We start from the raw sequence: 66,896 nt of genomic DNA, 5'->3' as shown, positions 1-66,896 counted from the left end.
TCCAAGTAGAGGGAATCTACACTAAGGCCCTTTTGGATACTGGAGCTCAAGTGACCCTTCTCTACCGAGACTTCTATGACAAGCACCTCAAGCACCTGCCCTTGCAGAAGTTGGAAGAGCTGGAGATATGGGGCATTGGCACTCAAAACTTCCCTTATGACGGTTATTTACCAGTCAGGCTGACTTTTGATCCCTCGGTGGCTGGGAATACTGAGACTTTTGACACGTTAGCAGTGGTCTGTCCTCGCCCAGTAGGGGTCAGTACGGGTTCCCTTATTATAGGAACCAATACTGATCTGGTCAGAAGACTGTTGACGCCTGTTGTTCTGGAGTCAGACACTTCAACTACAAGTGTGCACCCCTTGTTGAGACAGGCCTATCAGCGCCTGGTGCAAGAACAGAAAGCTCCAGCTGAAGGAGTGGGGAAGATCTGGCGTTTGGACCGAAGGGAGAAGGTGTTAAAGCCTGGTGAAGTGGCCTGTTTACAAGCGTCCGTCAAGTTGAACTGGAAGCAACCAGGCCCTTTCATTGTCGTCAAGGCAGATGGCCAGAGGAAAGGTTCGGGAGTAGAGATAATTCCTGAAGTTGTTTCAACTAAAGCGTTACAAAGAAGTCATGGAAAAATCCCAGTTAGTGTCTGCAACGTAACGGCCTTACCTGTGAAGATGCCAGCACGGATGTTGTTGGGACAAGTTAACCCAGCCACCCCAGTCTCACTATCTGATTTGGTGGGGGAAGAGAAAGATGGGATCCCTGCCAAGGAATTTTATCTGGAAAATACTCCCCTTCCACCTGAATGGAAGGAAAGGGCCAAGGCTCAGCTTCAGGGATGGAAGGTTGCATTCTCCAAGAGTGAATTCGATGTGGGATGTGCAAAAAGTGCCAAACACCGAATCCGTCTTAAAGAGGATAAGCCATTCAGGGAGAGAGTTCGACGGATTCCTTTAGGGGACTTGGAAGACCTGCGTGAGCAACTGGCAGAGTTGAAAGGGGCAGGTATCATCCGAGAGTCCCGGAGTCCATATGCTTCTCCAATAGTGGTGGTACGGAAGAAGAATGGTGCATTGAGGCTGTGTATTGATTATCGGACGCTGAACAGGAGGACCATTCCTGACCAATACACCACCCCAAGAATAGAAGACGCTTTGCAGAGTCTATCAGGGGCCAAGTGGTTTAGTGTGTTGGATTTGAAGAGCGGATACTATCAAATTCCCATACACCCTGAAGACCGAGAGAAGACCGCTTTCATTACCCCGGTGGGGTTCTTTGAATTCAACCGCATGCCACAAGGCCTTTCCGGTGCCCCAGCCACTTTCCAGAGGTTAATGGAGAAGACGGTGGGAGACATGAACCTGATAGAGGTATTGGTGTACCTAGATGATATCATTGTGTTTGGCAAGACTCTGGAGGAGCACGAAGAGCGTCTAGAGAAGGTACTGAAGAGACTCCATGATGAGGGGTTGAAGTTATCCCTGGAGAAGTGCCAGTTCTATCAACCCTCAGTTAATTACCTTGGCCACATTGTGTCTGCTGATGGAGTGGCCACCGACCCCCAGAAGCTAGAGGCCGTCACTTCCTGGCCAAGGCCTACTAATGTGACCGAACTTAGGTCATTTCTGGGATTCTGTTCCTACTACAGAAGATTTGTTGAGGGATTCGCTAAAACAGCTCGCCCACTCAACGAACTACTGAAGAGTGGAGAGGAAGATGATGACCCAGACCTGCCAAAACCTGTTCGATCAGCTGGAGGTCCTAGGAAACCCAGAGAGTCCATTCAAGAACAGTGGACTGCTCAGTGTGAAGAGGCTTTCAGACAGCTGAAGTGGAGTCTAACCACTGCTCCAGTTCTAGCCTATGCAGACCCAACCAAACCATACGAGCTGCATGTTGATGCTAGCAGAGATGGGTTGGGCGGGGTGCTGTATCAAGAGCATGACGGGCACCCTCGGCCTGTTGCCTATGTGAGTCGGAGCTTGGCACCCACTGAGAAGAACTATCCCACACACAAGCTCGAATTTCTGGCTCTAAAGTGGGCAGTAGTAGATAAGCTGAGAGATTACTTGTACGGGGCTGAATTCATGATCAAGACCGACAATAACCCTCTCACCTATATCCTCACTACGGCGAAGTTAGATGCCACAGGTCACAGATGGCTGGCTGCCTTATCTGAATTCACTTTCAGTCTGAAATATCGACCAGGAGTTGGAAACAAAGATGCGGATGCATTGTCAAGAAGGCCTCATTGTTCCAGGGACTATACTGAAGAATGGACACAGCTGACTCCAGAAGGGGTACAAGCCTTATGTCAAGGAGCAGAACACCAAGCTGGAGGAGGATCCAGGGCCAAAGACCTTGGAGTGTCAGCCACTGGTGTTCCCAGATGTTACTGCAACGTCACCCAAGTCGGGGATGAAGGTCTGCCAAAACTCTCCAAGAAAGACTTGCGAAGGGATCAGTTGGAAGACCCTCTCTGTAGCTTGGCATTGAAAGCCTTGGAGAGCCAATGCCCTGACTTGCTCCTCACTGACTCTCTTAAGGAAGCCCGTCTACTACACCGAGAGTGGGATCGGTTGCAGTTGCACCAAGAGGTGGTCTACCGAAGGGGCCCCTCTGGAGATCCTGGAGAAAGATGGCAGTTGTTCCTGCCAGAAAAACACAGAGAGACAGTATTAACTGCTTTGCATGATAGTCATGGTCACTTAGGACCCGACAGGACCTTCCACCTGGTGAGGGACAGATTCTACTGGCCCTGCATGCAAGCTGAAGTTGAGGGTTACTGTCACTCCTGCATTAGGTGCATCCAAAGGAAGACTTTGCCTCACCGAGCTGCCCCAATGGGCCACCTTCAGAGTCAGGGACCCATGGAGCTGGTGTGCATTGATTTTCTAAGCTTGGAGCCTGATTTGAGTGGACAGGGAAATATCCTAGTAGTAACTGATCACTTCACTAGGTATGCTCAGGCTTTTCCCACAAGAGACCAACAAGCACTCACGGTGGCCAAGATCTTGGTGGAAAAATTCTTTGTGCACTATGGTCTACCTCAACGCATCCATTCTGATCAAGGGAGAGACTTTGAAAGCAGTCTCATCAAGAAACTGTTAGATCTTTTGGGCATCAGGAAGTCTAGAACCACCCCATACCATCCTCAGGGAGATCCCCAACCAGAGAGATTCAACAGAACCCTCTTGGATATGCTTGGGACTCTGACTTCTGAGAAAAAGCAGCACTGGAGCAAGCACATAGCAGCTATCGTGCATGCTTATAACAGCACCACAAACGATGCCACAGGATACTCTCCCTATCGTCTAATGTTTGGGCGAGAGGCCCGGCTGCCAGTAGATTTGGCTTTTGGCACATCCATAGACCGTACCTCTGCAACCTCACACAGAGGATATGTGGACCGCCTGCGGAAAAGTCTGAAGGCTGCCTATGACAAGGCCCAAGCTGCCTCAGATGCCCGAGGACAGAGAAATAAAAGAAACTTTGACCTCCGGGTACGAGTGCAGGACTTACAGCCGGGTGACAAGGTGCTGCTGAGAAACCTGGGTGTCCCTGGAAAACACAAATTGGCTGACCGGTGGAAATCGCAGCCCTATGTCATCTGCAAACAGCTGCCAGGACTCCCAGTGTACCAGATCCGGCCAGAGGGAAGCACAGGCCCGCTGAAAACTTGGCATCGTAATCATTTGTTGCCTCTATCTGAAGCAGTTCGTGTGCCACTACAGCCAGATCCACAGTCATCATCCAGGGCCCCCCAGAGATCTCGGCCAGTGACTCGGTTTCAGTCTGTGCTTCAGCCTGCAGAAGATGGATACAGCGAAGATGAAGAGATGGGAATGGATTGGCTGTGGTTGTCTCAGATGCTTGAATCTGCTATCCCTCCTTCTCCTGCCACAGTAATCGACACCGGGATACTCAGGCCAGAAGCTCCTGAGTTTGTGCCTCAGAGTCCACTAATTGAAGAGCTGGAAGACTCTCAGTCCTCTTTGCTGACAACAGACTCTGCAGACTTCCCATCCTTCATTGAAGAGGAAGTTAGGGATGAAGCTAAAATTCAGGGATAAGAGACCAGTGTGCTTGCAACCCCAGAGCCTAAAGAACAGCGAGAGCGTAGGGTTATTCACCCGCCAAAGAGACTAACATATGATACTTTGGGTGAGAGCTCTGAAGAGGTTGTTCTCACCGCTAAAAGGACTCTTGAAGCACCTGATCCTCCCACCACAGATTTGGTGGTTGAAAATCCTGACTCACCCCCTGACACATCTGGCTGGGCAAGTCCAATTAAGGTGGCTTATAGGCTACTAACTGGTGGGAGGTTCCCCTGCCAAGATTTTATGAGAATGTAAATTGTTTGGTTTCCTGTGTGTACTAACTTGTTTTTCTCCGCCTGTATATATCAAGCATGTACCAGGTCAAGGATTGTTACTGCCTTTGGAGGACCAAAGGTTCTTTGGTGGGGGGAGTGTGTAGCAGGAGATATTAATCCTGTCTCATGGCTGTGATCTGCTGACTGGCCTCTCCTGTGTAACCTGACACTTGCCCTGACACAGACAAAGCAGTGAGGGATTTCAGCCCCCCCTTCAGCCCCCCAGACTGTAAGAGAGTGAGAGAGCCAATTACAAGAGCCATTAAAGGAGCCAATGACAAGGACTCTGTCAAACAGGAAGTGCAGGTGCAAAGCATTGTGGACGATGGAGTCTTGAACCGAAACGGCCTTATAGGCTAATATGGAGATAGAATTATAAAAGAACTACGAAAGCCATCATGCTGAGGGAGAGCAGAGTGAAGGGATCCATCTTGGGGTTTTTTTCTCCTGAGGAGAGGAGACTGCATGTGGCAGCAGAGAGATTGGACCTGGCAAAGAAGTGCTTTTGGGCAGTGCACTGCATGCTTAGTGATCTGCATCAGCCAAGGGAACATCCAAACTGAGAGAAGTGGCTTACAGTACAGAGGCCATCCTGACAATGTGAAGTGCTCATCCTGAGGTGACCAGAGGAACCTGTCATTTCCAGGACGATCATTTGGGCCTTTGTCACAGGATCTGGTGAGAGGGATTTTTCCCACTGTCAGATGACAGGAACACTGCACACATACTGCATCATACCTTGCTCAAATTCACCAGGCACTGGGTTGTGTAGATGGCCCTGCTGAACAGACACAGTATTCGCTTTGCTATACAAATACTGCCACTGGATTACAATTATACTTTAAGTGTTTAAGGAGTTTAAGTGCACCAACGAAAGTGGCTAGCTGAAGATCCCAAGATTCATCCTGTTACCAAGAGACTGAAGTTACTGGTGCCATACGGGCACGCGCATGCGTATTTAGGCCTCTATATTGCATGGTGTGTGAGGGATTAGCTTTACCTTGGAAAGCAACTATTAAGCATCATTTGGATACAGTGTTTGCCTATTGGGCTTGTGGTGTCGGGGGTTAGAAGGGAGAAGTTTGACACAATAGAGTCATTCTTCTGCCCTCCTCCTGCTTGGACATCATAGAGCCGAATCTATGTAGAGGTGGTAATTCCACTTTCAGGTTGCCATTTAAGTGTTTCCTCTGCTCTTGGGGTTAATTCATGGTTGGAATCCCCTGAAAGCAGCCTGAGTGTAAAAGTGAGTTATATTGCTTTCGGTCACAGTATTTGCTGTTCTCTTGATTCTCCTAACATATACCTGTTGTTAATGTTTATTACTTCCCATAGAGGTCTTACAGTAAAGCTGATCTCTGTGTTTTATTATAACATGTGTGCTTTTCATTGATCCTTGCACTTACACTATTGCCAGGTGTGCCAGTTGGGGCTGAGACAGTTCTTGGGGTTGAGAAGCAGAGTGGCGGAGTGAACAAACTTAAGCAGCCCCTACGGGGGTATCGCTACACACATTAATACAAATTTTTAGCTGGGGTGCCCAAACTTTCGATCCCCACTGTATAACCTTCACCATCCTATCCAAAACTAACTTTAAATTGTTCATTGATAATTATTCATGTCTAGTGAAATACAATCTTGGTTTTAAATGTGTTAGGCCTCTTTCACATGGACGTTCCGATCGGTTCCGCCTGCCCGTTTTTCAGACGGACCCGATCGGAACCTCCATTCTCCTCTATGGAGCGGTGGGTGTAAACGGACTTATGTCCATTTACACCCACTGACATCCAATCCACCTACAAAAAAGGGATGGATGGGGATCCAATTCCCCTTCCGCCCGTCAGATCGGGTCGGATGGAAACGGACAAGCGGTCAGTTTTCATCTGACCGCCCATTGAGGAGAGCGAGCTGCTCTGTGTCCTCTCTGCAGCAGTGGAGCAGACACAGACCTGTCATCCGCTTGCTCAGCAGGGATCAGCGGAGAGATCTCCCGCTGAGCAAGCAGATCCGCTAAACAGATCCAGTCCATTTTTTTCATCAGTTCACATCACTTTTTCATCAGTTCATATCCGTTTTTCATCCATTTAAATCCATTTTTCATCAGTTTTTTATCTGATTTTTACATCCTTTACCAATGCAAAAACAGATGCAAAAACAGATTGTATGTCCGTTTACATACGTTTTTCATCCGTTTACATCCATTTTTCGTCCGTTTACATCCATTTAGATCAGGTTTTCATCCGTTCTGTTTTTTTTTTACAGAAGAAAAATAGTTTTCTTCCATTCAAAAAAACAGATGTTAACAGATGTGGCCATTAATGGATGTAAACAGATGATCATCCGCTTACAACCGCTAGTCCATAGAAATATATGGGTGTCCGTTTTTCATCCGTAAATGGACAGATGTAAAACGGACATATGGAAAGCTTGTGTGAAAGGACCCTAAGTGTTTGGAAAAGCATTGAAAAGTGCATGGAATCAGCCCAATAAAAGTGTTATGCTATAATGTTCTTATGTACAAAACTACTACAGAGGATCTAACAATAACCTGCTCTTCCAGCAAAAAGCACCAATTTTTCAACGCCCTAGCAAAAGTGAAGGTGTCGTAAATAGATTAATTTTTTCAAAGAAAAATGAACCCCAAACATTTATGCTTCTATTTAATCCTAGACAATCCTGTTAATTAATCAGTGGTTTTTATTTCATACTGCTTCTCAAAAATGTCATATATACTGTAAACTGTGCTTTGTAAGTGTGTTCAGAAACACAATTACTGTAATATATTGCAGATAATATAGTGCAGATAGCTGTTTACATCTATAACCAGGGAAAATATTGGATGGCAAACATTAGAAAGTGTCCTATGCTGATAACACATGATTTTTCAGGTTGTTTCTTCTACAATGCAGCAGGCCCTACCAATGAGTGATGTGTGTATCCCTGACTCCACAAAAAGGTCAGTTATTTTTGCCTGGACACTCCCTACCACAGCAACATAGCAGAGCTGCTTAATCAAAATCCTGAAATAGAAGCCCCTACCCTTCGTTTAGTCTTCTAGTTAGCTGGCTGTAAACTGCTAGAGAACATATTCCTGGTCAGACAAGAAGAAAATCCGATTTGAATATTTTCTGATTGATGATGAAGTTAAGCATTGGAATATTTTTTGGTGGTCTTTTTGGCGCTCTTGGAATTTTAGTTTTTTTGGTAGCATTTGGATCCGACTACTGGCTTCTTGCCAAAGAAGTTGACAAATGCTCAGGAAATCAAGGGGCTGAGGTTAGTGTTACTGTTTTGTAGTCTGCCTGGCATTTTTCAGAAGTGGCTGCCCCTGCTTATTATGTTCTGATGTGAATGGCAACTGCTTTATATGTTTACATTCTAAAGATTTAGTACTGTAAATGAATATTCAATAAACCAATTATATTTTATGTTGTGCATTCTCTATTCTATAGGGAACTGATCCAGCCCTTTTGCACCATGAGGGTTTCTTTTGGAGATGCTGGTTTACCACGGATGCAGGATTAGATAACAACAGCATGGCAGCTTTTTGGATTAGTAAGATATCATATATTTCATTTAACAGTTGTCTAACTCTGCATGCAAAAATGTTAAAATATTTTTTTTCTTTATGTATCGTAATTATCCTGTAGTGTTACCATTTTAAGTTGTATGGTAAGTACATACGGATCATTTTAGTATGGTTATCTAGTTAAAGTGACAGAGAAAAGTGCCAAAATGAGCATAGATCCCATCTTTGAGAAATGAGATGCACTGGTATTATCAGGAGCTATCTGTACATGATTTATAAATTGTTTGATCTAATGCATTTAAAAAAAAATTACCTTAAAGTGATTGTAAAGGTTTAATTTTTATTTTATTTTAAACTGCAAACATGTTATACTTAACTGCTCTAGCAATGGTTTTGCATGGAGCAGCCCCTATCTTTCTCTTCTGGGGTCCTCTGTCGGTGCTCCTGGCTCCTCCTCCTCGCCAAGTGTCCTCATAGCAAGCCGCTTACTATGGGGGCACTCTTGCATGCTTACTGCATAAGATGCACAGAGCGGGGCTTGGCTCTGCACTCTGCTCCCTCCCTACTGGCTGTGATTGACAGCAGTGGGAGCCAATGGCTCCCTCTGCTGTGTCTGAGCCAATGAGGAGGAAGAGAGCCAATAGAGCTGGATCAAGATCGGTCTCAGGTAAGTATACGGGGGGACTGAGCTGAAATTTTTTACCTTAATGCATAGAATGTATTAAGGTAAAATACTTTCTGCCATTAGAAACACTTTAAATAGTTCTCCACTTAAAGGTTTTGCATTTATGTATAATGCAGGTTGTCCCAGCTATCTGTGGCTTGAGACCAAGGGCAGGCTGATGCTAAATGGGATCCATGGTTTTTGTATCATTTACTTTTATCAGTGTGAAACCATTCCATTTTTTGCAGTAGACTTTCTTGATGTCTGACTTAAAGTGATATTAAACCTTATTTTTTTATTTTTTAAAATTCAAATAACAATCATGTCTATACTTACCTGCTCTATGCAATGCATTTGCACAGAGCAGCTTAGAGCCTGCTCTTCTGAGGTCCCCTGCCGATGCTCTTGGCCCCTTCTCTTCGGAGGGTGCTTCCATGGAAAGCTGCTTTCAATGGGGGCACCCATGTGGACTCGCTCCCAAGCTGCCTTGTCTGCGTCCATTGACACAGAGCGGGTGGCTCAGCTCCGCCCCCACTCCTATGTCTCAGCATTTGATTGACAGCAGTGTTAGTCAATGAGGAGGGAGACAGTAGCTAGAGCTGGATTGGATAGGGCTCAAGTAAGAAAAAGGGGGGCTGCAGCACAGAAGGTTTTTCACCTTAATGCATAGAGTGTATTAAGGTGAAAAACCTTAAGGCTTTAGAACCACTTTAACTCATGACATATAGGGGGTGGAGCACTCAGAATCTGATAGAGCTGTGCATGGTAGCCAATCAGCTTCTAACATCAGCTTGTTCAATTAAGCTTTGGCAATAAAACGTGAAAGCTGATTGGTTTCTGTGCAGAGCTGCACCAGATTTTTAGTAAATACCCCCTCCTGATTACTAGCGACTATATTTATGCTTTATTTTTGTACACACTTGAAATACAGTATTTTTCTAATGTGATTCAAAAGTGCCTTATGTTAAATTTCTTTTTTGTATATTTTCATGTTTTTTTTTCTTTCTTTGATATTCTGCATGCTCAGAGGATACAATTGAGCTGTATTGTCTCTTGCTTTTCTGAACAGACCCTCTTGGATGTGTCCACTATACTCTTGTTTTTATACCTGCTTTTCATACTTTTTTGCATAAAAACGTTTGTAAATAAAAAAGAAACCAAGGGCAGTGTTCCATAATGCAGGAAGTTTATTCATCAATATTTTTTTAGTTCTATGGACTGCTTGCTGCAGATCTAGGTCACTGAATGTCTAGTGCTCTCCAGGCGGCATTGGGTTCAGATAAAAGGTGGTTACTTGTGGCAGACTCCATCATTGTGAATGCAATGACTGCCTTATTTTTCTTTTTTTTTAGACTTTTCCTTTATTTTCACCTGGTGATCTGGTCAGTAATACACTTCCTGTATTAGATGGAGGAGTAATGACAACACCTTTGAACAATGGCATTGTTAATTTGGAAAGTGGGTTGTGTTAGATGCAATAGCAGATTTTGATGTAATAAACTAACAAATTAAAGCCTAATTCCAACTAACACTTTTTGAGCAGTCACAGAAACTGATTTTTTTTTTCTTGTAAGCAACCCTGTCAGTGCTAAATTGTTTGTCTTAACATTCAACAGTTTGTTAACCACTTCAATATCGGGCACTTATACCCCCTTCCTGCCCAGGCCAATTTTCTGCTTTCAGTGCTGTCACACTTTAAATGACAATTGCACGGTGATGCAACACTGTACCCATACTTTTTTCACACAAATAGAGCTTTCTGTTATAAACTTTTACAAATAAATAACATTTATTTATAAATGTAGGGCAAAACGTATTCTGCTACATTTCTTTGGTGAAAATAATAATAATTGAATATGTATTTTTTTCAAATGTTTTTATATTTTTTATATTTTTATTGCATTTTTTCACTATTTTATTTTTCAGCACACTGTAACCAAAGCAATACATTGTTACCATAGTAACATTGAACTACTCTGGGCAAGTGATCAGGATTTTTATTTTTTTTTAACACATTTTGATTGCTAATACCAATGCATTTCATTGATATTTGCAATCATTGTTACTGATTGAAACTTATTCATTCAGTCTTTTGTTGTGATTAGCTGTGATTGGGCAAAGCTGATTACATGATACAGATGGGCTGTGATTGGCCCTGTCTTTATCATGTGACTGCCTTGTCCAGTCACAGCTAACAACATAATGGTATACAATGGATGGCATGACAGGAAGCCGTCCATTGTATAAAATTGACATGTGATCTGCTATGATTGGTCATAGCGGTCACATGACACTGGGCCGGTGTAGTGATATGTCCCATGGACACAGCCGGTGACAGATCGCGCCGCTGCGCAGCCCCGCAGCCGCGTGAGCGGCACGTTGTGACAGGACGTCATATGATGCCCAGTCACAATGGCGAGTGTCCCGCCCGGCAGTCAATCTGCTATTGGCTGGGTGGGAAGGTGTTAAAGGAAGCTGAAAAATTTCAGACTGGTAAGCTGCAATATAATACATTTTTTGTTTATAAGCACTTTAGGTATACTTCCTCCAAAGTAAAGAACTGTAGAGGTTTTTAAAATAGGTGAAAATGTAATAAAACGGGAGTGCAAAGAATTTGGTGCAGCTGCGCAAAGTAACCAAATCAACTTCCAGGTTTTATTGTTAAAGCTTAATTGAAAAAGCTGAAGCTGGAAGCTGATTGGTTACTATGCACAGCTCCACTAGATTCTGAATGCGCCATTTTTCTAGTGTTTTTGCAGAAAGCTGTTTCTTTTACTTGGTCGGTACCATGAGCCACATTTTCAAAAACAAGAAGATTAAGTGTAAAATGTTACTGTATAGTGCTACTTGATTGCTTATCTGTTTTTACTCAAAGACACCCCTTCATCTTTGTTTAATAGCACATCTTGTTCATATCATGTTCAGGCACAGTAGGTTCAATAAATTGCAGCTTTGTATTTAGCATATTGATAGCCATCCACTTTTATGTTCTTTAAGGACAGCGATAAATATGCAAGCTACATATTTTATCCTCGTTTTCTTGAAGCAGCAAGCTTACCGAAATGCAGATGTTTAAAAAGCCAGTCTAGCCTTCATCTATAACTTCATTAATTGGTGTATTCATGAACAAATATAGATCTGTTATTGTCAGTTTTATAAAATAGCTATCTACCCTGTTAAAAATAAAATAATGAGCAATCTACATAATAACTTTTGATGATTCATTTAGGAACTAGTATTATTAGATAAACTCACTGAAAAACCACTGTTCATTATATATTAGTCTTTCTCACATGTTGTTATGCACCATCCCTGTTCTCATCCCAGCAAAGGACAGCGAGAAGTCAGCCAAATTGATCCATCCTACATGATAGCAGTTCAGACATTGGCAAGGATCTCTTGCACTGTTTTTCTGCCCATACCTAAATGATAGTTTTATTGTACTGCCATTGTTGGGTGCAAAAATGTATTATTATTCTGAATGTGAGCTTATGCAGACGTTTGTAAATCCCATGAATATATCCTACTACATTTTAGTGCATCTTTTTTGTTTTTCTATTTAACATCAATCTTGTGACAATCTAACATTGCTGGAAAGGAAACTATAAATGGAAAGTTCAGGGAGTGGACAAAATAACTGAAATACCACATGGAAAAGTAGTGTAAAGCTAAAATCCAGGCAGATAGCTAAATACTCAGATAAAATAATATATACTCAGATTTGTGAAAAGATCTGTAAATCCATTTAACCTACTTTTGCAGTCAAGGCACCCTTGTCAGACTACACAGGCAGGCCGTGTAGTTCCCTGCAGACTGCACTGCATTTAGGCTGCATGTGAAAGGACTCACAATATGCTAGCCTGTGTGATAAATAATGAAGATTTAGAAGCACAAGGAGTATTTTTATGTTCCCCCTTCCCCCATAAGTAGGTCCCTTTTTAAAATTGTCTGCATACATAACAAAATGTAAACCCTGTCTTAGCCATTTCCAGTTGGAACATGGCCGAACCCTGTCTTGTGTGCATACATGGAAGATTCCATTAATTCTTTTAAGGTGGCCATTAATCATACTTTCCAAAGTTAGTGGTTCAATAATAATCAATACGTTTTTTTATCATGTGAAGAAGAAAAGGTCCAGCTGGAAAGTTTTTAGTGGCAGCTGTGCAGCTACCTCTGGGCTGCCCATTGTGGATTGGGAAGGATTATGGACAGTATAAGGTGATGGAGGAGTGGCTGGATGTTAGTTTTAAAGAGAAACTCCAGAATTAGAAAAAAACAAAAAACAAAAACTCTCAGTGGGGTTCCCCCCAACAGGGTTTAAAATGTTAATTAATTTTAGGGATATCAGAAGAAGCTTCACTGCGTCCTCTTCTCCCTGTGCTCTGTGCTGTGGGTGGCTTCTTGGTATCATCACATACAGTGCAGAGCTCCTAGCCTGCATTGTCCATAAAGGAGGTCAGCTTGCAACCGAGGTCAGGAGCTTCTTGAGGCAGCATGAATGCATGGATTGAGGAAACCTACTTATTCTGACTCAACTACAGGATGCTAAACCTTATCTCCCACGATGTATACAGCTATACCACCTGGTGTTGAATTTATCCCTTGCATTGGGTCAGATAGTTTAACTCAATAAAAAAACTCACATGTTGAGGAAGTCAGATGAGGAAACCCATTTGAATGTTCCATTTAATGGCGAATATTCATAGATAGAAAAACGTTAGTGTTGTAGCCTCATGGAAGGTGCATTCAGGAAGACAGGATACAGTAGAATGATTATAGAGAGAGGCAGGGGGGAGGAGTATACACAAGTACGGTGAGAGAATGAGCTCAGCTTAGACAGAAGGAGACAGCTTAAAGACACAGAGCAATGATAAACAAGTGATGGTCACAGAGAAATTATAATAAATCAAATAGTGTAGCACAACACTGCTGGAGCCAGTGTGGGGGCTCCCTCTGTAAGATTTTTTTTTTTCGCAGCCCAGAGTTCGCGGCTCCATAGACACACAGATCAGGAGCAAGCAGACATCATGTGCCTCCATAGCAAATGGCTTGATATGGGGACACACTAAGAAGAGGAGGAGCCAAAATTGCCGGCGAGGAACACGAAAAGAGGAGGATCGGGGCTGCTTTGTGCAGTACCATTGCACAGAGCAGGTGAGTATAACATGTTTGTTATTTTAATTTAAACAGAAATTAGCTTTTAGTAACACTTTAATAGATTTTTTGGCCAGAATATTCATTTATTCTGGCGATTGGAATGCATTGACACTCAAATGCCCAAATGTGTCTAAATGCGTCTAGAATTTTGCATTGAATCATTTTTTCTGTTCAAAAGTTGCTCTCCTGAATGCGTTTTTGATGGGGGGGGCATTCTTTAAATGACTATGCATGGATACATAGCTTTTACAGGCTGGAAGGAAAAAAGATGAGTATTTTTAAGCCAGGTATGCATGAGGCCTAATGCACAGGTGATTCCAAGGCAAAGATTTGCTAACATCCTCTCCATATAAAGTGTCCCAGCAAATAAAAAAAAAAAAACTGAACAGTGTATCTACTACATTCACCTGCAGTTCCATTCACTTTAATTATATTTAGCTTGTTATCTGAAATATCAGTGTTAAAGTGTAACTACCTAAACACAAGAACAAAAATGTATTACAATGCAGGTTACCAGTCCATGAATGTGCTTTATTCAGGCCTATTTTCCTTTATTATTACCTGCTATTTTTACCAGTATAACAGTTCTTGTCCAAGGGGGACAACGTTCACTCACTGTACTGTATTTATACTGTATAATCTCCATAACTGGGGGGGGGGAGAGAGAGGGGCAGGGGCGGACTGACCATTTGGAAACTCGGGCACTGCGCGAGGACCCAGGGTCAGTAGGGGGCCCCATGAGATGCCCCTGGTACCTTTTTCATAGGCTTTTTTGAGTTTGGGCAAGGACACAGGGGCCCCATGATCCCCTATTGCCCGGGGGCCCCATGAGTTGTCAGTCCGCCCCTGGGGAGGGGGATGTTCCGGGGTTCATGGAGCAAAACTGGGCAGGGCTGACAACACTGCTTGAGATTTCAGTGCAGCAGAGGCAGAGTGCACAAAAAGTAACAAGCTCACTGTGATTTCTGGTGGAATCCACTGGTATTTTTATGTACTTGCAGCATTTGTAAAGAGACTTAACATGGGGAAATGTGCATGCATTGGAGAGATGTACTAAAATGTTATTCCCCCAAATTTAAGAATGGTCTAAAGAATTTAAAATGTTAATTGTCAAATATTAATTTGAAAGCTCAGTTAATTTTTTCTGTTCTCTTTTTATTAAAGCACTAATAAACTGAAAACCAAAGATCTAATATATATCAGCTTACCAATCATGAAATGTAGTGGCTGCATCAATTTTCTTTTCTTACGTTTTACTCCCAGTGTTTTTACCTGGTGATCTAGCAAGTAACACACCTCCTGTATAAGGTCTCATGCACACATCACTTTTTAAGCGCTGCTTTTAGAGGTACTTTGCTTCTTTTTTTTCTGCCCCTAAATGCCCCTCAATGTTAGCCTATGGGGTTGATTTACTAAAGGCAAATAGACTGTGAACTCTGCAAGAGCAGTAGCTCCAGAGCTTAATAAATGAGCAAAAGCTCTGCTGACTTCCATCCAATGATGTGCAAGCAATGATGTGCTTTTTTTAAATTTTCCTTGCACATGAATACGTGGGTATTCCTTGCAAAGAGAATCTTTATCTCATTTACAAAGCTCTGGAGCAATTGCAGAGTGCAATTGCACCTTGCATGGGGCACAGTCTATTTGCCTTTAGTAAATCAACCCCCATGTGTCCATGCGCACATAGGCATTTACAGGCGTTTAGAGGCAGGGACATTTAGCGGCAGAAAAAAAAAAGGGCCAGCATATTCGGGGAGGAGCTTTCAAGCGATGAAAAAATGCTTTATGCACCTAAACATGTGTAAACGCATTTAAACATACTTTAGTGCTAAGTATGTCAAGCGCTTGTATGATCATTCATTCCAATAGCTAGAATAAATTAATATTCTGGCCATTGGAATGAATGAACGACCAAACACTTGATGCTCCTAAACACGCTTGCAAAATGCTGCTTTAGGCATGTTTTTGACACTGCTTTTTCCTCCCCTGGATCATAGGTATCCAGGGGAGGAAAAAAAGCATCCTATGTGCATGGGGCCTTAGAGTACACCTACTCTGGTTGAATGAGCACAGGGGGCACCTTTGGACAGCAGCATTGTCAGTTTGGGGGGTGTGGACGGGAGTGTTAGATGTTCGAGCAGATTTAGATGCACTAACAAATTGAAGCCAAACTCCAGCTAATATTTTATTATAATTTTCAGCAACAGTTTTTTTTATTTTGGGATAAAGGTTTTTCATAAATAAATAAATAAAAGCTGATCATTGTAAGCACCCCTGCTAGTGTTAAATGTTTTTTCTAATCTTTGTAACCGATAAATTCTCCTGGAGAGCTTGTTCTTTTGATAAACAACAGACTTACTGGCCAGATCACCAGATGAAAATAGAAGAAAGAAACCCCAAAAGGGAAAATGCATGCAGCCATCACATCTAAGAAATGGTAGGCTGTAATATAATAAATGTTTGCTTTTGAGTTGAATACCTCGCACTCTTTCTCTTTGGCCTTTTTCTTGCAGTCTTCTAGCCCACCCATTGATGGCACCAGTATTTCCTATTTTTCTTGGTGGCAGAAGAGGGGGGGGCAATCTCCTTGGACCAAGCAGTGCTCACCCCAGGGAGGGGGGGGGGGTGACAGTGGCAGGCTGGGATTCTGCCTGCAAAGGACCAGCAGCGATGAATGGAGGAGGAAGCTGGGGACAGTGCTGGAGTGTAGAAAGTAATTAGAGCTTGACAAATTTTTTTAGTTAATAGTAGAGGGGGTAGAAAATAACATAATATTGGAATTCTATTTTACTTAGAAAAATATTTTGTTTCTTTATTATTTGTATAGCCAATCAAGCCCCAACAAAGAACTGCACTCATGCTTACCTGTCTCCATTTCCAAGAAGTAGAGATAACAGTAATTCTACGGTGTACCACTCGGCAGTAGGTATGTATTGCTTTCATAAGCTTGTATTGGATTGTCAATAATACCCGATGTTTGTATTACTAATACAATGCTGATTTTATAAAGTGAAAGGGTATGCTGTATATGCTCTGACCATAGATCTCCTTTAACAGTACCCACACTATTTGTAATTCATAGTTGAAATACCATTTAGGAGAATGTTTTTAGAAGTGATTATCCTAAACCTATAATAATTACATTGTAACAGAAAAGCTCAATATTTAACCTGTAGAAATATCAGAAAGAGGCGTGGAATAAAAGTAGTCTTAAAAGTGTCATATGCTTCAGATTGTTCAGGATGGATTAAATATTTGCTTAGCGACATATAAAAGAATTGTTGAAATAGGAACATTTTTAGGCATGCTGGTTATGGCTTTGTGCGTGGAATACTAATGATTGAGATGTTGTATGGATACAGATGTTTTTCTGTATTTATAAAATTAACTGAAATCTTGTGTTTCTCTTTTGTATTTTAGTATATCGTGGATTTTGGAATATATTTATGCTCCTTGGCGTAGTGACTGTTGTTGCAGGAGGTTTCTTCATCATATGTGCTGCTCCTTTCACAAACCATAGGCTCTACAAGGCTGGAGGGGGTCTTTTTATCACTTCTGGTAAGAAAGGTTGGCAGGTGGTTATACGTTTGCAGATGAGACATAGGCAGCCCATAGATGAGTCAGTTTTTTCTTTTGTTCAGCCAGCAGGTTGAATGAAAAAAAAATTGACCCAATTCCCACATTCACACACTCTGAATGAGGGCATCGTCCCCGCTGAGTTGATGTATTCTGACAGCAGGGATACTTCTTCTCTGTCAAAATACACAGATCAACGCTGCCAGCTATAGCCAGCAGCAATGATCAAGCCAGGAAATTCCTACAGGGCAGTTGCACACAAGTCGATCAGCAAATTAACCTCCCTGCACATACGTGGATCGGAATTTGGCTGGTCCCATCTGAACTGGCTGAATTTCGATCCATGTATGGCCAGCTTTAAAGTACTGTATAACTAAAGACAAAACTTTTTTTAATTTTTGAAGAGAGATTAGTATATCTGTTTATCATTGCGGTCTTGTAACCCCATTAGGAAGATTTATCCTTCCTATTTGTCCTGGTGTCTGTTGTCACCAATTTTGGATTGTCACCAGAACAGGAATAGGGGGAAAATCTTCAAGTGGAGAAACTAGTTCTTTTCACCCTACTAACTACTGAGATTTTGCTCACTTTGGAGGGATTTCCACTCACTTCTTGTGACTATAGGTCAGGAAGTGAAGGAAAATCTCCCCAAAGGTAAATAAAAATCGACAGGGATTATAATCCTCATTTACTCTATCCAAAAAGAAACAAAAGGTTTTGCCTTCAGTTTTACTTTATACAGATAATTCTGTACAGTATACATTGTTATATTATTAATTTGTGCTCATGAATATGGGTGTGTGAATTTGCAACTCAGGCTTTCAGTACAGAGGGCTAACTCATAGGGGACATGTCTGACATATCATACATTCATTTCAGAGGCTCTGCATACTTTCTTTATGGCAATGTACAGCACGATTACTGTGCTACATGAAATGTTTTTTGAAGGAGGCAACCTGTAGGCATCTAAAAGGGGAATCTCACCTGATTCTTATTCTTACGTTAGATGAAGAAGAAGACCCCCCTGTAATATACAGTATTTGAGCAGCAAGTAAATAAACTGCTATTCTTACTGTTGGACCTTAGGAATCTCAGTTCATTCATGTGCTGCTTTATATGGTGTTATGTTTAAATGGTGCTATGCATTGTTACTTGTACACAGTTATATTCAATTAAATATATATGAATACCAGATAGGAGAAATGAGGAATTTTCCACCAATCTCAACCTAATTTTATTTAACTTTGGTATCACTGATTTTCAGTTAGGGTCTTTCCCTCTATAGAGACCGCTGAGTTATCATATAAAGATAAATAATTATATGCATCATTTGACTACTTGTATATTTAGCAGCAGCATTAATACTGTAAAATTAAAATGTAGCATTTAATTTGTAGACATTTATTTATACTGTACAGTCCTTCATTTTTAATTAATAACTGATATTCCAAATTCCCATTTGGCATGCATGTACAGTATTTAAAGGACTGTTAAGCTGTACATGCATGACAAATGGGAATTTGGAATATCAGTAACAAGAGCAATAATTGCAGAGCAGTAGCTGTAATTTCTACACTTTGAATAGGATTTGGATTAAAGATGCTGTGGCAAACAGTCCCAGAGAGCCCAGGGTATAAAGGGATCTTTAAAAAGACTGGTCGCTCCATGCTGAGGGGGGGAATTGAAAAATGTACTCCTCTATAAGTGTTAAAATAATGAAGAGTGTATTTACAAGTGGAGGGGCTATTTTTCACCCTAAATAGGGGAGAGAGATGATCAGCTGGGTTGGATTTTCTCAGGTGTACAGTGTACACTGTTCCCCACTCTCTAAGGAAAGAGAAATCTGCAGAGAGTTTTCCTACCATAAGAACGAATTTGAATGCTTGTGTGTTTGTTTTGTGTGAAAGATTGTTCCACCAGTCAGGTCAAGCAGAAGTTTGTAGACAGACCCAATGTACTGTATCCTAGGTATCTTTAAGTTAGGAGATTTGTACATATGTGCATGTAACTTCCTTTCTAGATATCATATAGCAGGACGCTACCAATAGTCTTTTCTTGTTGTCTCTATGCCATAACATTTGAGATCCCATGTTCTCCAACACAAAATAATTAAACACTTCCTCACCGCCCTATAGCAGAACTACTGCTACAGGGCAGCAGGGCTGCACAAAATCACGAATATATATGTGATTTTGTATTTCCTGGTAGGGGGCGAATGTGCTTCCCTACCCGCGTCGCCATTGGCAGCTACAGCTGTCAATCACCAGGTCCCTGCTGGAGATCCCCCGCCGCCATCCGGCGATCGTAGAGGAACACTAACAGAGGAGAGATCTGTATGTAAACAATACAGATCTCTCCCCTGTCAGCAAGAGCACACTGCTTTGTATTCCTCTGCATAGCAGAGGAATACAAAGCAGCGTGGTTACACAGTAAATCACACACAGACAAAATAGTAAAACAGTACACCGCACACAGTTAACCCTTTGATAGCCCTAGATGATAACCCCTTCCTTCCCAGTGTCATTAGTGCAGTGTCAATGCTTTTTATTAGCAATGATCAGTGTATTAGTGTCAGAGGAGACATCAGTGGCAATTAGTTCCCCCTCAGTGTCAGAATGCCAGCCGCAGTCCCGCAGTCCCACAGTCCTGCTATAAGTCGTTGATTGCCGCCATTACTGGTATAAAATAAAAATAAAAAATTCCAGTATATATTCCGCCATTTGTAGACACTTTCACGTAAACTAATTAATTTACACGTATTGGGATTTTTAGGGTTTTTTTTAGCAAAGACGTAGCAAAATACATTTTGGCCTAAATTTATGTCAAAATTTCATTTTTTAAATTTTTTACTGGATATGTTTTATAGCAAAAAGTCAAAAATATATAATTTTTTTTTCTAAATTGTCAGTCTTTTCTTGTTTATAGCACAAAAAATAAAAAATGCACAGGTGATCATGTACCACCAAAAGAAAGCACCATTTGTGGGGAAAAAAAGAACATAAATTTAATTTGGGTGCAGCATTGCATGACCGTGTAATTGACAGTTAAAATAACACAGCACTGTAACGCAAAAACTGGCCTGGTTAGGAAGGGGGTAAATCCTCTGGAGGGCCAGTGGTTAATATAATATGAACTTAAGTTTGGTTAGACTATTAGAACTAATACTTACATAACAATGAATGTTTTCATGCAAGGCAGCTTACATGTTAGGTTTATTGGCTCTTCATTTGATTGGGAAGAGGTCTGTTTGTTTTGGTTTGCCCTTGACACTGCACAGTTCTGTACACAACTAAACACAAGTGAGAGCAGCATTATGTTGTATACTTCTTTGGAAAAAAAAAATCTGAAATGTTGCCAAATTGTCTATTACTTTGCATTTCCCCTTTTCCATAGCAATTTTAATTACTTACTGAAATGTTAACATGTGTAAAGCACTCAGCCAACAACCTTGTACACATTACTTCAACCCTGCTTTAAAAACATAAGCCAGAACCTATTGAGTGGCAGCTGTATAACTTCAATTGGCAGAGACTGAAGTTTTCTGTTGTGCCTAGCCCACATTTCTGCAGGAAGCAGGGTGTAAGCGATCTATTTTCTGGCTAAAAATTGAAATAGCAAATAAATGAGATATACTGGATGGAAGAGAAGTAACAAAAGGTGAGAGGGGAACATGAACAAAATTGGAGAAGCTGAAAAGTATAGTTCTTCCTTATACACTGAGGGACACAAAAAGTCTTAAACCTTCAGGTTGCATTGCCACCTACAAAAGATATGGACACTGGCAAAATATTTAAAAAAAGGTTAAACAGCACAGGATAAAGCCACCCACGACCAGTTCCTTCATTTTTTTTTTTGCTCGAGTCCTCAGGAGAGTGGACTTGTTTTCTTCAACTCTAGTGTTCTCTCTTTGGAAGGTTTTTCCACTTTCAGCAGTTGCTGATAGATTAGTGCCAAATACTAAAAATCATGAAGTCTCTCCAGTCAGCCAAAGAGCGTAGTTTTTCCCAGTTTTATTCTGGTGTTCTCCCTGTGTTGACCCTGTATTTCAGGAAGTTTATTCAGTCATCTACAGTTACCGTTACAATCAGGCCAGTTTTGGAAATCCAGGACAGCTCTCCAGTTAGCCAATAGGTTCAGCTTCCCAGTTCATGATCTATACTGCTGTTCTTTCTGCTACAGTTGGCCAGTTATGGAAATCCAGGACAGCTCTCCAGTTAGCCAAAAGGTTCAGCTTCCCAGTTCATGATCTATACTGCTGTTCTTTCTGCAACGGTCCTACAGCTGGCCAGTTATGGAAATCCAGGACAGCTCTCCTGTTAGCCAAAAGGTTCAGCTTCCCAGTTCATGATCTATACTGCTGTTCTTTCTGCAACGGTCCTACAGCTGGCCAGTTATGGAAATCCAGGACAGCTCTCCAGTTAGCCAAAAGGTTCAGCTTCCCAGTTCATGATCTACACTGCTGTTCTTTCTGCAAAAGTCCTAAAGTTGGTAATGACTCCCTGTCTGTGGTCCACCTCACACAGAACTTCTTTTCAGGTCAGGCCAGTATGTCTGGGGATTCTCTATGGCATTTATAGGTTCAGCTTCCCAGTTCATGATCTATACTGCTGTTCTTTCTGCTACAGTTGGCCAGTTATGGAAATCCAGGACAGCTCTCCAGTTAGCCAAAAGGTTCAGCTTCCCAGTTCATGATCTATACTGCTGTTCTTTCTGCAACGGTCCTACAGCTGGCCAGTTATGGAAATCCAGGACAGCTCTCCTGTTAGCCAAAAGGTTCAGCTTCCCAGTTCATGATCTATACTGCTGTTCTTTCTGCAACGGTCCTACAGCTGGCCAGTTATGGAAATCCAGGACAGCTCTCCAGTTAGCCAAAAGGTTCAGCTTCCCAGTTCATGATCTACACTGCTGTTCTTTCTGCAAAAGTCCTAAAGTTGGTAATGACTCCCTGTCTGTGGTCCACCTCACACAGAACTTCTTTTCAGGTCAGGCCAGTATGTCTGGGGATTCTCTATGGCATTATTAGTTCAGAGCTGAGGCAGTTTTCCTGTTTCTGCAACTCAGTGTTGTGAGCACCCAGAAGATTTATGCTAAGTTATGGCTTCCTCTATTTGGTCTTGGGGGTATTAGCAATGGGAAACAGCTGTAGCTGAATGAACATCTTGTGAGAAGTAATAATTCTTCATATGTTTCTGGGCTTGCATATGCTTTTTGTACTTTGCAAGTTGGGTGCCCTCTTTATTAATTTAATCTTGTGCTTGGGCTATACCAGCAGAATTGTTACTGTTTTAATTTTCCTTCTCCCTAGTGTAGCACTACCCCTGAAAGAGCCACTGGATTTCGAGCCGATACCCCCACACAGCACCCACAGCCAGGCAACAAGAATTTTTCACTCTTTCTCTCTCGGCTAAATAAACAGTCTAGGGGTGTTGTTTTTTGTTTTGTTTGATTTTTGGTTAGAACTTGGATAGGGATTAGGGGTACATGGGATGCCCAGGCTGAGGATGTGCTGCAAACTGTTTACAAATGGTTGAGGACCTGCTAAAGTCTCTTTCTACTGTAGACTGCTCCAAACTGAGCTGCACACCAATGGGATTGATGACAGAGCGTGTAAAATAAACAAAAGCTCCAAATAGTCAAAGTTGTATGAGCAGCACCTGGCTGTATTTTACAGCAACTGGCTGCTTTTGACCCAAGCTAGAGAAATTGGGGGTGCTCCTGGCTGTCTTGCACAGCACTTAAGTTGTCCCCTAGGTCCTAGACATGTGCGGTATTACACTACGCTGTCATCTCTGTGGCTTTGGGTGTGATGGCTGGTATATAAATCCCTTTAAGTAGTTCCTTGAATCCAGAGAGCTGCTGTACGGGCCTGTCTGCTGTATAGACTGAATCAGTCTTGGCTTGAAGACCCCAGCTAACCCTAGCTGCTGGGACTATGGCCTGGAATTCTCTTCTCTATGTCTCTTTATCTCTTCTCTCTCTCTTCCTTGTGCCCCAGGGGCAGAGCCCCCAGCACAGGGGTTTCCTCCAGATGACTGGACCCTGGGCTCTGCTTTCAGACTGCCAGGCCTCTGAGCATTTATGAGTTGTTTCCCCACCTTCTGGGCCCTGCCTCTCCAGGGATTGATGGAAAATACATAAATATTCAGGCTGGAGCCTCTGTCCTCCCACCTACTGAATTCTGGAACTATCCAGAGAGCTTCAGAAGGCAGAGGGAGGTAACAAGATCACAGCCTGTGAAGCTCTGCACAGCCTTCCTAACCAGTTAACCCCTGCTCCTCCGGCTATAGAGGAGCTAAATTACATTAACCTACTCTACCAACCTAGGAGGGTGCTACGCTAGCTACTGATGATGATGCAGCTCTAAATCAGGAGGGAGCACATATGCTTGGGAGTGCGCAAATGGACAGAAGCATATGTGCATGTAATGTGGCTGAATTAAGACTTTAAAGAATTACGAGGCCCCTGTGGCCAGCAGCTTCACTTTGTCAGGCAGATTGTTGCTGAACAGCCATCACAGTTTACCTGGGCTTTAGAGAGCAAAAGTTCTATGCTTATGCAGATCACAGTCAGACTAACAGACCAAAGTCAGATTGTATTTGTAGGGCTAGTTTTATAACCTTCTCTGGGTGATTATATAAGCTGCTGTGGTTTCATGGTATTGGCTGGAGCCCTATTGCAGGCCTGCTCATTGCCTTTGCTATTGTTGTACATCTTGGCAGTTGGGTATTAGTTTGGGTCTTAAACCTTAGTTTTGTTTTGTTTGGTCTTCACTTCTACCTCTGGCAAGCAGATGTGGGATCACTCTGTGTATGCAAGAAAACTGCAGGACTTAGTCTTACTTGGCTCTTGTCTGACGGGGGCTCCTTATGGTCTAGTTTAGCTAACTCCTGGGAACAACCACTGGCCCATGGGTCACTAACCTCCGTTTTCTCCCTTCTCTGCTAAATCTGACACAGCCACGCTGGGCTGCTCTGGTTCGGTCAGGATCCCACCACAGATCTGTGTTGATGTGGATTCTATGTCCTCTCTGAAGAAAGAATTATACTGACTGGTTTCGATCTTCAGGTATTATGTCGAAATCAAAGAGTTTGTTTTTCTCCTTATTGCAGTAGTCCAGCACTACTCTTGGATTAGTGGAATTGATGACCTTTGCTCTGTGTTCTATCATTGGCCTTGGATATTCTACCTCTAAGCCTATCACAAAGTGTTTCCTTTCTTCTGTGACTTCATTACAAAAATTGGAAGCATCACAGCCTACTTGTGAATGTACTTTGTAAAACCAGGATAAACCAACAAAATCTCTACACTACTGTGATTGATCCCTTGCTTATTGTACATACGGACAAATGACTGTAATTTATATCCTCAGCTATGCTAGTCTGCTAAAAGGTTCTCCTCTTTGTACTCATGCGTGAGCACCTTGATTAAGGTGCTTAACTGTGCAATTTTTGAATAAGAAGTGTTTGCTCTATATGGACTTCAAGAAATATGTCTTCAGATTTGACTTTAGATACTATTTCTCAAAAAGGCTACTGGTGGCAAGAACAACATCTTCCACAGCGTAGCAATCCTAAAGAATAGACTATTAAACCTTCCCTCTCTCTGATTGTTAAGAAGCATTTCTTTTCCTGGCACTTAAAGTCTGCCAAAATTTCAAAGAAGACTCCTTCTGTGTGAAGGTGCACCCTCAATTTCTGGAGAGGGAGGATGTTTGTTTACCTTTCCAGAAACTTTGACAACTTGGATCTCTGACAGTTGGGTGCAGGAGGCAGTATCCTAGGGCTACAAACTGGAATTTTACTCTCTGACTCCCCCCCCCCCACCCCCACACACACACACACTGGTTACTGGTTTCTCACCCCCTAAATTTCTTGCATAACTGTACAGGTTAGCAGATTTCCATTGAGTTCTCTTGGGTGTTCTGGATTAAGATGTCATTACCTCAGGTACTGTACCTGAACAATTATTTGGTTTTACTCCAACCTGTTCCCTGCTCCTATATCAAAAGTTGGCTTTTGCCCCATCTTGGTTCTCAAATTTCTGAATGTCTTTGAATGCAGAAATGCCACACTGAGTCCACCACTTGTCATGTGGAGTCCACTTGTTATGATCTCCCTTCCCCAAGGTGCTAGCTCTACTAAAAGCATTGCAGTACTCTTGTGGCATCCCTTCGTGCAGCATCCCTAATGCACCACCCTTACTACACATACACTGAGACAGTTTGGATTTAAGCAGTATCTTAAATAAAGTTTAATTTACACTGTTGCTACTTGTTTTAAGCCCATGTGAAGAGAGATTCTGTTGCCCCCTAAAAATAATTGAATATGGTTTGTCTTTTGTGATTTAAGCAACATCGACAATAAAGAATTGTGGACTCTTAGGTTGAATTCTTGGCACTTTTTTTTGGTTTCAAATGGACAGGGTAGCTTTGACTGTCTAGAAGTTACAGTGGTTTGGTTGGATCCTTAATAATCAGAAATTGCAGCTGCAACCAACTCATCATTTGGAATGTCTTAGTCTTGGGCACAGCTCAGAGTACATCTCAGTCTTCCTTCCTCAGGAGAAACTTATAGATGAACTTTATGCTCATCATAAAAATTACAACAAAGGCAGTTCTGGAAATGTTTAGCATGGGCAATCTGTAATAAAATAGTAAGAGATAATTGCAGGCTTTTTATTTTTTTAAATACTTGTATTTTTCCTGCCCATTCTTCCCACGGTGGCTATTTTCCATCCTCCTTCACTTCCTGGAACTTTGCCTCTGGAATATGTGATAGGATACAGTTTTGAGGCCAGGGTTACATCACCTGTGTCTCACATTACCAGGAAGTAGAAAACCAGTGATGGTAAGTAAAAGCAAAATGTTTGTTTACCTAATTAATGTAAAGCCAGCCATAAATAGATTGGATCTAGGCTGGGACAGCAGGGACTGGACAAGATTCGATCCATCTATGTGCAGGCTGGTTGTATTGAAGTCAATCCATTGATCAACTTGAGTACAACCAGCCTGTCATATTATTGTCATTATGATCACTGCTAACAGCTATAGCTGGCAGCAGTGAATATTGTGTTCTGCCAGCAGGGAAAGTTCCCCAATGGCAGAACAAAATAGCGCTGTGGGAGGGATTCACCCTTGAACACTAACTGTGTTGATGGGGAAATAGAGCAATTTTCTTTGGTGGAAGGAAAGTTTATTGCATAATCTTTGGGCTGGTTAAGTTGATCTCATATCAGCATGTAGAGCTGTATGCGGCTGTGTATTTATCAAAAGGTGGAAAGGTTTGCTTTAATTTTATTATTTGGTCTCAAATTCAAGCTCTCCAGTCCAGGAATTGCCTGACTCTCTGCTTTTGCATGAGAGTCCTGAGTTTAATGGTGGCCTCCTTCAAGAGAGTTCCGGTTATATGGCACCAAGGACGAGGTTGTCCCTGGCTTGGTGGCGCTGGAATCCGAGGTAATCCTTTCATCTGTTTTGTTGGAGGATCCTAGGCATCCTGTCAGTACAATGGATCTGGTCATCTTCAGTCTTGTTCCCCAGTCAACATCTTGTAACTATGGATGATTTGACTTTCTCTGCAGTGTTGGACTATTCTGCTGGTAAGATCGTCCAATCTGAATTTAGTTGGGCAACCCCATGACGGTGAGTTCTATTAAACCTCAGGGAGGAACCAAATGTTTAGCCATGGCAAGAGTGGTAGAACATATTCTGTCATAGGCAGAACTTCATGTTTCAGCCATGTATTACCTAGTAAGACTCCAGGATCTTCTGTTTTAAGGACTGATTAGCCATCTTGCTTCATTGTCACTGGCTTTAACAAAATAGTTATGGCCTAGGTTGAGGCCTAGGTTCTGAGGAACAGGGGAATTTCTTCTTCTGTGATTCCTACCATGCTAAACACAAGGAAGGCTACCTGCCACAGGCTCTGTCATTGAAAATGGAAGGCATACTCCACTTGGTGTACATCTTAGGCTTTCACCTAAGGAATTTCTTCTTTGGACAAAACCTCTTCTCCTGCAGCTGGATGTAGACCAGTGTTTGGCTGTCAGCACTAACATTCTATCTTGGCCACTCTCTCCTTGATTAAGACCTTTGTACATGGGGTCACCTATGTACCTCCCCCCATCCATTTTCCTGTGACTCTGAATCTAATTCTCTATGCACTTCAGAACTGTTCAAAATCGCTGTTTAGTAATATAATCTGATGGTTTAAGACTTGTTGTGTTCCTCAAAGAACTCCAAGAAAATTATTTTACAGCGAGTACAAGAATCCATTTTTCCCCACATCTTAGCTAATATAAAACATATTTAACTTTGGTTGAGAGATTTAAGAGGTGAGGTCTGTCAACACCCTATAACCATTTGGTGTACTTTTCTGACACAGTCTTCTCAACAGATCCCACATTTAGAACTTGAGAGGCTTTTCAGAGTAGCAGGAAAAAGCAATCATGTTATGAAACTTGATGTCCATTCCTTAGAATTCTATAGAAATGATATGTATAACCAGCATGCATAGTTTGTAGCCAGGCTGATGATAGTAGCGGTAGCGGGATCCTTGTCAGAATGCTAGTTTTGCGGAGTCCTAGAGGTTATTAAAGCTTAAAATGATAAAAACACACGTGTATGTGTATATATATATATATATATAAATATATATATATATAGAATCTGCCATAAAATGTTATCTGATCCTCATCTAAGGCTGGCCATACATTATACAATTTTCTTGTACAATTTTCCTTTAGATTTACTAAAACCATATAATATGAGGTCAAACCTAAGCACTTTCTATTTGAATGCAATCAGCTGGGCCCTTGCACTACATAGTTGAAGGTAAATCTTAAGCTGGCCATACATTGTACAATTTTCTTATTCAATTTTCTTTAGATTTACCTTCAACTATGTAGTGCAAGGGCCTGCCTGACTGCATACAAATTGAAAGTGTTTAGGTTTATGGTTTATTTTATTTGGTTTTGGTAAATCTAAAGGAAAATTGTACAAGAAAATTGTATAATGTATGGCCAGTCATACAGAGGGACAAACTGACTCAGACGGATTTTGTGGAAGTGTTGTTTTGCATTGTAAACAGTAGCACAGAATTCAGGTACATGAATTGTAAAATCTGTCTGCGCCAGTCTGTATTTATTCCAGGAAATATGCTTAAGCTGATAACACACAAAAAATTCAAATTTCTTGTGTCTTTATTGAACATACTCATTAAACATTCACAGTGCTGGAAGAAAAAGTAAGTGAACCCTTGGAGTTAATATCTGGTTGATTAGACCTGCGCAACGTTTAGGAGTAATTTTTAATAATTTCTCTTTACAAAACTGCTTCAGCTCAGATACATTTGTAGGATGTCTGGTGTGATTGGCTCTTGAGATCATTCCACAACATCTCTATGTGGTTAAGGTCTGGGCTCTGGCTGACCCATTCAAAGAGGCACATTTTCTTTTTCTGAAGCTATCTGTGATGGATTTACTTTGCTGCTTATGGTAATTGCCCTGCTGTATCACCCAGCTTCCACTAAGCTTCAGCTGTCGGACAGCTACCCTGACATTATCCTGTAGGATATTTTGGTAAACTTGGGAAGTAATTTTCCCCTCTATGATGGCAGGTGTTCCAGGCTCCGAGGGAGTGAAGCAAGCCTAAATCATAATTCCTTCACTATTACTTCACCGTTAGGATGATGTTTTGATGTTGGTAAGCTGTGCCCTTTTTGCACTATACATAGTACAGAGTAGCCATAATGCTAAACTGTCTCCATTTACAGACAATTTGTCTAACTGTCGACTGATGGATGCCTAAACACTTTGAGATTCCTTTGTATCCCTTTCCAGCCTTGTGCAAATTAACTTCTATTGATCTTATGTCTTCAGGGAGCTCCTTTTTTGTGAGACACAGTTCACATCAGCTGATGATTCTTATGAATAGCAAACTTAAAATGTCTGAGTGACTTTATCAATCAAAGCACATCTAAATCACACCTTCAAACTCATTTCAATAATTGGATTCCAGGTGTGCAAACTACTGACTCCAATTAATTAGTTTGTGGGTTCATTTTCTTTTTCCTTCAGTACTGTGAATGTTTAATGGGCATGTTCAATAAATACATGAGAAATTAGAATTGTTTGTGTGTTAACAGCTTAGGCACATTGAGGCTGATAAGCCTTCCAATTTTGAGGGTAAGAATTTTTTCTTAATTTCTCCCAGACTTCCACCACAAACCTTGGATTCCAAAATCTTCAATGCTTGCAACCAAATCCTCCTTACAATAGGGGATGCCTTCACTTTCAAAATACCATCTCTAATCCAATTTTAAAGGATCCTCCAGGGACTACAAGCTACTATTTCAATCTCTATCACTGCCCTGCTTCACGCTGTCCACACTACTAGTTAATTTCCCTTTGTTTTAGCCTGTCCACTTCACTTTGAGTGTTTTCCAAAGTGCATGGGCTATCTGGACAGCCTATTACTGAGAGAGGAGCTGGCTCAAACAGTGACAGAAAATGTTCAAAAAAAATTTAGACTCTTCAGAGGTTCCATTGCAGTCTGCATGATTAGACCCTTTCTGGGGTGAAGCACAAGTGGGCAGGCAGGACTATTTGTTGTTAATCCTCTATTATATTGAAGCTGATTTTACATTGGTAATGGCATCAGTGTATGGATCGTTTATTTGTGCTTGACAAGTGGTACAGTTTAGTGGAATAGGTATGCGACTGATGGGAACTGGTGGGATAGAGAAAGGGGCAAGTTTGGAGTGGCATAACTACTATTGATTCCACAGATTCTGACTTGGACAGAAATTCACATTCCACTGTGCACATTCCAGGAATAGACATTTAGCAAGCAGGCTTTCTTAGTCCAAAATGTTTCTAGGCCTCTGGTGCCATTAGGAAATACTTGACATAGACCTTCTGGCTTCTTGATTCAGTCCAAAACTAGACAAGATTGTCCAGGGATCCTCTAACCATAGCAGTGAATTCTCTAGAGGATCAGTTCCACCTGATATATGCTTTTTCCTTTTCTGAAGTACCTACCTCATCTGTTCGACAGAATCAAGACATATGGAATTTTGGTGATTCTCATCACACTGAATTGGCCAATTGTATACTTGGACCTTATCAGAGTCTTGGCTGTGGGCTCTTCTAGCGCTTCCAAATTGTTGGGATCATAACAGTTGCTAGCTTTATTGGCAAAGCTGTTGAAGCCCAGGTTCTGAGATATAAAGGCCCTGTCTGAAACTGTTAGTCCTATCCTCCTAAAGGCTAGGAAATTAATTTCTCGCAAGGTCTACCATTGCACTTGGAAAAATACTTTACATGGTTTCCATCTCACAAAATGCTAGTGGAATATATCCTTACCTTTGACTTTGTGCACCATCAAAGGACAGAGCTTGTCTCCAGTTACTCTCTTTCAAAGACCCCTTGTATCTCCTTGGTACAGGCATTTGTACAGGGTGCCTTGGTAAAGGCATTTGTACATGGTGTTGTTCATATAGGTCGACTTGTACATCCACCTGGGACATCAATGGATCTCATTGTTTTTGTTGGCTCTTCAAAAAACACCCTTTGATCAAGGATATAACTGTCTCCGCACACACTCACTCACAAGGTTGCTTTCCCTATTGCCATCACCCCTGTGAGGTAAGGTTCTGCGTTGGCAACTTTCTTTTGTTGAGAACCATTTCTTGTTCTACACAGAGACAAGGATGTTCTAAGGTCTACTGCCTCTTTTCTCCATAAAAGTAGTTCCTTCCTTTCACATTACCCAGGACATTATGCTTTCATCTTATTTTTCTGCTCCAGTACATCCAAAGGCAATTTCCCTCCACTACTTGGATGTGGTATAAGCTGTTTGAGTTTATCTTTCAGCCATGTCTTCTTTCAGCCTGACACACACTCTTTTCATCATTCCTGAAAGTCCCCATAAAGGATAGCCTGCCTTTTATTCCACTATTTGTAGGTGGTTTAGGCAGCTCCTTATTCAACCCTTTAGGCTTGAAGATAAGTAAAGTTAGTGTTTCCTGGGCTTTTCAGCATCAGGCACCTTTTTCCCAGATTTCCTGATGCAAGGCTGCCACCTGGTCTTCTATTCACACTTTCTTCAAGTTTTACCACGTACGTAGCTGTTCAGGCCTCATCCAATGCCAGCTTCGGATGCAAGGTCCTTTAGACAACTATTCACACTGCAAGCAGCCCTCAGTTTTGCCCTATTGTTTTTGGGAGCCTGTTAGTGTTTTGGTGCTGTGTTGCCCACCCCTCAGTTGGACTGCTGTGAGATGTCCCAGTTGTCTTAGAATCCTTCTGACCCTGTGTCCCTTAATGAATGATTAAGAAAATGGGATTTTTGACTTACTGTAAAATAATTTTCTCTGAGTTCATTAAGGGACACAGGTCACTCCCCCTGTCTTATCATCACTCCTACTATGGCTTTTGCATAAAAATAAAACATGATAAGAGTAGAAAAGCTGATCAATAGATTTTTTTCCTGTAGGCAGCAGTACAACCTAGTCATCACAGAATTTTTCTAACCCTTTGTCTCTTAAGAAAAATTAAAAAAAAAAGATTTGACAGTAAGTCAGAAATTTTATTACGCTCCTTTTTACCAGTCAAGATCTCTTTGGAATTTAATCTATTTATGGTATATAGGATTCCTCTTATTTTCATGTGTGTATATATAGTGGGTACAGAATAATGACACGCAGTACAGAACCTGGGGATCATATTCACTTTTTAACCTGTACAGCAGCCCAGGAATATAGCTGAAAGTTCAGTAATGGTAGTCTCCCTGTGGAGGTCAGAAGATGAAGGGTAGAAATGATAAGTTGTGTTTTTGGTCAGCCCAAGAGGTCGATTTTAGTGAAGAAAGTTATAACTAGATAAATAGGACCATGCTGGAGAATATAACTAAACCTAGGTAGAAAGACCATTTTAATTAGATTAATGAGGCTCTGCTGGTGATAAAGGAAATGAATTCTGTTTTTTATGTTTCAGCATTTATTATTGTAGAATAGGAGAGAGGTTTAGGTCAGTAGTGTGCAGTTTAAGAGGGGAAAAAATTATTTATTTCAGTTTATGGTTATGCAGAACACCCCAAAGGTTTTGAAGATTGAGTGGAGAGCTTGTAAGGTCTGTAAAGGTTCATTAAGTTATAGCAGGGCGTCATCTGTGTAGAGACATTTTGACTTATATGAGACTAACACTTCTTTCTGCAAAATTCTTTGTATATTATTACCAGTCATGCAGGCCATCTGATCATTATTAATCAGATGTCCAATGATCCAGATGAGGTGAGTTGCCAGTATGTCTGTCAGGATGTTGGCATCCACATTTAAAAGTGAGACAGGATGGTAGGAGAAACATTCTGCTTCTAAATTGTTAAACGTGTTAGGAATTACAGCAATCACCATGTCCAACATGGTCTTTGGAAGAGCCATTCGCATGAATGCCTCTGAGAAGGTTTTTTGCAATATAGGAGACAATTTGTCCTGGAAAGCTTTAACGTTTTTATAGGAGGCCATCTGTTCCTGGAGTTTTACTAGGTTGGAGAGAATTCATAAGTGCTAGAACATAATTGGTAGCAATGTCAGTTTTTATGATATTTCAGTCGTGGGGTAATATTCCAGAGCAGGGGCCTCCAAACCTTTTAAACAAAGGGCCAGTTTGCTGTCCTTAAGACATTATGGGGGCTGGACTGCAGCTGCTGGGAGTAAAAAAGGTCACAATGTTTGTGGGAATAAACCATGCCCCTTCTTTGGTGTCAGTGGGAGGAATGAATCCCCATCATTGGAGTCATTGGGAGGAATTGTGCCCCATCATTGGTGTCATTGGGCCTGATTGTTGGTGTCATTATGAGCAATTTTGCACCATTGTTGGTGTGAACATGCGACCATTTTCCTCTCCCTGTTTAAAGATGCTCAGAGACTGATGCAGAAGTATTTTCTAAGTCATGTCAGAGTATAGCAAAGTAAAAGAGAAGTTCTTGAGAAGCTAATTGCAGACCTCTATGCACTCAGTCATTCTTTCAGTGAAAACTGGTAAATTTAAAAGATACAATTTTTTACTACATAGAGCCAAATATAACCTCTTTTTGATTACCTCTTCTGGGTTTTGTGCTTTTATATGTTACATACGTTCTCCAATTAGGAGATTTAGAACGTATAGAACCCAGAGGCAAGCAAGCAAATAGCATTTTCAAAAGAAGCTCAGCTGAGGCAGTCACATTCCTTTAACTGTACAAACATCTTTGGACCTCTTACTACAAAGCCATATAATGTGCTGTCTGGGTATTGGGCTATTTGATTTAAAGTGATAGTAAACGTTAGTTTTTTTTTAAATATTATATATTTACCTGCTCTGTGCAAGGATTTTACACAGAGTAGCCCTGATTCTCCTCTTTGAAGGTCCCCCTACCAGCACTCCTGTCTCCCCCCCCCCCTTTTTAGTGCCTCCACAGCAAGCCGCTAGCTATGGGGGCACTAGTTTGTGTTGGATCCTGAGCCGACCCGGTGAGTCCATAAGACACACAGAGCACAACTCAGCCCTGCCCCCATTCCCTCCTCACTGGTTGTGATTGACATCAGCAAAGCCAATGGCTCCCACTGCTGTCTCCAAGCCAATGAGGAGTGAGGGAGCTGAGAAAGCTTTAGCTCTTTGCACATCACTGGATCAAGATCGGGCTCAGGGAAGAAAAAGGAGGGGCTGAAGGGAACGCTGTACTCAGAAGATTTTTTTACCTTCCTGCATAGAATGCATGAGAGTAAAAAAAACCTTCTGCCTTTGCAACCACTTTAATAAGATAAGGGTCAAGTAAAGTGATTTGATTTGATAGGTGTGCCATGTTCACATCAGTTATGTTATCTTCCATCTGCATTTTACAAAATAATTAAGAGTACTTGGAATGAAACTAGGCCCCATAAATTTTCTAGCCATATATGCTACATTAATGACCTTTCTTGTCTTATATAATTTCTGACATTGCAGTGTGTCTTTTCAGCATTAACAATATTGTCTGTGAATAATATGAAACTGTTTTTTTTTTAGTTTCTTATTGTAGGTGTAAACTGAATATTATTGAATATATATAGAATGTTTCTGTATGTTAGCAATGCCACTATGCATATTAGCTGCTCATAAAATAAAAATGCCTTTAAAATAAACAGAGCAGAAAGTGACACGTTGGTTTTAAAACTGAAGACTTAAAGTTCACACTCATTACTTTATTAAAGTCTTTAACATTTCATGAAAGATCATTAATGAATTATCTGTTTACATCTTAGGTCTTTTTAATCAAATGTCAACATCTTTTTGGGGTCTTGGCTCATTAGACATGTTTCCACTAGCTCTGGCATGACAGGAAGAAAACCTTTTGCAGTTCACTGTGATAAATAAAGAAAAAGAAAACCACTAATTCATATGAAAAGAAATTTGCTTAAAAGCCATTCTAATTAAAGATTTCATCCCATCCAAAATCTTGCACTTCCTCTGTAATGCATGTTCAAAAACAACAGTTGATTGCTTTCTTCTAAATATCAGTTTTAATTAATAGTGATGGTATTAAACTTCAAAATATTGTATCAAAGAGTTGTTGAGTGATATATTCATATTAGTGTAATTCATACAACACATATTTGATTAAACACACATTTTTTCATCTGGAGAAAATTAGAAACCATTTATTCTTTTTTTTTTTTTGCATTACTACAGTTTAACTTGCCTCTTATACATATATGGTATTTTTTTCTGTCAAAGTTTAAAAAAACTATTGTGAATCTCAAAATGTAAAATGGTTGTTTAGAACAAGAGAGGAGGTGGAATTTGAAGTCAAATGTTGCACATTAGGTTGGTAAATGTACTGAATGATCACATCCGTCAGTCACTGGGTGCAAGAACAAGAACCACATTTCTCTGTGTAAAACATGTAGCTGCAATAAATAACTATTAGACTGGACTGGAATAAACAAAGACAAGACTAGCAAAATGCGTTTAAAGTAACTTTATAGTATGTATATAGTGGCCATAATCTGATTTTTCTATGTGCAAGGTACAAATACATTTTGTACAATATTTATACAAGGACATGAGTACTGGGTATACATATATCCCACCCCTAAGAAATGTAAAGTCAGTGTAGTGTAAATATTAGAAGCTGAATTCTTTTTAGTTAGTCACTGGACAGACACATGCAGAGTGGAATGCCTAAAGGCAAACTTTTACTCTAGCTCTCTAGCTGCCTGAGATAGTTGAATGGTAAAATGATACTTGGATGAGTTACTACTGACTAATTGTTGGCTTGGATTTTTCAATTTCTACAGCTTTTTATTTTCAGACCTAATTAATTCCTGAGCGTTTTTACAATATAATAATGTTTAAAAACTTTTCTGACTATAAATAATAACATTTAGTCCCTATATTGGTAGGTAATATCTTTAAGTCCTGGTTCACACTGGTGCAAATTCTATGCGGATTAAGTCCAATCTGAAAGGAATAGATGCACATGTCATCTGAAAAAAACATTGTTTGCTATGAAAGCCGTTCACATCTATGCGGTGCGATTCTGATCCGATTAAAAAAAGGGTCCTGTGTGAGTTTAGTGTGGATTCGGTGCAAGTTTTATCTCCAGCTATGCCAAATCCCCTTAGAAATCGCACTAATTCGCATTAGAATCACACATGTCACAACAGAAATTGCACTGTGAAATTGCATCAAATTCACACTGCATCAGTGTGAACCTAGCCTAAGTGTTTTTGTAGACATCTATTACATCAGCAGTATTAAAACTGACAGTCAACTAAAAAAATTGACACATTGTCATGCTTAAAGTTGCAGTTGTAGCTAACAAGTGTTCCTTTCAATGAAGGCATTTTTTCTTTGCTTTATGTGCCCACACTGGCTAATTTTCCCTCCCTACCGGTATCAGAGATACAACGTTGTAGAATAGAAAGAGAGAGGTTACAGTTAGGTGCAATCACAAAAAAACTTTTACAGTTGCCATTTACCCAGGCATTCCCAAAGAGAGATTTTCACTCTTTTCATGTGTCATCTGTCAATGATGCCATGTCTTCTCCTTTTTTTTAGTTATGATTCATTTCCCTAATAAGCACACAGATAGCACTACAATGTTGGCAGAACTGCACAACTTTTCCCCTCTCAATTTTTTGTTATAGTTCCAGGATACATAGCAACAAATCAAACCTGTAGTTGTAATGCTTTCAAATAAATTATTTATAGCCCTTACCTGTGAAAATAATTATATTTCATGCCCTGTTCTAAGCATATCATTTTTACTGAGCCATTCCCCTCTCCTGCTGCACACCAAGATTTTTCTACAAAAGATATTTACTGTTCAGACACTTATTTCAACATCAATATGATCAATTGAAAAAAAACAAAGTATATGGCTAATTTAATAATTTTAGACAGTTTTTTACAGACGTTTTAGTAATAAAACACACAGAGCAGTGGTAAACACTTTTTGAAATAGTTACTTTTTAATAAATACTTGAAATATACATGTTTATTATTGTTGGGGTTGTGATGATTATTTTTTGCTATTTATAATAACTGAGAATGTTTCATTTTTTCAGGTATATTTTTCACCTTTGTTGTTGTGATGCACGTCATCTGGGTCCAGAGTGTATCAGATGTGAAGGGTTACCAGGATATGAGACAAGAGGATTGCCCAGGTTACACAGTGGACATTCGCTATGGGTGGTCCTTTATGTTAGCTCCATTCGGCATCTTTTTCTCACTTTTGGCAGGAATGCTCTTTCTCTTAGTAGGACATACCATATTCTTACACATAAAATAACGTTAATTAAATCAGCTTAGAGGCTTCATCCTGAAAATGCTTTATAATGTCTTGGATGATAATGGACACAGCAGTTAGTGTGTTACTACTTTATTTTACATTGTACTTTATTTGTGGATTGACAATGTTTTATTTCTGTATCCAAGTTGCAGCATGTCATATAAATACCTTTGTTTATTATGTTACCGTAAGACCAAATGGTAGAGAAGTTAGCAATCAGAAGCTGTATTATATCTGTTATATTTTCTGTAATTTCTGAAATGTGTTTAATAGATTATTGAGTAAAGACTGAGGGTGTAATTTCATCTGCTTATGCGCTGCTTGTTCTCATCCTAAGGATCACATAAACATACTTCTTGGTGCCTAAAATAGAGTACAGTTGTTCATTTGGTTTCAGTGCCAGCAAGTGTGATTCACATGTATAGTATTTCTCTGCCAGAAAGTTAGAAGTGTTTTCGTTTTTGTGCATGCTAAATGATATTCAGAAACATTAATGAAAAAGCTGTATTTTTTTCCTGTTCTTTGAAGGACATAGTAGGTCTTTCACCTTTGAGTTTACTGCCACTTACAGGAGGATTGGACACTGGCAAACAAAGGCCAGTTCAGGATAAGCCCTTCTACTAGCAGCACGCCTCAGTTGTTGGTAATGTACTAGGAGGATGGATGCTCTTTTTTTCACTTCTGCCTCATAAAAGACTAGCTTTTATTTGTTATTATATCTTTTTCTCATTCTTTCTCTTTTTTTCGTAACCCCTTTATAACCGTTCAACACTATGTGCAGTGGCAAAAAGGTGGGCTGTAACACTCGCACACTACACATATGCATTGCAGAGTGGTCAATGTTTATATGCTGAGAGCACTGTCACTGTGTACTCTCATCACAAAGACCAAGCTGTCAAAGATTGGTAGCTGGCAGGACCGGAACCGGCCATGTGACCACTGTAACAGTGGTCACGTGATCACCAATCCTTCCCATCCCCCAGGCATTCTGAATCATTTAAATGGATGCCAGGGCAGGTGGTACACTGCTGCTAGAGCTGAATGCAGCTATCTGACATGGTTGTACTCAGCTTGGACACTGCTGGACCGGATGTTGCAGGGATCCCCTTGAAATGACCTTTGGCTACTGGTTTCTGGTGTTTTCCAGATTCTGCTCTAGTACATGTTAGCCACAAAGTGTTTTCCAAGTCCAGAGCCACTGGCATTGTCTTTGTGCATGGCCTGCCTCTGAAGACTCACTTTGTAAGTGGACCAGTAAGGCCAACTACATAGGTCACCAGGTGCATTTCATTGAAGGGACAATGTCTTTTCAGAGCTACTTTGGATACCATTATCATGGATGCTACTGGTGGCAAGAAAATCCATCTTCCTCAATGGAAGGAGCCTAAGGATCAGGCTTCAAAATCTGCTCCCTCTCTATCGGTTTCATTTAGTTTCTCCACTCCAGCAACATTCCTGTCCAGATCTTCTAAGCTTAACTCCCAGTCCACCCACAAGGTCTGGGGCTCAAAGTATGCCAAATCCTGAGACCCAGACCTTCTGCAGCATGAAAGTGTGCTCCACTTTCCAAAGTGAGGGTGATGTTTATTAACCTTTGGGGGCACTTGGATTGCTTGCATCACAGATCCTGGATGCAGGGGGTGGTCTCCAAGGGCTACAAGCTGGAGTTACACTCCCTGCCCCCTCCTCAGTTTTTTACCTACAACCTTCTTGTATCACTCACAGATTCCAAGATCTCTATCAAGTTCTTTTGGATCTCCTTGATCAAGGTGTTATTTCCTAAATGTCTGTGGCAGAACTCATGGGCTGCTCCCACCTATTCACAGTTCCCAAACCCAAATGAGGCACGCAATCCAACTTGAATCTGAAAGAACTGATTGAACATATTTGAGCTAAGATATTCTACATGGCTTCCCAATGACTTTTCATCACCTCCCTTTACCAGGCAGACTTTCTAGCTTCAGTGGATATCAAGGACGTATCAGCGCATCAGTGTTTTCTGTGCTTTGCCATGGCACTCTTACAGTACCAGTTGGTGGCCTGCCTTACAACCTCTTGTCTGCACCTGGGGTGTTCATCAAGGTGCTAGTCCCAATACAAGCCCTGTTTCACTCTTGTGGTATCCCCTTTGTGGGATACTTGGATAATGAGGTCTGTCAGATAACATGGCTTTGACTGTCCAGATGTTACAGCAGTATGCATGAATCCTAAAACTTCAGAAATTGTTGTTAGAATCTAATTATCATTTTGAGTATCTGGGTCTAGCACTGAATACAGGCCAGATTTTTTTTCTACATGAGAGACTTTGGATTCTGCTATCTCAGATTTTCAGTTCAGAATTTCATCTGTGTTTTCCATGAGAGTATTGGATCTGATGGTAGCCTCCATTGAGGTAGTCCTGTTTGCCCAGTTTCACTCTAGACCTCTACAACATAATATTCTGTTGTCATGAGACAAGTTAGTCCAGTTCCTGGACAGACCAATTTGTTTTGCACCCAGGACCAGGTTTTTACTGGCTTGGTGACTCAAAAACTGTCACTGGAAAACTTTCCCCCTGTCTTTCAGAGTATCCATATGATGGATGCCAGCCTGTTGGGCTGGGGGAGAGTTCTGAGCACCTTGTTGGTGCAGGGAAGTTGATTATCCGAAGAGGAACATCATAGACCTTAAGGCAATTTGACTGTCTCTGCATTGTTGGACCCTCCTTTTGGAGGGTCAACCATTCCAGATTCAGTCACACATCACCATGGTAACATATATCAATCATGATGGAGGAACCAGAGGCTTTGCAGTGGCAATAGAGATAGCTTGCATCCTGTCTTGAACAGAACTTCACATTCCAGCCTTGTCCACCGTGTATATCCAGGCATGGACAGTTGGCAGGCAGACTTCCTTAACCACTGGATTCAGGGAAGGAGTCCCTACACCTGGAGGTATTCCACTATTACTGTCACCGTTGGGGGATGCTGGATGTGGACCTCTGGTGTCCAGGTTCAACAACAAACTGGATAGATTTGTTTCCAGGCACAGTGATTTTCTAGCGCAAGCAGTTAATGCTATAGGGAGTCTGTAGGATCTGTAAACCCTGATGTATGTTTTTCTACCCTAAAACTTATTCCCCAACCAATTTACTATCCTATGCTTCATTATCGCTGGCTTTAACAGCATACTGTAGTTGTTGGTACCTACCACTTGGTGTTACATGTGATGTTAAAAATAAAGAAAGCTACTTCCAGCATGGTGTTTCATCTGACATGGAAAACATACTTCACTTGGTGCAAGCCATTGAGTTTCCACCCAAGTTACTCCATGGAATGACTCCTTTCCTTCCTGAAGCTGGATCTGGACCAATGTTTGGCCCTCAGCACTATCAACGGTCAGATTTCTGACCTTTCTGTTTTGTTTGAGACCAAACACAAAAAGCAAAGGGACACACTGACCTAGTGCATTTCCTCCATTTAAAAATAAAATAGCATAAAATTAACAAAGCTGTTAAAATCACAAGAATGTAAAAAGTCCTATGACAGAGTCTCATGGCACCTTCAGGACATGGATGACCAATATGGAAGACTTTTGTAATACTACGTAACAAAATGCAAGTATGTTGATTTCAAGGAATATGCCCTCTTCCACAGAGTGGTTGCTTGCTTAATTGCCCACCCCTTGGCTCTACAACTAACCAATCAGGGGGTGAAACATATCAGAGAAAGAGGCAGCTGGGTGGAGTGTCTGTGTTTGTTCTTGTAAAATAAATCTGATTTAACTACAATTAACTGGTGTGCGACTCCAGACTATGTACATGTGGTGTGTGGGAAGAACAAACTCTGAAATAGTGTGCAAGCACAGGTTGTAGAGGGAAACTGCCCCTGTCCTTAGAGTGGCACTGCATCAATATTGAGTAGTTGCCAACCCCTCCGTTGGACTGCTTTGAGGTGTCGTTAAGATGGAAGACGTCATGTGTCCCTCAACGGGTGAGAAAAAAAATATCATTTTTTTATTCACTGTAAAATCATTTTCATGAAGTCCTTTGAGGGATACAGGTCCCAACCCTCTGTGTTTATTATCATGCTCTTAGTACTGCTTTGCTACAAAACTGAAGGATGCTTGCAGTAGAAGGGATTATCCTGGACTGTCCTTGAATTGTTTTGTTTGTTTGAATACTTTCCTCCTGTAGGTGGCAATATTACATGAAGCTGAAAAACTTCCTGTGTCCCTCTATGGATTTCAAGAAAGGATTTTATGGTGAGTAAAAAAATCATGTTTTATTCAGCATAAATGGCTAAATGTTATGTTTTTAATAAATATTATGCTGTTTTGTTTATTTAGTGTTGGAATGCCTTTTGCAGTTTAAGGAAGATCTTTTTATAAATACACATATGTATAACATTATTTTCTAGATGCAGAGCACCATTTTCTTTGCAGGGTTATGCTTTCTATATCTTTAACTTTGAGGCCACTAGTACCAATATGTTCTATGGGGCCTATTTATAAAGGCTAATACTGCTGTACTCTGGTATTTTCGATGTCAAATGTTGTGTCTGACACTTTTACTTATCCATAGTATATTCAGGTAAAAATAACCTACCAAAATGCATATTTCTCACAAATTTTCAATATACTGAAGACTTTCATTTTATGTTTTAATAATAATTAATAACCCATGGTCTCCATACTGTGGCCAAGGGCCTGGGCCTATTCTTCTCAGTGACACCAATGAGGGACATTATCCCTCCCACTGAAGCAAGCAATGGGACACTATTCTTCCCACTGCCACCAAAGATGGCTTTGGTTACTTCCACTGACACCAGGAGATTTTTTACTCCCACAGTCCACCCCCGCACAAGTCTGAACAACAGTAAACTGGCCCTTTGTTTAGAAAGTATGAGAACTGTGATTTACACCAAGGTAAACAAAACCTATTCCATAAGTCATAGAATGAAGCTAGAGAATATAATCTTCCCAATTATTTTTTAATTTCCATATTGTATGGCTTTTATTATGAGTTGTATTACTTTTCTTCTTTTTAGTGGCAATCTTAAATGTTGAAATGATATAAACTGGAGAGATGATTAGAAATAGGGCAAAATGTAGCAACTATTTCACTAGCCTTTATTAATAGGCCTCAAAGCTTATCATGTTATTAGTGACAATAGAGGTGCAAGGTGTGTTCCTTCTTACAGGAGGAGCTTAGGGACCAAGGTATTCCTTGGTGAGTATGTGTTAGCTGTAGTCATGGACAGGGCAGTGGTAGTGACTTGCTAAAGGAGAATAATTTTACTTACTTTAGCTATGCGTAGGGGGATTATAAAATTACATCAAAAGATAAATTTCCCTTGGACATGATTGAAAGATTGAAGTAAATGCAGTTTCAGTAATCTATTGAGCTAAGTAAAGAATTAACTCCCTTAGTCAGCCATCTCCTATTTAGAAAAATATAAAGCATCTGTAGATAGTTGGAATTAGTGTGGTCCACATTTACTGTATATGTGCAAAGCTGTTTTGTGCTTTTACAGTCTCAGAGATTGTACTGATATAAATAATTTATGTTATAACAGAACGCTTTACCTGTACAAATATGCAATTCGTAACCTTAAAGCAACTGTCAATTTGGACTGTGCACTTTGTGGTACCAAACAAATATTTAGGAAGAAGCATAATGAATATTTCTAATTAGTGTAATACTTCATGTAATAGCTTTTTAATAAGGTATATTATTATCATATTTGTTGAAAGCATTCTTTCTAAACCCTTTAAATTTTATATTGGTTAAGTATATGTAGTCATGAAAAATAATCTTTCATTTTTAATTTTTGTTATTTCTAATTCACTTTAATATGAAACTATTAATAGGTCATTACAAAATTTGAAAGCTGCTAATACCCACTTGACCTGCAAATCAACTTGTCATCCTCCTTTTTAGGTTCCATTAATTTGTGAGTCTCAGAGTTATTCAGCCAGCAAAGCTGAAATCCACAACCTACATAGTTGCTCTATGTCAGAAAGTAGTAAAGCCAGAAAATGGCAGCACAGAAACTTGCAATTTTTTCAGAGAAGCTGAGGATAGGAGCTTCCATATTTTTATTGTCACAGGTTGTCTTTGATATCTGCAAGTATGAAAAGGACATATGTAGTTATGTATGTTGTACAAACAGGACTGTATTTGCTATATACCTAAAGTGAATCTGTGCTAAAATCAAAGTGTGACTACAACTGTTCCTTGTAAAAAAGTTAGTCAATACTTGCCTCTTTTATTGCCTGGGTGTCTTAATGTGACATAGAAATTGCTGCCTCAAGATACTTCAGAAACTGATGCTCCTGGGAGTGTTGGAATCCTGGTCCCTAGCTGCATTCACTGGTTTCTACTGCTGACCTGTAAGTCACTATTGTGTTCTGTGGTGATGTAGGAGCCAGCAAAATAAATCACTGAGTGCGGCAGGGGGCCAGGAAACCAAAACTACCAAAAATAGTTTGAGGAGTCTTGAAACCATGATTTCTCCACATTGCATTGGTATTTGGAAGCAATGGCAGCACGAGGGACAAGTTCTAACCATCCTCTTTGAAAGGAACAATTGTACTTACAGTTTAACTTTAAAGTGGAATAGCTTTAAGACAAGACATGATAAAAACAACATTGTGTACAGCGTCATCACAGAAATTAATATATGATAAATGTATTGTTCACTTATTGTGAAGATTGTTTGTTTTTTTTCTTTCTGTTGTTATTTCATTGCTGTTGTAGAAGCTGATCATTTAACACATTTACAAGAAAATGTATAAAGTGTGTGGTTCAGAGTAAAAACAAGGTAGCAGTAAAGAAGGTAAAAGCAAAGCCCTGAAAGCAGTAGTAAACTGAAAGAAAAAAAAAAAAGGTCCCCCGCAAGGTAATGTCATAATGTGCTAGTATGCATCGCACACTAGTACATTATGTAAAACGTACCTTAAAATGAAGCCCTCTAGCGGTGTGCTGTCACCTCTGACAGGGCTTCCATCTTCACCTGGTCTTCCTTTTGGGTTCGCGAGCTTTGGCCATCTGATAGGCCAGTGGAGACGTTACTCCCGCGTGGGTGTCCCGGGCCATGGCACAGAGCTCTGAAGGAATGCAGTGGGTATGCCGTTCCTTTAGAGTGCATGCACCAGCTTTAGAAAAGAGATATTCATTTTACCTACAGATAAACTTTATTATAAGCTTACCTGTAGGTAAAACTAAAAAAAAGAAAACATTTGTTATATTGCAACTTAACCATTACTAGATGTGGTGGCTGCAATAGTTTTCTTTTTTAGGCTTTCTCTCTTCTATTTCCATCTGGTAATCCAGCCAGTAAATCTGTTATTTTTCAACAGAAAGGTTGTCTTCAGGGGCGGACTGACAACTCATGGGGCCACCGGGCAATAGGGGATCATGGGGCCCCTGTGTCCTTTCCCAAACTCAAAAAAAGCCTATGAAAAAGGTACCGGGGCATTTCATGGGGCCCCCTACTGACCCCGGGCCCTCGGGCAGTGCCCTAGTTTCCAAATGCTCAGTTCGCCCCTGGTTGTCTTGCATTTACAGGGTTAAGACAGACCATTAAAAGGTAAGTTTTCCTTTGGGAGCATGTTACATGTTCCACCCACTGCTTCAGCCACTGCCTGATCCCCCCCCCCATCCCCATGACAGTAACACGGGGAGAAGTTCCCCGTACTAGCTACCACTTTTTTAAAACAGCGCGTCTGCATCATTCAATTACAGAGCACAGCAATCCCTCTGCTGCCTATATTACATAACATATAACACATAGCTGTTCATAACACATTGCCATTAACTTGGAAGGAGGACTTCTAAGAACTTTCTATTCTTATCAGGAGTTTTGGGAAAAAAATTAAATATTCATATTATATAACATTTAATAATGTAAGTGTACTAATACTGTGGGACTTCTTAAAAGCATGCATAGCATGTAAAGAAAGTGTACATATTATTTTTTAGCAGTACTGTTCTATTTCTTACATAATAAAGGTCCATTTTTAGTTTATTCTCATGAAATAGAAGAATGAATGAAGGATATCAGAATTTATTTTAATAATGTGTGAATGAAAAAATAAAAGAACTCACTACGCCAAATAATTCAGGAGTGCTAGTTTATGAAAATAAACATCCATTTGAGGCTTTTTAGCTGTATTATGAAAGCGACAGCTTTAAATTTCATCCTCAGTGCTGACCAACAATACTTGGCCATAGGAAAGAAATGCTTCCTAAAGTTACCTATTAACAACATATTTTAAATTTTTTCTTCTTATCCATTGAGATTAACAGGAAATCATTTACCTTCAGATTATACTTCCGCATACTGGAAGAATGGATGTTGGCAATGTGTGCTAGGAGGATGGACATCTTTTCTTCAGCTCTGATGTATAAAAAACTAACTTATTTTTACTAGCATTATTTTTTCTTCAATTTTTTTTTTCAAATCAAAAACTTTCTATGTTGCTCCTAAAGCTGGTCTATTCAATTGCTGCTATCTAGCATGGCAGTTCTTAGTTTGCCTTTCGAGTACTGAACTATCAACTGCAGGGATAGCTCAGAAATAACCTTTGGGCACTGGGCTCTGCATAAGGTACCAAGAGGGTTAATACTGTGGGACTGGCTACTAATGTCTTTCCCATCATACAGCATCAAGGATGCATATCCCTACTGTTGCTCCTGCTATTTCAAGGAGCCCTATGGAACCACTACTGTTGAATTGTTCCTACTGCTCCCCACCAGTGACTTTGGTCATCTCTGACCATGCGGCCTTTGCTGACTGCCAGCTGTCTGATTTGAATGTGACTATTGGAAGTCTTCCCACATGCCCTGAGCCTTAAACTCTCTCACTGCTAGATGGTCTCACCATGTCTGGTTGTAGATACGAAAGAGATAGTCGCACTGTAGTGGCTGCCCCCAGCTCACATTCTACTGACGATCCAGGGCTACATGTAACAAACTCACTAATGCTGCTAACAACTGCCTTGAATCATGTTGCTCTTTGCTCCTACAGTCTATCCCACCATTGCAGTCTTTCCTAGTTCTTTGTGACCATTTTCTCTGTCCTCTCACCTGAAGTTTTTATTACAGTCAATGCAAGGCTTTCTGGCCTACATCACTCAGTTATTTGCTAACTCTAACTTCCCCTGTAGGTTCTCTATTTGATTTGCCTGTTGCCTTTGCAGCTTATGAGCCATCAGTCACAGAAGCGTTGGTTGAGTCCCTCCAATTCTGTCTGATGAGGAGTTGAAGCCTTCTGCTCTCATGCTAAAGTTTAGCGAGATTGTTACAGCTCTTATCAATGTGATACACATCACTCAGAACCAGGATCAGCTTGTTGCTTCTACCTGTGTTCCTTCCTGAGTCATTTAGAGCCTCTAAGAAACCTACATTTTCCCATTGAATATGCTGTTGTAAGTCTTCTTTTACAAAGACTGCAGACATCCTGACAAGATATTTGTTCCAGCCAAATGCATACTAGTATTTTACCTGTTTGAGGAGGACTTTGGCCTACTTCCACTGTGTGTCTGGCAGTGTCATACCTTAACAAAGCAAATAAAATAATGGGAGCCATTTCTAGAGTTTTGGAGTCCGTTTCCTGCTGGCAGGTCTTGCTCTTCACCCCATCTAGGCTGTGACGTTACTTTTGCAAACCTTGGCTGGTTGGGCAAAGTCCCTTAAAAGTGATCTTACCACTGCTGTAGTTGATCCCTTGATTACAGAACATTTGGAGCAAAACAAATGTTTTGCTCCCTAATCTATGCCTTTCCTCCTTTGAAACTTCTTCATTGACCTAATATGTTCAGTGATGCATGAGCAGCCCTACCCTTTTGTGTATGTGCAAATTAATTGACCTTCCACTGACATCTATCTCCTGGGTTTCGGACAGAACCCAAGCTCTTTTCTATTCAGCAGTAAGGTCCTTCAAGAAGCTCTTTGAGCTGCAGACAGTCCTCAGTTCTGTTGGTTTTTTAATGGGCCTGTTAGCTGTGTTGCCCACCGCTTAGTTCTTTCAGATATCCTGAAGGTGAATGACTTCCCTTGTCCCTCAATGGATGAGAAAGAAGATAGGATTTTGGTATTCACTGTAAAATCTTTTGACTTGGAGTCCATTGAGGGGTACGGGTCCCATTCCTCTGTGTTTATGATCATGGTCTCAGAACTACTTTGCTACAAACTGAAGCATGCTGGTGGTAGGAGGGGTTGTCATGGGTTGGCCTACTATCTTTGTTTGCCACTGTACAATCCTGTAACAGACAACAGTATAACGCGAAGGTGAATGTTTCCCTGCATCTCTCAATGGACTTCAAGAAAAGGAGTGAGTACAGTGAGTACAAAATCCTATTTTATAGTTTTTGTGTAAAAACTTAGTTCAAATTGATAATAGTTTATAATTATTTCCAGTGTGTAATTAGGGTGAATATTTTTTGATATGATGGTTGGAAGAAAAAAATGCTGTCTGTGTGTGTCCTTGTATGAAATCCAAGACAAACAATTGCCTTGGTAGCTCTAAGCAAATCAACTCCTGTATATAAAATGTAGTCATATACAAAACTGTTACTTCTGCAAGAATATTGAAATTATAAATTATCCTGTATTCAGTGATGTAAAGCACTATATATTTTTCATATCTACTGTATATCTGCATGATTGTATATGTTTGTTTTGTGTGCAGTGTTATTATACTCCATATTAAAGGACAAACTGACTATGCTTTATTGTATTTATAATCTCATGTTTCTTTCACTGTCATTTTCATATAGTTGATGACCTTTAACCGCTTCCATACAGGGCACTTTTACCCCCTTCCTGCCCAGGCCAATTTTCAGGTTTCAGTGCTCTCACACTTTGAATGACAATTGCGCAGTCATACAACATTGTACCCAAACTAAAATTTTGTCATTTTCTTCACACAACTAGAGATTTCTTTTGGTGGTATTTAATCACCGCTGGGGTTTTTATTTTTTAAATTAACAAAAAAGACCAAACATTTTGAAAACAAACACGTTTTTCCTTGTTTCTGTTATAAAAGTTTGCAAATAAATAATTGTTCTTCATAAATTTAGGCTAAAATGTATTCTACTACATGTCTTTGGTGAAAATAACCCAAATTAGGATGTATTATTTAGTCTGTAGGAAAGTTATAGAGTTCACAAACTATGGAATATATCTGATAATTGATCAATCCTGAAGTACTGACGGCCAATCTAATTTCTTGAGGTCCAAGAATGTCAGAACAGTACAGATATCCCCCAAATGACCACTTTTTGCAAAGTAGACAGTCCGACATATTTCATAACAGGCATGGCGAGTTTTTTGAAGTTGTAATTTTTTTGTCATAATTTTTCAGAAATGAAGAAATAAAAAAAATGATTTTCACTATTTTTTTTTTACATACTGTCACCAGTGAAGTACAGCATCATCATATAACTGGCATGGCGGTGATCAGGGACACTGACTGGTGACAGTACAAAAAAAAAATTTGATAATTTTTTTAAAATTTTTTAATTTTTTTATTATTTTTTATTTTTATTAAAATTTTTTCTCTTTTTTAAGATTTTGTTTTCATATTTAACTATGACCAAAGTAGTATAATGTTACCATAGTAACATTTTACTACTTTGGGGAAGTGATCAGTATTTTTTTTTTTTTACACAATTTTCTTATAGCAAAGAATTTCTTTGCTGTAAGCAAACATTTACCTGAATGAAATTGATTCATTCAGGTGTTTTTTTTGTGCTTAACTGTGATTTGGCTACAGCTAATCACATGACACAGCTGGGCTGTGATTGGCCCAGCTTGTGCATGTGATCGCTGTGACCATTCACAGCGAGCCACACTTGTATACAATGGATGGCATGAAAGGAAGCCATCCATTGTATACAACTGTCATGTGACCTGCTGTGATTGGTCACAGCAGGTCACATGGTACTGGCAATGGGGCCAGTACACATATCTGTCATCAGCCGTGTCCGAGGTACACGGCCGGTGACAGATCGCGCCGCTGCGCGGCTCTGCGGACAGGCGCAGTGTGCATGCTATAAAGTACACCATATGGTGTCCACCCAGAGGGACATGCTGCTCGCCCGGCTGCCTTTGTGCTATTAGCCGGGCGGCAACTGGTTAAAGGCTGTGATTCTATACATTTACATAATGAGCCTGAACGCAGAGCAGATATGTGTAAAAGTGTAAGAACATATGATTCTTTTTTTTTTTTTTTTACTCAAAATGATTGACAATTAGTATGGTAAAGCACTAGCATAAACATCGATTTAAAATAACATACTGTTTTTACCTTTTTTCAAACTTTGTTGCAATCTCTGTAGCCACATCAATGGTGGAGAAGGATCTGGGGGTTAATAATGGCATCCAATGCCAAGCTGCAGTTTCTAAAGCGAGCAAAATCCTCTCTTGTATTAAAAAAGGTATAGACTCCAGAGAGAGAGATATCATATTACCCCTGTACAAATCATTAGTAAGACCTCATCTGGAATATGCTGTTCAGTTTTGGGCACCAATTCACAAAAAGAACATTGGGGAACTGGAGACAGTACAGAGAAGGGCAACCAAACTGATACGAGGCATGGATGAGCTCAACTATGAGGAAAGATTAGAGGAACTGAATTTATTCTCTCTTAAGAAGAGGAGATTAAGGGGGATATGATCAACATGTATAAATATATCAGTGGTTCATATAGTGAACTCGGTGTAGAGCTATCACCCTAAGGTCATCACAGAGGACAAGGGGGCACTCTTCACGTCTGGAGGAAAAGAGATTAGTAAAAGCTGTGAAAATGTGGAATAGACTCCCTCAAGAGTTGGTTCTGGCCAGCTCAGTAGATTGGTTTAAAAAAGACCTCCTAGATACACAGAATATAACTGGTTACTAACATTTATAGGTAAAGCTGATCCAGGGAATATCCGATTGCCTCTCGAAGGATCAGGAGGTAATTTTTTTCCCTGCAGGAGCAAATTGGATCATGCTTTGCTGGGTTTTTTTGCCTCTGGATCAATTGTGGGTATAGGAGTATAATCTTTTTTTTTTGGTTGAGCAGGATGGACTTTTGTCTTTTTTCAGCCAGACTAACTATGTAACATTGCAACCGCCTATATGCATGTGTTCCAATATTGGCTGGGCCATGAGTGTAATGTGTTGTGAAATGGTCACATGTAGTCTGTAAGAAAAACCCCTTTTACAGAATAACAATGCAGGAGCACAAATAGGAGATGGGCTTAGAGCAATGCCACCCTGCAACAGGAAGTGCCTGAACAATGACTTTCATGGCAGGTTCACCAGGTATTGTTTTAATGAAAGTTTATTTTGTTTATTTATAACGTTGATTTAAAAATATTGAAAATGACTTTTTAAATGTTAAAGCATCTATGAGGTTTTAGTGATTGAGCTTATATAGACTTTACATTTGCTCATACACCTCACCCACTGTTTTTCAATGAAGCAGTGCTGTTGTCATCGTCCTGTGTAAGCTCCTGTTGTAAGAAACCCTGTGGCTATGTTGAGGCAAAACAGATCTGTCAGACTCCTCTTTATCAGTTCATGTTATCCTGCCTATCATTTCTTTATGCCCCCACAGTACTCTTTCATGCCTGATAGATAGAAACTGCCCAGGCCTATTGGAAGTTGAAGTCTTGGGACACAGCAGCGATGGCACTGGAAGTGATAAACCACTGCTTTTTCTAACCCATGCAGAACTCTGGCTGTGTAGAGCAAGGAGAGACTGAGGGAAGGGGGGGGGGGGCACTTGGGTGGAGGACATTTTACTGTTATAAGAAGCTTTAGAAAAAGATTATTTTGGGGCTCATTAATGCAGCTTTTTTGACACAGTCTGAGATTTCTTAGGCGAGGCTTCACATCTTCTTTAGATGGTTACAGGGGCAAAACAACAGCTGTAAAAAGCCCTGGAGGAGGGGCGAAATGCGTTGAAGCATTTCCGGCTTCACCGCCCAGTGTACCAAGTCACTTCCAGTGAGTGGAGCGCACAACGGCGTGTGGCGCTTTCAGGGGCCATCTTGCTAGAGGGTGGATTCTTACATGCTGTCATCTATTGCTGACTGGGAGATCTTTACCCTGGTGATGTGGTGTTCTGGCTCCAGATAAACAATAAATGCTTATTATATTCTTTTAAAATGTGAGTGGTTTGGTATTTGCATTCAACCTGTTTGAGTCTTGAAGTATTACACTATATACATTTTTTTCTCTGCACCAATCATCTTTCTATGGCGAGTGATATTTGGTGGTCCTGGAGGTTGGAGGCTGATTTTAACTATGGTTTGGAGTTCTGAGGCATATATCTATCCCTGCATTGGAGGATTTCCACCTAAACCTGGTGATTGGAGGCTGAGTTGAATGGGTCTAGGATTCCAGAACCCATAATTAAGGCGTTTTTTCACCATTATCTGGTGAGTGTGGTATGTGACCTTAGAACAAACGGGTGTGAACACGGGTCAAGGGTCTTGGAATAAGGACTTTCAATTTCACTCTACTCACCATATTCATCTCAAAAATAGTACTTATTTTTTGGAGTAGGACTATCCAATTAAAATTATGTTAATATTATATTTTTTAAAATATATTTTTTGTATGATTTTTATTATTTATCAATTATTCTTTTGAGTATTTATTCCCGTTGTTTTGATGTTTTTTGTTATTTTATTAGTGTGTACACTAAGGAGCAGCAGCATTTACTTCAGAATTATTTCACAATTTTTGGCGCTGGTGATTTTTCTGTATATATAACAGCTCAGTTGGCCATTTAGCAGATTATGAGTGATTCATTTCTCAGTTGTAGTACATGCATTGCATACTTACAAAGTTTACATAAACTGAAGATCAAAAAATTAATATATTGCAGGATACCTTAGCTATGGTGACTGCATTTGTTTTCTTTATTCACACTTTTGTCTTTGTTTTCACCTGGTGATCCTACCCGAAACACACTGCCTGTCTTGGTGTCCAATGAAGAAAAAAACATCCAAGAGGTGCTGGGACTTTGATGTGAGTTCATTCAAAGTGGTTAGAGGATAAAAACATTTGGTGAGCTGTCTGGCACAGGTTAGGCTTCTCACAACAGACAGGGCTACCCTCCCAGCAGGGTACCAACAAAAAACATGCACCACTGGAAGGTGCACCAGACCAAAGGATAAAAGAGTCTATATTAATTTATTGGTTTATACTAAAACAGCTGTCGGTGTGTTTTGGGGGTCAGAAAAAAAAAATCAGGGCTTCAGTTACAATAGAAAACCTTCAACGGGCTCATAAACAGCTTTCCTATATGAATCTATGTAGGGAAGTTAATTGCTGTAGCTACTAGCCAGCAGTATCTGCTTGAGCAATCAAGGTAAGAAGTCTCTTATGCCCCGTACACAGGATGAGAATATCAGAGGAATGATCGTCCATTTTTTTTTTTTACATGCTAGTCTCATATTGAAAGTGAAAAGGTTACTAAAGTTATGAAAATTCTTGTACGACAATAAAAATTCAGAAGTGATGTAATGTATTTGTATTGTATTTTTGGCCCCAAACTGTACTGATTAAAAGAAAATTGTACAATTTGGTATCATACAAGAAAAATCTTCGTGATTGTCCCTTCAGATAGTTTTGGACAAAAGTGGTGTACTAACGATCAGATTATCATACGATCATTTCGAAAGCAGTATTTTTCATACGGCTTTCTAATTGTGTGTGCTAGGTTTTAAGCTGGCCATACATTATACAACTTTCTTATTCAATTTCCTTTATATTTACCTCCAACTATGTAGTGCAAGGGCCTGTCTGACTGCATACAAATTGAAAGTGTATTTAGATTCAAGAGTTGCTGATATCACTAAATATTTAGCCAACTACGGTGTACTCCCCTGTCATAACAAAATAAAATATTTCTTGGAAAAATATAGAAACATAGAAAGGTATTAAAACATTGAGACTAGAATCTGTAAAATATTAAAGGCCATGCCTAATTTTTTTTTAATGTTTGATAAAATGGATTAATTGTGCTCAAGTATAGAATGTAGCTATTCCCCATTTCTCCAGTAGATGTCACACTTGCATGATGAAATGCACTGGCATACTTCTAGTGCTTAAACACAATTGATTTTTAAGTGATGGGTTTTGAATCATAAAGTATAGTTCTTCCTTTTTAGAATATACATCAGCACAGTCATAAAATAACATGACTTTAACATTTCAAAACTTTTAACATTACTAATTTTGATGCATATGTAATTTGCTTCCCATTTGCACATAAAGCAGGATGGTTCATTGCACAGAGCTCTTTAAAGTGCTGCAGATGAATGAAATGAAGTAGATTGGGTGAAGTAGATTCCATATTTAAGATTATTCATCTTAAACATTACAATATGAAAGCTGTTAACTCCTATAAAACATCCTTTGCTTCTTTTTTTATTTACATTACATTTTTTTTAAGTTGTAATGGTTGTTTATACAAATGGTGTTAACTGTGCTTGCATAAGGATGTGGTTTTATTATTATTTGTACAGTATGTCTTCAAAAGGATTAAAACCTCTTCACAGGATTAAATTAGAATTTTATATTGAAGACATTTTTTTGGGGATGCACTGCTTTGCAGAAAAGCTACGATCCACATTAAATTTCAGCCTACAATATTCTTTGTCCTATTTGTCATACAAAGCTTTCTGAGTGTGTTCAGAACAATGCCAGCCTTGGCAGTTTCAACCAGAAATAAAAAGCCAAATGTAATAAAAGTAATCACATTTTCAATGTGAGTATAAAGGTTTACTCCAGAGAAATACTAAAGACAATGGTAATATTTCTCCTAGTTGGAGTTCTCTTTTAACTTAACAGACCACTTTTTCCTGGATATGCAGGTAACCTAAATGTAATATAAAATAACAGGAAAATATGTTTCTGACCTTTCCTACCATAATTCCATTCTGTAGACATCTATAGTATATTGCATAGATATATATTACTGAGATTTTGGTTTTCTTTGTAGCGTATAACCACCTAAAACCTATTCATGTATCTTCGGGGGATCTGTAAGGAAGATAAAAGCTCCCTCCACTCTTACAACCCAACATTATTTAGCAAAACAGCAGGCTAGAATTCACTCAACAAACTTGCATTTGGGAGTATAAACTCCTTATTAATGTATACATTTACTGGATATATATAATATCACACCATTTAATAGAGCTATGGACTCGTTGTAGGACTCTCCACACCAATGCGGTGCAGGAAACGCTGCAAATCCAATCCTGTGTATTTTCTGCACCGTATTGCAATCACATTGCGTTCATGCGATCTGGTGCAGGTATCATTGATAAATTAATGGCACCCCAAAACAGATCACAAAACGTGATGCCCAGAAATTCAGGTGATTCAGGTGCAGATTTAAAAAAAGGGTTCTGCACCTTTTTGGTGCAGATGCGATGTGATTTGAGTCATACAAAATGTATGGCTCAAATCACACTGCAGACATTTGCATGTAATGAGCACAGGAATTTGGTGCGATTCCTGTGCAAATTACATGCGAATTACATGCGGTGTCCTGCACCGCATAGTGTGAACTCAGGAGTAATGTATTTAACAGAACTGTACTTTGACCCTTATATCCTCATGATCTAAATAATTTAGCATTGTTAATTGTTTTTTACCAACATTAATGAAATAATAATTAATAATCTTATAACAGTTAGCAAAGTTAGGGCTAAAAAAAGCTGAATATTCTGCAATTTTAATGGAGTAGTATGCAAAATGTATCAGACCGTTATGGAGCAGTTAATGTCATTTTTGCAGGATTATTTTGCACAGGTAATCTGTGTCACAGGGTCAGTAATTACCAAATCTGTTCCCACAGCTGTTCTGTCTGGGAAAAATAGATTTTAGGGTCATGGCACACTAGCAACTTTGTAGAAGAGATATGTAACAGCTAAAAATCCTTGTGACAATTTATTGCTAGCTACATAGCTGATGATGTAGCTGGTTACAATATGTCTGTATGCAGCTACATTTCTTTGGTGTGGCACAGTGACTAGCAGCTACAATGGGTAATATGAGTAGATACAGAAATTTCTGATTCTGTAGCTAGTTGCAAACTCTGAAATAAATGGCATATTTATAAATCAACAAATCTGACATTCACCATCCATTTACTACAGATGAATATTCCTGGTGGATGTGGCTTAAGTGACTCTTGCACACATTACTGATGTTTAAGCATCAGCATTTCTGGACGTAATTTCAGACATTTGTGTTGCACATTTGAATGTACAATACAGACAAAATCAGTTAATATTTTTGATCATATGCATGTATTTGTGCACATTTACACTGACCAGGAATGCAGATGTTTCTATTATTATTTCTCTCAAGAATATGCAGCACTTGTTTATGCGCCAATGTGTAAAGGCACATTGTACATACAGGACTGCATTTTGGATCAGTAAAAAAATGCTGTACTCAGCTTTTTCAAGCTGCAGTGTGCAAGAGGCCTAAGTGACTTAGCTCCAAATCCCTGGAAATGCTGCAATACCTACTTTATAATGTCTGCAGTTTATTTATTCCTAGCAACAAAAATGCAGAGTGATTCTGTAATTGTTAAGGATTGCTGTGAAAAGTGCTCATGTGACATGTCTTAAACTTTTTAGAAGAAAGTAGACTTGCAACTTTTGTAATCAGGGAAAAGCACCATTTATGTGGTATTACAGTGCATTTTCTGATAGCAAGGCAGTGATGATTACCTTTGGAGAGGTACAATATCTATGGTTTGTTACCGTAAGGCTAGGTTCACACCTATGCAGTTTGCATTTGATCTGTTTCTGCAGTGCATTTTTTTCACATGCATTTATTATGCATTTTTGCCACGTTTTTGATGCAGTTTGTGTTTTGTTCTGTTTTTTTTTTTTTGTTTTTGTTTTGTTGCTAGGCAGATTAAAATGCAAAACACAGCAAAAACGCTTTTTTGCAGTGTTTCCATTGAAGTCTATAGAACCAAAAACCAAACTTTTTGCATTTAAAAAAGTCCAGGACTCTTTTAAAAAATGCACTGAGTGAAAACGTGAGATGTGAACGTGTCCCATAGGAAATCATGCTAAATGGACTGTAGTGTGTTTCTGCAAGACACTGCAGAAAAACGCTTAGGCGTGAACCTAGGGTAAGGGCTGGTTCACACTATAGAAACGCAGTCCAGATGTGTTCCAGATGCTTTTTTGCATGCTCATTTTTTATGTGGTTTTGACGTGTCCTAGTGCATTTTTCATGCATTCCAGTTCATTTTTCCCCCTCTCTTTTTCTTCAATTTAAATAGGGACATGTGCGTTCCAGTGCATTTTTGATGCAACATGTTCTACTTATTTTCTGCAACTGGAACGCACTGGAACTGCAAGCCCTGATGTGAACTATGACATTGACAACCATATAACCTACTTTCTGTGCATTTAACGCATGTAGTGTGAACTGGCCCTTAAAGTGTTAGTAAATGCAAACTTTGTATGTAATGTTTGGATAGAGTAAGTGGCCTTGCGGGTTTTTATTGTGTTTTGTGTCCCAACTGGGGAGATTCACCACACAAATTTTCCTGGTGATCATTGGCACAAAGACAGAATGTGATAAGAAATCCAAAATTTTTGAGTTGAACAGAACAAGAAGGGAAAGAGGAAATCTTTCAAATAGGGACACTAGTTCAGATGGCAACTCTCTAATAATGGTTATCCACTCGTGAAAAAGTTGTCCTTCTCCTGCTGCGTCTCTGGGATAGGAAGTAAAGAGAAATCTCAGGACACGGGACACAGTTTCAAATATAAACAATGTTTGAACTATATATACACTTTAAAGTCACTTATAAAAAAAAACAAACTACAGAATCACATTGGTTCTGTATACTGTAAAGCTACATTCTTGCAGCAAGTAGTTTAGCCAAGGGTAGTTTGCTGCATCCTGAGGCAGCTAAACACCACTTCTGGATGCAACAACACTCTGTGCTGTGACTACATAAAAACTGGCCAATTAGCTGTGGTCAGTTTGTGTGTGGCCAAACATCTGTGGAAATGCTGACCCTGGATGCACACTGGCTGTGTCCAGGATCAGCCGGCTCTGTTCGCATGTAACCATTCAGATGAGCAGTTACATGCAAACAGTGGCACAGCTTTATTTTAACTGACAATTGCGCGGTAATGCAATGCTGAACCCAAATGATTGATCGCCTGTGCATTTTTTATTTTTTGCGCTATAAAAAAATTTTAAAAATCTAATTTCATCACAAAGTTAGGCCAAAATATATTCTGTTACATGTCTTTGCTAAAAAAAATCCCAATACGTGTAAATTAATTGGTTTACATGAAAGTTATAGCATTTAAAAATGGCAGTATAGATACTGGATTTTTTTTTATTACTATTAGTGGTGGCAATCAGCGACTTATAGCAGGACTACGACTTGGGAGACTGGGGGGGACTGACTTGGCGTTACTGACATCCCCAGTGACACTAATACAGTGATCAGTGCTAATAAAAAGCATTGACACTGTACTAATGGCACTGGGCAGGAAGTGGTTAACATCTGGAGTGATCAAAGGGTTAACTGTGCGCTGATTCACTGTGTACTGTGTGGGTGCTTTCCATTGTAAGCACACTGCTTTGTATGACTCTGCTATGCCGAGCCATACAAAGCAGTGTGCAGGGGCTGATAGGGGAGAGATCTGTGTTGTTTACATACAGGTCAATCCCCCATTGGAGATACTCGGTGATCACCGGGTACCAGCAAGTAATCACCAGCTGGGACCTGGTGATTGACAGCCGAGGCTGCGAATGGCAGCGCGGGTAGGTCGCGCACACGCCCCTACCTGGAACTGCAAAATCACGTGTATCTATGTGATTTTGCACACCCGTGCCACCCTGTAGCAGTATTTCTGCTATAGGGCCACGTGGAACCGGTTAATATAGACCAGGGGCAGCATGATATCTAAATACAACCCTATTCTCACCAATGTTTATATACACTTTCATAGTTGAGATTATCCACTTCATTTTTAAAGATTCTAAAAAATAATCTGCATTGTACCACTCTTGTTATTGACTTTACTAGGGATTTTTTTCCTTAGCTTAGTGAAAGAGGTGAAGTGCCACTGACTTTCATCATCCAGTCATATGCAAGCAAAAAATCCTGTTTTTTTTTTCCTTGAACATGATTGGGTATTCTTTGTACTGTGAATTTTCACTGTATTTACTAAACTTGGGGGAAATGCCTTTGCAAAGTGAAAATTCCCCTACAAAGTGAAAAGCCTTTTTGTCTTTAATAGATCAACCACAATGCTTCTCCCAGAAGTCTACATGAAAGTCAAAGTCAAGTTACAACCATCGTGTTCCATGCCCTTCAATGACCGTACATATACTGCTCACTGACTTTGATGAGATAAGTGTACAGGGTGATTTTTGACCATGCTGGGACTGGTCATTTGATTACTGTGAAGACAGAACCTCTCACTTAGTCTTAATGTCAGCAAGTACACTGGAGTACCATCTCTCAATATTTGTACAATAAAATGTTTAAGGATTTTTGACAATGTTTGCTTTAATCCTTGCATTGTATATAACTGACCTGCAGGGAAATGTATTTTATCAAACAAAGTGAAATTTTACTTTAAGCATATTTATACGGCTTGTCTAGGTATAATCAATGTTATGATCAGTTTTGTTCTATTTTAATCCTTTATGTCATCGTTTTCTCCTTCCAACCAGTCACTCATTAATTACAAGACAAATGTGATATTTCAGACTATCTGTTAATACATTAACTGACTGCTCTGATCACAGTTTTTATATATAAAATAATGACAGATTTATTACTACCCAGTTGTGATAGAATAGCTGATCTGAACCTACCAGCAGTGTTTTTCTTCTCGTATTCTTGTTTTAATTCATTTTTCTTTGTTGGATATACACTGTCTCCTGCAATTACAGTATTATTACTTTATGGTGTACCTGCCAGGTAATCTCAAAGTTAAATTATTAACTGTCGCTATTGTTAAATGAAAACTCCTTTGCATGACTGAATAACATCTCTCTCCTAACTGTCACATAAAATAAACAGGAGAAATGTGTCTTCGGGATGGATAGCAACACTGTATTGATGGGAAGGTGCTTTGGAATGATTGCAGTCATCAAAAAAAAAGCCACAAAAAAAATCCAAAAAAACAACCTTACAACTGATCCTTAAAACGGTTGTTGTTATTGTTGTTCATGTTATTTTTGTTGTTTTTATTATTTTAATTGTTATTATTAGTAATAATAATAATAATACAAATAATATTACACTATAATTTTGGACCTACGAAGCAAAAAGCAAAAAAATGTGTTTAGAAGTCAATTATTGCTATCAAAAATGGTTTGTTATATTTTAAAAAAACATCTGATATATAAAATATATTAAATATATATAGAGAAAAACTATAAACAAAATATACACATTTAGAAATTAAAAAAAAAAATTAGAAGCAATGTGAGCTGACAAAATTACATGTAGTGCAATTTAAGATTATATCTAATTGGATTCAAGGTAAGTTGTCAGTAAGACATTATTAATGTGGTAAGGTCAGCATTTATGTTGTCAAGGGTTTTAAGCTCAACTTCAACCTCAGTCCTCCTTGGAGAAGTCCATAAAAAATCTTTATACATGCCAACATATTATGCCCAGGTATTTTCTGCCCAGTCAAAGGTCTTCTTCCCTCTCTTCTTCAACCGTCAGTGGGCCTCTCATTTAAAGATTATATTCACTGTAAGGGGAGAAAACAATGAGAGGATATAGAAGATGAAAGAAAGAAAATACCAAGGAGCAAAAACAGAGAAGACCTTTCAAGGCTGAGACTTATGAAGGGTTTCTTTTAACCATTTCAGCTCTCACACATGTACAGCAACTATGGACCAGAGACATTTTTTACATTTCTGCTATTGGCCTATTGATTCAGCAATAACTTTGTCATTCAACAAAAAATAAGAAAAAATAAAACATTTTCCTTATTGCTGCACAGTGCTAAAATAAAATATATCTTATATAACCATTGTATATCAAAATTGAATCTCACCATGCATAATATATATATATATATATATTGTGGGAACTCGCTTCAACGTGGTAGAGCTTCTTCAAAGCACACAGCAACTCGCTTCTTTTAAGGGCTTTTTTTGCCCACTTTTATTTACAAGAAATTTCAAGAAACACAAATGCTTCCCACGCAGGGGTATCCAACATCAAGCAAATCAATAGTATTCAGCCTCCTGGCTTGCACGCAGTTTTAAGTCTGCCTCCTGCAGACTCTTCCCAAAATATGGCACCAGCACACAGCTAGTCTGGCTTCCACCTGACTCCAAGGCAGAGACCTCCCGTCTGCCGGGGTGGAGCCCTCCTGACTCCGTTTGCCGGGGTGGAGCCCGCCTGACTCCTAAATGCTGGGGTGGAGCCCAGAACTATGGTTAGGCCTCTACAAAAAGGTCTGCACACACCTGTGCAATCAGTGTGCTGGGGGTTCTCAAAACATGGACCCCGGATTGGAGATTTCATCCCTCCCAGATCTCTTCGAAATCTCCAGGCTCCAGATCCCAAAACAAACTTACTGAATAAATGAGGAAACCGAAAAGTCAGTTTCCTCTGCAATACATTAACTCTCTGGAGCCCCTCAACCTGCCTGGTTGAGAATCCAGGGTTTTCGACTTGAGTTTGACCGTGGCAGGACACCGCACTGCCACAATATATATATATATATTGCTCAGCATAAATGAGTACACCCCAACAGATTTGTCAGAAAACCTTTACTTTCCTTTCAGAATCATTTTCTATGGGACACCATACTACAAAATACTCCTACAAATGCGGGCCATTGATTGCAAACAAGATTTTTTAATTCACACACACAATACATATTTTGCCTAACAAATTCTTTCAAGACCATGTTGCAAAAATTAATACACCCCAATAAAAGTCTTAGGAGCAAAGCTAAGTTTTAGACAACAAAATCCTAATTAATAGGAATTCAACTACAGGTGAGTTTAATTCATTACACAGATGTCCAGCAGACAGTTGATTAGAAAAGGGCATTACTTACCAAAGAAAACCCCTTCCCTTTTCATGCTGTCAGCAAAGGCGCATGTGAAAGAGAAATGTCACAAGGCCTGCAACAGAATATAATTTCTTTACACAAGAATGGTGAAGGCTACAATAAGATCAGCAAAGCTTTACTTATCAGTCAGAATACTGTAGCAAAAGTGATACAAAAATTTAACAAAGATGGAACTGCAACCATCTCACAGATACATCGATGCCGTCATCAGAAGTTAACACCTTGACAGGAGCATTTTCTGATGAGAAGGGTTGAAGAAAATCACCATGCAAGTTCACTGCAGTTAGCTAAAGAAGTAGAACTGAGTTGACTGTTTACCGTGACACAATACAACATAAACTGCAAAGGAGTGGCATGCATGGGTGTTGTCCATTAAGGAAGCCTCTCCTAAAGCCCTTGCACAAAAAAACCCACATAGAATGTGCCAGGGCTCATGCTGAAAAATAAAAAGACTACTGGGACTCTGTACTCTTGAGTAAGGAGACCAAGATGAATGTTTTTGGAACTGATGGCTCCAAAACTGTATGGCGTTGAAAAGATGAGGAGTACAAAGAAAATTGAATGGTGCCTACAGTGAAACATGGTGGTGGCAGTGTCCTTCTGTGGGGCTACATGAGTGCTGCTGGTGTTGGGAAGCTGCATTTTATTGATGGCATCATGAATTCACAGATGTACTGCTCTATATTGAAAGAGAAGATGCTACCATCACTCTGTGCCCTTGGTCGTCGTGCACTTTTCCAACATGGCAATGATCCAAAACACACATCTAAGTCTACTGTTGCATTTCTGAAGAAGAACAGGGTAAAAGTGATTCAGTGGCCAAGTATGTCTCCTGATCTGAACCTAATCGAACACCTATGGGGAATTCCGAAGAGACAAGTTGAGCATCACTCTCCATCCAGCATCCAGGCTCTAAAAGAGGTCGTTCTTGAAGAATGGAAAAAGATCGATGTTACCATAAGTCACCAACTTGTTCATTCCATGCCTAGAAGACTTGGTGCTGTCCTTAAAAATCATGGAAGTCATACAAAATACTAGATGTAGTAGTTTTTGTTATGGGGTGTATTCATTTTTGCATCAACTAATTTGAATAAAACTGAAGATTTTGTAATTTAAGTTATATTATTAATCTTACTTTCATGTAAATGTTCTATAAAACTCAGTTTTGTCAAAATTGTGGCAATTGTTTTTGTATTCAATGAGATATTTAAAATCTTACTTTTCAAAAGGGTTGTACTCATTTATGCTGAGTACATATATACCGTATTTTTCACTCCATAAGATGCACTTTTTTCCCCCCAAAAAAGGGGGGAAAATGTCAGTGCGTCTTTTGAAGCGAATATGGAGCGGCCGGTCCGGTATTTCCGCCGCCGCCGCCATCAGAATACCGGGCCAGCCGCTTATCTCTTCTCTGCAGCAGAAACTTATCTGTTCCTCGGTCAAGCATTTTACAGTCTTCCCATGCCGGCATCTTTAGTGTGGGCACTCGGCTGTGACAGCCAGGTGCCCACTTTGCATGTGTGAGAAGTGCTGCGCTTTGTGAATGGTACGGCATCTTTTGGGACATATGACGGTTCCAGAAGACTCTGGACCAATCACAAAGCACAGCTAAAAGGGAGCTGGTACCTGCACACTAAAGGGAGGACAGCTCCACGGACGTGGGAGCGGGTACCTGTCAAATGCAGGTACCCACTCCCCCTCCCTCCCCAAAGGTCAACAGTCTCTTGGTCATCCCCTGTACTGTTTGCAGTCTCTGGTCATCCCCTGTACTGTCTGCAGTCTCTTGGTCATCCCCTGTACTTTCTGCAGTCTCTTGGTCATCCCCTGTACTGTCTGCAGTCTCTGGTCATCCCCTGTACTGTCTGCAGTCTCTGGTCATCCCCTGTACTGTCTGCAGTCTCTTGGTCATCCCCTGTACTTTCTGCAGTCTCTTGGTCATCCCCTGTACTGTCTGCAGTCTCTTGGTCATCCCCTGTACTGTCTGCAGTCTCTGGTCATCCCCTGTACTGTCTGCAGTCTCTGGTCATCTCCTGTACTGTCTGCAGTCTCTTGGTCATCCCCTGTACTTTCTGCAGTCTCTTGGTCATCCCCTGTACTGTGTCTGCAGTCTCTGGTCATCCCCTGTACTGTCTGCAGTCTATGGTCATCCCCTGTACTGTCTGCAGTCTCTGGTCATCCCCTGTACTTTCTGCAGTCTCTGGTCATCCCCTGTACTGTCCGCAGTCTCTGGTCATCCCCTGTACTGTGTCCGCAGTCTCTGGTCATCCCCTGTACTGTCCGCAGTCTCTGGTCATCTCCTGTACTATGTCTGCAGTCTCTGGTCATCTCCTGTACTGTGTCCGCAGTCTCTGGTCATCTCCTGTACTGTCCGCAGTGTCTGGTCATCTCCTGTACTGTGTCCGCAGTCTCTGGTCATCTCCTGTACTGTGTCCGCAGTCTCTGGTCATCTCCTGTACTATGTCTGCAGTCTCTGGTCATCTCCTGTACTGTGTCTGCAGTCTCTGGTCATCTCTTGTACTATGTCTGCAGTCTCTGGTGGTCATCTGTACTGTGTCGGCAGTCTCTGGTCATCCCCTGTACTATGTCTGCAGTCTCTGGTCATCCCCTGTACTGTGTCTGCAGTCTCTGGTCATCTCCTGTACTATGTCCGCAGCCTCTGGTCATCTCCTGTACTATGTCTACAGTCTCTGGTCATCTCTTGTACTATGTATGCAGTCTCTGGTCATCTCCTGTACTATGTCTACAGTCTCTGGTCATCTCTTGTACTATGTCCGCAGTCTCTGGTCATCTCCCGTACTATGTCCGCAGTCTCTGGTCATCTCCTGTACTGTGTCTGCAGTCTCTGGTCATTTCCTGTACTGTGTCTGCAGTCCATTGGTTCAGAATTTTTTTATGCTTGTTTTTCTCCTCTAAAACCTAGGTGCGTCTTATGGTCAGGTGTGTCTTATGGAGCGAAAAATATGGTATATATATATATATCCATGCCAAGTATAAATAATAAAAAGTGCTTTAAACATAAGTGTCAATATAGGTGTTGATTTACAAAAAATGCAGAGTGCGAAATCTGATGAGGCTCTGCATAGAAACCAGTCAGATTCCAAGTTTTATTGTCTAAGCTTAAAAGAGAAGTTTAGGTTTTGTTTTTTGTTTTTTTTTACTTACCTGCATCTGTCCCCTGCCGACTCTAAGGGTGAGAACTCAGCAATCACATGATCACTGAGTTCTCACCGCCGCTGTGAGCAGAGAGTGGTGACTGTCTTCTCCTTTAACTGAAAATGCTGAAGTTAGAAGCTGATTGGCTACCATGCACATCTGTACCAGATTTTCCATGCTCCAGTTTTATTAAATCTCATAGTGTAAAAAAATATCCACACTTGATCTTTCAATAAATCAGTTTGCACATCAATAATTATACAGGGAAGGGGGCACTAGAGCACTCAGAATCTGGTGCAGCTGTGCATGATAGTCAATCAGCTTCTAACTTCAGCTTGTTCAATCATGCTTTGAGAATAAAACTTGTTTGAGGTGATTATAGCCGCATTAGTGCACTTGCAACAGAAACAATTGAGTGCTGTCCACGATACTTTTTTTTTTTTTCTACTAACATACAAGTTTTAGGACAAGCTTTTGGAGTATATCCCCTTCTTGAAGGTCCAAGCAGTACTACTACACAAACTTTTAGCAGCAATAAAACTTGGAAGCTGATTAGTTACTATGCAGAGCTGCAGTGGATTATGCATGCTCCAGTTTTAGTAAATAACCCTCATAGTGCCCACTTTTCATTCATTTCAATAAGATGAATGTGAACAGCAAGAAAAACACTTCCAGTGTGATACCATTCCCCTCTGGACACCACTCACCTTCTGGTACTGTCCTAAACCTATCTAACCAGGAATATCAGATAGGTCTCATAGGCATTGAATCCACAGAGTTCAGAACCACATAAGCTGAAAGGTGTCTTCAGGGTATGTTCCTTTCAAACTCACAGGAAAAGACCAGAATCACATATAGCATAAACCCTGTAAACAAAGTGTAATCAGTAATCATTCCTTCCAATCCTAAATGTCACATCATCAGGCTCCACCCTTTGTCATTATCTAAGATAACAAGGTAATTCTGTACATGTATCTTTTTATCAGGACAAACATTAAAAAATATTTTTATTTTTAATGCAAATGATATAACAAAAGTAAAAAGCCACTTTCTACTTCAATAAGTGTTAATAACAAAATTGTGCTACTCTACAGTAGATATACAGTATACTTTTTATTCCATTGTTTGTCCTATTTAAAATGACACCCACATTATGTTTATGCTACCAAGCATTTCAAAGTTATGTATAAATGAAATAATTTTTTTTTGTAATTTTGCCCTTTAGTTTAAATAATAATGGGTATGAAAATAGAAATAAAAAAAATCAGCAGGAAAAAAATAGAGAACTTCAAGGTACCATTCCAGTTACTTATGTCGGAGGTACAATACCTGTCAACTTCCCTATAGTGACTATGGTTGGGGAGTCAGAGGAAACTGGCCCAGCACAAGAAATAGCAGATATACTGGTGGTCAAGGAAGATTTTGTGGGACAGAGCAGTTAATATACTAAAGGCAAATAGGTTTTTTGCTTTGTAAGGCAAGTTACTGTTTGAAAGGAAATTTTCCCCAGAACTTGGTGAACCTAGTGAAGTTTCAGTTTGCAAAGAATTCCCAAACATGTGCAAGGAAAATATAAAAAAGCATTTTTGCTTGCACTTTGTTTGATGGTGGAAGTCAGCAAAGCTTCACCACCTTTACTAAGCTATGGGGAAAAGTTATTTGCCAAGTGCAACTTCCACTGCAAAGAGAACAGCCTGTTCAATATTAAAGATTTTTATTCTTACATTTGATGGGATTCTAGGGGCAACCTTTAAAAACACAGAAGAAGCTATTTCTTTAAAAATAAATTTTATTTTTACATCCAATACAGTATATCATTAAAAAATTCTGTTAACACATACAAAATTAATATCTAAATACTTCAAAATATGTTTCATAGCAATTCAAGGTACTTGTTAGGTTCTAATGTTGTGGTGTAATCCAACATTGATCCAGTGGTATCCCCCTTAACTAATTTCTATCTTATAACCTTTGAATTCTGATTATAGGTACATTCAGCATAGAATCCAGCATGTTTCGAATATTTATCATAAATTCCTCTTCAGGGATTCCTCCCATCCCTCTGACAGATAATATGGGGAGAAGTGAAATTTGAAAACAGCGTGGCCATGCGGGGCTCCACCCACACGGTCTCATCATTCATTCACAGATGTCTGTGAGTGATTGAACTTCAAATCCCGGCAGCCTTAGTGGCTATGGGCTTGTAGTTTTCAATGAACTACCACGGTGCTGTGGAGTGCCGTGGTAGTTCACTGAAGCTTCCTGTCAGAATATCTGCTTGACCATACATCCCATATGGCAAGCAGATATTCTGACAGGTCTGCAGGAGACCTGCATGGCATCAGCGATCTACTGACTGCTGGTGCAATGCTTTCCAGGCTCCTGTAGACAAAAATATTAAATGCACATTTGTTTACCTGCAAAAAACGTGCATTTATTTTTTTTTCTAAATAATGAACCTATCCTTTAAGCTTTAGCAACAAAACCTGTAAGCTGATTGGTTTCTATGCAGATGTGCACGAGATTCTGAGTGAACCA

At 40.0% G+C, this 66,896-nt stretch overlaps 1 protein-coding gene across 1 annotated transcript; it reads left to right on the top strand.

Annotated features, from left to right (window-relative positions):
* Positions 1-7,397: 7,397 nt before the first annotated feature.
* TMEM182 (transmembrane protein 182) lies at positions 7,398-47,813 on the top strand. Its single transcript, XM_089681245.1, has 5 exons — positions 7,398-7,642; positions 7,819-7,921; positions 16,544-16,642; positions 17,137-17,274; positions 36,879-47,813. The coding sequence occupies exons 1-5, from the start codon at positions 7,502-7,504 to the stop codon at positions 37,100-37,102; spliced, it is 705 nt and encodes a 234-aa protein (XP_089537371.1). The 5' UTR covers positions 7,398-7,501; the 3' UTR covers positions 37,103-47,813.
* The last annotated feature ends 19,083 nt before the right edge of the window (positions 47,814-66,896 follow it).

Source organism: Staurois parvus, unplaced genomic scaffold (assembly GCF_062004578.1).
Source record: "Staurois parvus isolate SC_StPar_1 unplaced genomic scaffold, SC_StPar_1.0 ptg000262l, whole genome shotgun sequence".
NCBI lineage: Eukaryota > Metazoa > Chordata > Amphibia > Anura > Ranidae > Staurois > Staurois parvus.
Note: the sequence above shows the minus strand (reverse complement) of the source record. Positions and strands in the feature narration are given on the sequence as shown.

Excerpts from the sequence above, each read along its gene's own strand:
- TMEM182 (XM_089681245.1), top strand. The coding sequence starts at position 7,502 with ATGATGAAGTTAAGCATTGGAATATTTTTTGGTGGTCTTTTTGGCGCT. Across the intron at positions 16,643-17,136 it reads GGTGTACCACTCGGCAGTAG|TATATCGTGGATTTTGGAAT; the intron begins GTATGTATTGCT and ends TTTGTATTTTAG. Across the intron at positions 17,275-36,878 it reads GGGTCTTTTTATCACTTCTG|GTATATTTTTCACCTTTGTT; the intron begins GTAAGAAAGGTT and ends TCATTTTTTCAG.